This window comes from Halichoeres trimaculatus, unplaced genomic scaffold (assembly GCF_033239565.1).
Source record: "Halichoeres trimaculatus isolate MK-OKI-2021-1 unplaced genomic scaffold, fHalTri1.1 fHalTri1_scaffold_14, whole genome shotgun sequence".
NCBI classification, from domain to species: domain Eukaryota; kingdom Metazoa; phylum Chordata; class Actinopteri; order Labriformes; family Labridae; genus Halichoeres; species Halichoeres trimaculatus.
In genome coordinates, this window is record NW_027437192.1 from 11639096 (window position 1) to 11710666 (window position 71571).

General features: G+C 41.3%; 3 protein-coding genes across 5 annotated transcripts in view; all 3 read right to left on the bottom strand.

The window, feature by feature from the left end:
* LOC141802695 (heterogeneous nuclear ribonucleoprotein R) overlaps positions 1 to 2203 on the bottom strand; it is a 3995-nt gene extending 1792 nt beyond the window's left edge. The window contains exons 1-7 of one of the 2 annotated variants that reach the window (XM_074686310.1): positions 2004 to 2203; positions 1211 to 1377; positions 994 to 1112; positions 800 to 907; positions 578 to 695; positions 230 to 405; positions 1 to 82 (exon numbers count right to left, since the gene is read on the bottom strand). The exon at positions 1 to 82 is cut by the window's left edge and continues 54 nt beyond it. In XM_074686310.1, the coding sequence (XP_074542411.1) occupies positions 1 to 82; positions 230 to 405; positions 578 to 695; positions 800 to 907; positions 994 to 1112; positions 1211 to 1367 (760 nt within the window). In that variant the 5' untranslated portion in view covers positions 1368 to 1377; positions 2004 to 2203. Of the gene's footprint in view, positions 83 to 229; positions 407 to 577; positions 696 to 799; positions 908 to 993; positions 1113 to 1210; positions 1378 to 2003 lie in introns of both variants that reach the window. The other variant, XM_074686311.1, reaches the window with a different exon arrangement.
* Positions 2204 to 4159: 1956 nt separating this feature from the next.
* On the bottom strand, positions 4160 to 5768 carry LOC141803205 (ATPase inhibitor, mitochondrial-like). Its single transcript, XM_074687159.1, has 3 exons — positions 5583 to 5768; positions 4537 to 4649; positions 4160 to 4449 (listed from the first exon to the last, which is right to left on the bottom strand). The coding sequence occupies exons 1-3, from the start codon at positions 5652 to 5654 to the stop codon at positions 4308 to 4310; spliced, it is 327 nt and encodes a 108-aa protein (XP_074543260.1). The 5' UTR covers positions 5655 to 5768; the 3' UTR covers positions 4160 to 4307.
* An 11292-nt stretch (positions 5769 to 17060) lies between these two features.
* LOC141802742 (adhesion G protein-coupled receptor B1-like) lies at positions 17061 to 39111 on the bottom strand. Of its 2 annotated transcripts, none has more exons than XM_074686442.1 (32): positions 38643 to 39111; positions 35105 to 35994; positions 34076 to 34225; positions 33887 to 33985; positions 33583 to 33744; positions 33055 to 33219; positions 31799 to 31963; positions 31530 to 31694; positions 31306 to 31407; positions 31116 to 31222; positions 30827 to 31021; positions 30623 to 30691; positions 29495 to 29603; positions 28886 to 29029; positions 28723 to 28792; positions 28433 to 28535; positions 27960 to 28003; positions 25855 to 25981; positions 22527 to 22630; positions 22331 to 22433; positions 22049 to 22199; positions 21867 to 21936; positions 21688 to 21754; positions 21497 to 21582; positions 21166 to 21337; positions 20964 to 21059; positions 20809 to 20848; positions 20026 to 20648; positions 19874 to 19909; positions 19680 to 19784; positions 19419 to 19469; positions 17061 to 19182 (listed from the first exon to the last, which is right to left on the bottom strand). In XM_074686442.1, the coding sequence occupies exons 2-32, from the start codon at positions 35805 to 35807 to the stop codon at positions 18985 to 18987; spliced, it is 4581 nt and encodes a 1526-aa protein (XP_074542543.1). In that variant the 5' UTR covers positions 35808 to 35994; positions 38643 to 39111; the 3' UTR covers positions 17061 to 18984. The 2 variants fall into 2 exon arrangements, with proteins under 2 accessions (XP_074542543.1, XP_074542542.1); XM_074686441.1 differs by having other exon boundaries at positions 33583 to 33747.
* Positions 39112 to 71571: the final 32460 nt, after the last annotated feature.

A 71571-nucleotide genomic window follows, 5' to 3' on the forward strand; every position in this document is an offset into this window, starting at 1 on the left:
TTGATCCAACAAACAGGCGATTGTTTGCAACAGATATACACACTCCCAAGTACTTGCCGGGGCGAATTTCATGGTTGTCACACTAAAAATTAACGGAAACGCCAAAATCTCAATGAAATTTACGTTAAGCAAACAGCAATATCAAATCAATATTATTTATTTATATTTTGTCGAGTGTCTTCTATTAATCTACAGTTAACGTGGTTTAAATGGCCTCAGAGATACTCACAAGTTTCACAGCCTTTTGGGCGTCATCTTTATTGCAGTACGTGATGAAGGCGTAACCCCTATTCTGACCAGAGAGTGGGTCCATCATTAACCTCAGATCCCAGATGGGACCAGCGGACTCAAAAAGTGGCACCAGCTCATCTTCATATAGATCCCTTGGGATTTTACCCACAAACACCTGATGTGGAGAGGAACAACAGATATAAGTATTTACAAAAGAACAAATATGGCATGAGTTTTAGAATGACTTATTAAAAATCTACAGCCAACACTTGGAGTTTCCAGTAATTGTAGAACAAATGGGCTTTGAAAATGAGACAAAAACAAGCCATAACAAAAGCAACACTTTCTACCTCAGTTCCAATTCCTGGTTGTGTTCCCTTAAACACATCCTCAGGTGGAGGGCCTCCGTATTTTCTCTGCCCTGTGGTGACATCCAGGGTGTATCCTGTCCGCTCCAGTAGTGCCTACAACAAAGAAAAGTTAACCATTAAGCTGGCTGCATTGATGAAGAGGCATGCATATTCAAGTTGTCATTTTTACCACAGCATAATAACAAGTAGCTGTTGACCTTAATTTTTGCCTCATCTGGACCCTTAGTGGACTCCTGCACTTTACTCCCTTGTTTTTCTCTCTGTCTGTACGTCTTCATGACTCCACAAAGGAAAGCGCTTTTATTCTACATAAAAACACAAGAGAAGGTTAATATTTGGAAAATGAGACTGCTCCAAAAGACAAAGGTGTGTAATCCAGCCACAGGGTTACCTGTACATGGGACAGGTCACTTTCTTTGAATTGCTGCAGCACAGTAAGGGCTCCCTCTTCGTTGAACTCCCGTAGTGCATCAATGGCCCTTTCATCAAGATCTACATATGCTACCAAACCTGTAAAAAGCAGGCTTAGTGTCAGGCTTAGAAAAGGTAAACACTTTTTTTTTACTGAAGCCAAGCTTGTAAAGAATACTTCAAACACTATGACCCACCTGTCTGGAAGATATTATCTAGACTTTCAGCCACTTTTTGTGGGAGCCCGGCATCAATGAGTGTCTGGTAGTTCTCTGTGTGTGTTGTTGTCACATCCATGGGCTCTTCTTCCTCCCTTACTGGAGCAGAACTGCCGTTCACCTCAGCTGCAGCCATTCTCCTGAACCTTAATAAAAGGAAAAAAATGATACATTTAATTAACTCCATTTGAGACTGTGCATTTCCCTGATCATGAACAAATATAGAAATACTTGGATGTCTTAAGAGGGTGCAAAAATATTTGACACCCAACATTATACGATATCTTTATTATCCAAAGGTTTTATGCTGTCTGCTAAAGTAATGGCCTATGTAAAGAAAAACGGACAGAAATTTAATGATATACACCACACAACAAAAGTCAATATACTAACAATCTTAGAAACAAAAACTGGTGGGAAAACGTTCAGATATTGAAATAACCCGGTCAATTGTGCAAACCACCGACAGTTGCCGTCCCGCCCCCCTCACATGCAGTTTGCTAGCTAACGAGGTTGACACCATTTATTTTCATATTCACATGTGCACAGTTCTAACAGGAAAAACACAAATCTCAGCAATCTGACAAACTCGAACGTTTTTACAGCAAACAGAATCATCTACATTGTTTTCTGCACCTGGGATAACAGTCATATTGATTGGCAGCTTGCTAGCCTGCGAGCTTATACGAAGGCCTCGTCGTGCAAAAGACACCTTTCACAAATCAAACACACGCTCCGTGCATGGTGCAAACAGATAGCTAGCAAAACTCACCGCTACAATTCGGAACTCTTACGGCGACGGGTGTTAAAATGTGAAGGGGTTAAAATTACGGACGAGCAAAATCCTCTATTTTGAAGAATAGGTTTTAGTCAAACACACGAGACAAATTTCCAGACAGCTACGGTCTCGTCGTCGGCTCGCCCGAACAACGCCACCGCTCTGCAACCATCGCGAGATTTGCGTAATGAAACGCGCAGAGGGGCGGGTATGTTAGTTTTTGACGTCGGCAGCTTCTTCTTCTAGAAAGGCACATTTAACCACGCGGAGCACTACTGCCTCCAACGGTTGCTTTTAGGGAATACGTAAACTCTTCCCAGCAGTGCTGTCATGCCCTTGGAATTTTTAATTAAGGAATAATAAAGACCTATACAATCACGTAAACGGATCCTGTCCTGAAATGTGATAATTCTTCCCTCACCAAGCTTCATTGTATCTTTTTCTGTCTTTCTATATTTTCACCTTTAATTTGTCTGATTTGCTTTATTTTTTTTGTCCCTTCGCTACTGATTAATGTGGCAATCTCTTGCATATCCCAAACCGAAATGTCAAAACTTAACCTATCAAAATTATTTTTATTTATTTATTTTTGTACATTTATAATAAACTTTAAAAAAACGAAGGGTCCTCGAAATGTTGTATTCACCAAATATCTGAATAAAAATAATTCTTTTACCACATTTTATCTTTTCCTCCATTGTTTTTAAATACTACTTTTACTCATTTCAAACGTGAAAAAATAGCACTTTAATACTGATTCATCGCTAAACGTTTATAGTCAGTCATTGTCAACAAAGTTCGTATTCTACAACATAAAAAAAACTTGCTAGCGAATGAAAATCTATGGATTGGGTATGCGAATTGTTCTTCCCCGAATCTTCAAAAACACACTAATTCAAGAGGTACTGACAAAGAGGTGCAGCTTCAGATATTGAGGTACCTCAATATACACATCTACTCTGTTTAACAAAGGATTTTAGATCGGAAGAGGACTTAGTATCTTACCTTGAGGAGCTCCACTTTCTGCACACTTTTCTGAAAACGACCAAAACAAACCTGAATAAACTACTACATTTTAAACGTATTATCCAACGATGTACTAGGCCGCCAACTGCCATATTAGTGTTTAGACAACAACAGATGCCTCAGGTTTAGGATATGAAAATTCGCATCCAATGGCGGTTTTAGCAAAACGAGATGTCGCTTAATTTATCTAAGAGGCTAAAATACACACTAGAGGCGCTATAACGAAGAAGTCGTGCATGCGTCCTGGTCCAAGCATTGTTGGTGTTAGCAGGACACTAATTCTGGTGATAAAAACTTCAGATATACTTTTGTAAAACTTTTTTCAAATATAGGTGATATTGGCAGTTCCTCTAACAGTTCCTGGAATTTATTAAGCAATAATACACATTAAAACAAAGCTGATCCGTTTATCGAGTTAATTGAACAACTCCATAAAGTGTGTACAATAATAAAGATCTCAGTTTTTATGCTGATGTAACACCAAAACTATGAGACAATATTTCAGCTAATTAACACAAAAGCTGTATGGTACAGCTGATCTTAAATCAAAAAGTTAACTGTTTAAGTGATTGTACTGTACTGCTTTGACATCAAAACAACTTTGCAAAGGCATACTTATCCTCCCCACTAACATTACACCTGGCTCAAATTTCACCTGGGCGTGGCTGTTGAATAGTGAGGCATTAATGCCTCATTATTCAACAGCCACACCCAGGTGAACCCAGGCAAGTTCATTTTTGACAGCTTCAAAACAGCAAATGCCCCAAATCTGGCTTGTTGGACATATTAGAGTATTGATATTTTAATATGTCCAGCAAGCCAGATCTCCTCTGATCAGAGAAGCTTAGCTTTAAGAGTCTGGCCAGTTGTGTTGTTTTTTTCTTAGTGAAATTCACTCTCATCATCACAAGAAATTATAATAATTACAGCTTAATGAAACCAACATTAAGAAAGAGAGTAGTTATTGAGTATCCGAGCAAAAGATCAGCTTTAGATAAGTTTGTGCTAATGCCAGGTTAAAAGTATAGACTATATATGAGGATACACAGTCAGAAGAGCAAACTTTAGGCGTTTCATGCATAAACAACATGCATGGTAGTAATAACAACACCAAATGAACATACTTATTCCAAAATGCAATTTATTGTTATATTATTATTCATGGTGTCAGTATGAAGTGCCATACAGGACCTGCTTTGACCAGCAGCAAACCAATTAATATCTTTGTGATTATCAGACTCAGGAGGAAAAACTATAACAGGATTTCCAGCATTAGTCATCATATTTTAGTTTTCTGATTTTGCCATGGTGGCGATCAATCTCCTTCTGAAGGCGCTCAATCTCCTTTTTGTGGTGCTCGATCTCCTCTGCATGATGCTTCCTCAGCGCTTCCATCTGCTCTTTCTCCTTCTGCCTGCAGGCCAGAAAGGAAAGGGGAAACATACTTAAAAACAAGCTAAAAAGGGACACAACAACATGTCTGGTACAGTATGTTTCTCACCTGAAGTACCGCTCCTCTTCTGCAACTTCTCGCTTTCCAAATGCACCACCTGCCGCTCTGATCGAGCCGCCACCACCTCCACCTTTGCCTGCTCCTTTGCCCAACTCTCCAAGCTGGAAATTACAGGAGTAAGGTTACCAATCCAAATTCACAGAAAAAAGAAAAAGTGGTCTTTTTCTGTGTTGTATAAAGCACTTTTTTGACTATAAAGTATAACTACGAGGACAGTATAATGTGCTCCTTTTAAAACAATCCTTAGTCAATGGGAATAAATAGGTCTACGGACACATTTTTTGAAACCCAACTAGCATGAAAACCTAACTTGCATTGTGAATTAATTTAATGTAACAAAAAATATCCAATACATTGAATCAACAGGCATTTTCTTTTACTAATTTTAAACATTAAGGTTATAATATTATATGGTTAGTGTAGTGTCCCCATGTTCTTAATTCATAATTAAATTACAACTTGTAATGCAATATACAACAATCTGCAACAGTATTGCAAAGTCCCTTACATTTTTAAGATTTTAAAGTAAACATGAACATATCCCAGTTATTTGAGTTTTTATACTATCCCTGTGGAAACTTAAACCGATAATAAAAACGAACGGAATAACGGACATAATAGTAACTTTTCAGACTTTTTACTACGTTTGCAGTCCCGTTCTTCATTATTTCCGTTATTTCTTTAAAGAAAAAGAGCATCTGTTGTTAAAGTAAAAGTCAAAGTGACATGCGCGAGTCAATCACACAGGGGGCACCTGTCAGGGTACTGCTGTACAGTTTTATATGATAGAAGTGTTATGCATGCTAAGTGTCAACGGTTAAAATGACGCAAAAGTGCTGTTCTTACACCTTAATAAGGCTTATAGCAACTTTTTTTGAGACAATGCTTCCATAAACCGAATATTTACAGCATGACTCCACAAGTTAGCCACTAGCTTGGCTTGCTAACTTTATTAGTGCTCATACGACGCACAACTTTGATAAATAAATGCTAAGCTAACATCCAAAACGTCTCGTGCCAGCAGCACAGTTTACCTGTTCAGATGCCATTCTGATCTGGGAGAAGATGCATCTCCTTAACTGAGCCCTTGGGAGAAACCTTGACATTTTTACTAGGGTGCTTCCAAGTGCTACTTCTCGGGGCAAAAGGAACTCAACAGGTTGGACAAATCTATAATGCGGAAATTTGGAGTAAATGTCTCGCGTGGGCGTGGAGACGCCTCTGTTTTAAAGGCTCGCTGCTGCCACCATGTGGTGAGGGGTGACACACGTTCATTTACAGTCTGACTCACTCTCTTGATTCATCTTTTCTGCCTCCGCTGATCACATCTACGCAAACTACCAGCATGAAGGTATCATACATATATTCTATGTGTATCAAACAATTGTAACTTTTTTTTTTTTTTTTTTTTTTTACTTTTTCTAAATTACAAGTTGCCATACTAGACACACAGCAAAAACAATCAAATAACCTGAAAATTCTCTCTTTTTTTGATGTGATGTTTACTTCAATGTATCAACATAATTGATAGTTCTGTAGCAACCTCAGAAAAAAAAAAATTAAAAAAGGGGAAAAAAGAAAGAAAAAAGATGTAAAGGCAACTCAAGGTACTCAACAGAACATGGGAGGATTCAATTTCAATGAATGAATGGGAGTGACAGTAAAAGAATGACCAAGAGCACACTAACAGGTGACGGAAATTAAAAATGAACTGTATCTGAACTCCGTCATTCCATTTATTTAGATGAAATATGACCTTACAGGTTTATCATATATTGTGACTTTGGACCAAATTCTGTTATTTCTTCTTTTCACACATGCTTTGATTCCTCTTCCATGCACCTAGCTTTTGAAATAGATGAGATTGGTATTTTTATTTAATGTAAAAAAGCAGCTCAAGGTATGCCACGTTGAAATGTAAATATAGCTACAAGTTACTGTTACAGTACGGCAAAGTTTGCCCTCTGACAGGGCAAATAGCCATTATGAGTAAAGGGTTTTGTATTGACACCTTGGACAGACAATCAGATTTTAAGACAGGCAAGAACTATACCAGGCCTCCCTTCTGTATGTGCTTTATTCCATCACACATTAGCACATTTGTTTGCACATAAGGATTTACCAATACCATTTGAAAATAGTTTTGTCTTTCATGACATATTTTTCATTTCCTATACTAACCTTTGAATGCTATATCATTTGGTACCCATTAGAAAAAAAGAGTTTATCCTAAATTTCATTAGTTGGACCAAACAAAACATCCATCAGTCAACTATTATTTAATCTGATGGTTTTAAAAGCTGGCCTTTGAAAAACATCACTGTTAAACTGACCTGGTTTGATTCAAGACGCTCGCAAACCACTTCAATCAACTAATTGGTAGTGTGCGCAGCTAGAGTACACTTTGCGTTTCCCCATTTCCTCTTAATTAATTACATATTTGATATACACAGGAAGTAAAAAAGTAGAAAGGACCAAGACACTCAAACCTTGCTTACTGTTAGTGCAACAGTTCAACTTTTCTCATATGTCAGACATGAATATTATATACACAATGACATAAACCGAGCCATTCTAGCTTTTCTCTGTGGTTCTCTTCTGCGTAAAGGTGCATTTCATTTTCAAATGCTTGTTCCAAAGACAGATCTAAAGCATACATCAAAGAAGTAGTACAGCAAACAAAATATGGGGACGTGTGTGTTTCATGTGGATTCATTAGTTTGTTTACGCATCTGAAGCACTCACATAAAAGACTTGTTAAATTTTGCAAGAACATACAGAGAGATTTTAGGTCTTTAGAGTAAGGATCTCTCACAAGAACATGCACAGGCCTCTTCAGTTAATTTAAAGCTTGTATTTGGTAACTGCAATTTAGCATACACCTGTGTTGTGGTCAATTTACTGATCTTTTGAGTGCTGGATGAGACACACTCAGCAGCACAAAGGGAAGCTTTGCAGTACAATGAGAGGTTGTGGGTGCTGTCGTACAAATGAGTCATAATGGAGTCCCAGTAATGAAGAGTCCTCCCTGTCAGACAATGCTCATCTCTGCACAGCGGTGTATGATCTCACCGTCCCTGACATCCTCCTTTCATTGTCTGGGTCCAGCAGAGTGGTCGGTCTATGAGTAAGAGAAGGCGTGGTGCTGCTGTGATGACGTGCTGCATCCTGTGGAAGTGTTTTTAATGATGTGAAGGTTTCTGTGAAAGGAAAATTATGCCAACTTGCTAGGTCACTGTGTGCTGATTGGGTTGTATCTATACTGCTGAGGGAGTGGAAGGGGAAGTTGGAGTTTCAGTGCATGTTGTACAACAGAGCACAAACAGGGTCAAAGAGAAAACACTTGCACAGTTTTTTATGGAAGTAAAAGAGGTCACTCGCCTTTCCAGGTCGGATGTACTCTGCTGCTCATTTGGTAGTATCATTTTGGTAGTAACGCCTTTGCAACAAATGGTGGCAGTATGCTCTCACACTGCATCTGCTGTGTGTTGCAATGAGTATGAAATAAACTACCATCTGTATAGCATTCTTATAAACAATTCCTTCTACTCTCGTAATGGAGCAAAGCGAGGCTCATTTTGTTTCGAATGTGGATGGAAATTGAGTTTCAAATGGAAAAATGGATATTGCACAGTGATAATCACTGTTGAAGCGATAGCTCAGGTATTCACAGAGGGAGAAGATTCTGCTGTATGATCATGCAATCCAACACAGACACTATTAGGATGTGAAATACCTGATGAGTTTATGAAGATACAGATATACGTACCAGATCTCGTCCTGCAAATTCAAGATTCTGGAGTCTTGTGCCTAAAATTAAAGCAATGCAACTGTTTCTTCTGGTTTGAATCAACATGCATACTTCATGTTGCTCATGCCAGTCTGTGTAAATGTTGCAGAGTATTTTCAGCTGAAAGCTTTGTGACTACATAGCTCCGGAAGTCACAATTTTCATCAGAGAAACCCCAAAAAATGAGTCAAACTTAACTTTGAGAGCTGATTTTTCCTGACTTTCTGTGGTCATGAATGGACTTCCGGCCCACAGGATACAGAGCAGCCAGTTTATCTGGATCCTTTCTGCTGCTCACCTCGCCGGCTCAAGTGTTGCCATAGGAAATAGTATCCTGGCAACAGCGCTAACCTGAGCAAAGACAAAGTAAGGTCATGTAGACGACAAGATGTGGTACAATGTTGCTGCGCCCGGGATTCATTTTCATAACTGGTGCTTGCAAAAACTTTCAATACATTTTCGTGAGAGGAATATTCTGCATGATATTCATACCTCGTGTTTTCACGGCACGTTTTAGCAGCCTTTTTGGTGCAGGCTTTCGAAATCTGCATGTTTAGGGGGTCATGCATAATGCTGTAATGTGCCCTGTTCAACCTGTGCACTATCAATAATTGCATGAAATAGCACCTCAGGGAAAGGCGTGTGGATATACCTCAGGGGATGTAAATGAACCTTCTGTGCCAACCCATATTGCAAAGGTATTTGCATTCTGCTTAGTGCGAGTCATACACTGCTTTCAACAGAGTCTGTACCTCATACTGCAGAGGTACAGAAAACGTGATAAACATGCAGCAAAATAAAGTGCACCTGGTTTATATCACAAGTTATTTGATATGTTAAAACACTGGATGGTGCTGCAGAAGTATTCAGCCTGCCTTGTTTCCCCTTAAGTGCATTAAGCTTATCTAATTCTCCAGATCTGTCTGTGCTGGGACTCCTCGCCGCTAATCGCCCTCATCATGAGCCGCCTGGATGTTGCCAGTGTTGCTATGGTGACCAACAGGGATGATAAAGTGGTTCAGGTTCTTCATGTTCTGTACATACAAGGTCTTTTGGGCTAAGACACTGAGGTAGAAATTGTTGGTGATAATAAAGGAGGAAATGACTCATTTAGCATACTGAGAACAATGTGAGGAGCGTGTCCAAAAAACAATTAGCTCTTTGGAAACAGTGAAGGTGAACACTTATTTTCTCATTGTGGCAGCCCAGACTGCTGGGCACTCAACATCAGATAGTTGTTAATGTCAAGGATAAGACTGTCAAATGGATAAGAAAACATTTCTATACAACTACAGCAATGACTGGAGTTAAGAAACTGAAAGTGTTTAAACAAAGCATTAAAAGTGAGACAGTTTGTGTCAGGTAGACCATTTCTTAGTTGTAACAATGCCACTTGGGAATAAATCTTATGGTGCTGTATAGCCTGTTTATTAACCTTTTAAATGGAGCTATATTTGTAAGGAACAGGCATTTCTGAGCAGCAGAGCTTAGTGTGTGGGGCAGCAAATTTGCCAAATCTTGCCGATGCCAAACAGTTTCTGCGTCTGTTTCTATTAAACTGTAAGGCTTTACTTTGAGACCTGATTTAGTAAAATGCGAAAATGCTCAAAATGGTTTGACTCACTGTTAACATATTTTTGTATCTTATAGTATATCTGTGTTCACTTGTCATCTCAAAACATTATTTTGAGCTGGTTTAGTTGAGAGTATTGCATTTATTTTGCTAACCAAGGAGAGTGTGTAACATTAGAAAGTCAAATCTAAAAACAGTGAAGCTACAACACTTGTGTAGCAGGGCCATTCACTCTTAGACTGTTTAATAGATGCAATCTCTGTGACATCAACCACCTGTTTCTGAAGTGGAGTATTGAAGCATTTTGTTGGTGGGTGCCTTACTGGGAATAATGACCCAACCTAACTTTTGGTTGATCTGACAGGTGAAGGTGAGACTAGCTGTTAGCCTTCTTGCTAACAGCCACAGGGTGCTTGCCTGCCACAGTCTTGGTATTTTCAAAGCTAGTCTCGAAAAAAACAAAAACACACTTGTACAGTGTGTTCAGTTAAATAAACAAGTTCAATCAAAAATGTTTGTAACAGCTTGTAAACATCTACATTACTTGTTGTAAAAATCAGCTTTACTGAGTGTGTGTTGGTATGTGTCTATGTGTGTGTTTTCTGGCACTTCTGAAGCGAGCCTCTTTTGGACACTCGAGGAACTTTTCAGCAATTCCACAATTCACTGACCACAGTTTTTATAAAGGACCCTTTATACAACCACTTGTATACCATACCTTTACCATGCATATGAACAAGCTAAGCAATAAGCTAGCTGCTCCCAGACTTGACTTTGGCAGAGTTAATCAGAGCTAAATACTAATTACAGTATGCTAACATACTTGCAACTCTATTATTTACTTTGGTAACCATCCTCGTAATGCAAGCTAGCACAATGAGTTATTATTATGTCCAATAAGGAACTACTACAGCTTTGCTCAGTTTGGTACCTGTCTTGTTTACAGGTCCCTGCACAAGACACCATAAATGTTCTTATGGTTGTTCAAGACAAAACAGCTATGATATTAACCATAACATTAACCAAAGTCATTTGGGTTCACTGTTCTGGCAATATGAGTGTCTAGATGATATTTCAGCCTTCATATTATTTCTAGTATTTTTGGTTACTCAGAGAAAAACTATGAAAAATTTTACTACAGAATAAAGTCTTGTTATGTCCTCCAATAACAGTTTAGGGTTGAAAACTTGAATTTCAAAGTATTTTAAAGAGTGCCATATAAAGGGCTTAGCAGTCAAAGCTTTGTAAAGAGTATGTTCAACTTTAATTCTCTATTTAGAAAACACTGTGCCTTTTCTATACCCACTCTATTGACTCATGCAGTTATGAACACTATGTGCCTCTTTCCAAGTTTCCTGATGGCTTTATTGTACAAAACTTACAATACACTTCAACATGAAACCCATCTACATTCCATCAAAGTTAGTCATTAGACGTCTGTCCAGTCAACCCCTGCGGTTCGCATGCGGTCCAAAAGTGAGAGTGTGGAAACATCCCACTGGGAACCTCTCTCAAGAAACTGCTGGCAATTAGCTCTGACGCACAAACACAGCTGTAACCCACCACATCGGGCTTTTTTTTTTTCATCCACAGCCAATGGGGGCCCTGTTTCTCACAGCGAATGGATCTCTCCTCAACCTTAATCAGGGGTGAAAGCAGTGTGTGAGGAAAGATTTTGGAAACCTAAGCCCTCCTCACCACTCCTGCTCCCTGCATTGATCCCCTGAGTGGTCTGTGATTGCTTAAGAAACAAAGAAAAACGAAAAAAGGATATATATATATATATATATATATATATATATATATATATATATATATATATATATATATATATATATATATATATATATATATATATATATATATCGGGAAGAAGCTTGCCTCCCAGAAACAGACAAGCTGGTGGGTTCAACGTCTCAGAGTTTTGCTTTTGGATCTGCTACGCTCTGGAAAACAAGAGTATGGTTTAAGCTGAAGAACATGCTGTTCTAAAGCTGAAAGCCCTGAAATAAGCTAATCTCCACTGCTGAAGTTTTGCTCCCCAGTTATGACTTTAAACAAGGCACAGAATCTTAAACTGGGACCAGTGTCAAAACTTATACACAAAAAGAGGATGAACCTCTGTTTTGGCTGAGTTTTCAAATGTTGAAACTCCTGTGATTAATATTTAGCTGGTTATAAAATGATCACTCTGCACAATTTTGTACGATCAAACCAGATCATCAAAATGAAGAGGGATCATTTCCATCCAGTGATTCTTAATGTCTGTTACTGCTACCACTGGGTAAGACACAGATGAGACGACAACATGCTGCTAGTTTTCCACAGCAATAGTTACTCGAGAGTGGTACACCAGTTTGACTTAATAGCTAAATTGTGCTCCCTATACTGCTGCTCCTGTCATGTCTTCAAATTAGAGGCATAAAAAGCTTTATATATATATATATATATTCAACACAAACTTTCAGTGACTGGTTGTGTTTTGAGAATGCAGGAGGGGTCTTTTTCATAAGAGAGCACTGCTTCTTTATTATGTGCAGCTGACCTTTTGGCCAGGTCACCACTGTGAAAGAAATCCTGACTCAATGGGTTTTTGGGGGGGTTAAATAAAAAAAAAAAAAAAAAAAAGATAAATGAAAATAAAGGCTCCTGTGATGAAGCAGTTATTGGCATTGAAGCCTCTAAAGAAGCCAAAACGAACAGTCTTGGAGAAAGTACTTTGTGCCACTGTTGATTTACAAGCAGCTCTTAGAATTTAATATAAATTTATGAATGCTAATTTGATTTATGTTACCATTAATACTCAAACTGATGTGGTTGGGACCTGAAACAGCTTCTGTTTGTAGTTTTCTGTACAGAACGTTGCTTTTATGGTGTCCACACCTGCATGTTAATGACAACATTACATAACGGCGCACAGGCATGGGGCTGATGTTCCTCTGGTAAGTGAGCTGGCTGTACTTCACTGTCTTGTTGCACAATATGCTGCAGCTGAAAGACACTGACTGGTTCCAGATTTAATCCATAAATCAATCCTCTAATTGTCTAACGGCCTCTCTTTTCTTTGCTCCTTTCTAGTTTTCAGATAAAATGTCACCTTACACTTTTGTACAAATTTTAGGTGACAGCGTGTCATTAGCTTCAGCAAAGACTTCCCGACTACTTTACTTCCACTGCTCTCCTCTCCTCAGCCTTTTCTTTGTTCTGCGTTGTAGGATATAATATGATCAGCAGCGAGCGGCTGGTCTGCAGAAGAATTACTGTCAGTATCAGAGCATATGATGGACGGTTTCCTCGCTCAGAGAAGCTTGAGACAATATTGCAGTGAAAATATTTTGTGGTTATACAATACAGCTAGTAAAAATGGATTTATTCTATTGTTATTCTTCTTAAAATATGTTTCTAATTGGTTGACAAATGTTAATTTTTATGTCTGTTAAGACTGTCAGATGCAGAATAACAGTATTTTGAACTGTAGAGATGTCTGGCCAAAAAATCTACAGCCTGCTTCAGAGTTTTATTGCAGCGTTATTGACCCTGCTGGATTGGAAATACACAAAGCTCTCTGAATGTTAAGTTTCTCTTCTTATCTCTGTTTTTTTTGTGTTCATCATGATAATACATAATTACAGTACACTTTGAAGAGATGGATAAATAACAAACCTGTGTTGCAACTCCATGGAGTAATCAATAGAGACCATAATTTTTTTTTTTATCATGCCCCTTTCTTATTTTGCATTTTGGTGCTGGCCACTTGATTAAAAACAGTTTCCTGATCGACTCTTTGGAGTGTAGAAACCAAAATAGACCCCAAAGTCAAATGTCTTTTGCATCAGCAGAAAATAATATGTAAATCAAAAAAAAAGAAAAAAAAGAAGGAAAAAAATAAAGAAAAAAGAAAAAATGAAGAAAAAAGAAACAATTTGGTTTCCTAAATATGATGGCCCTGAAATTCAAAGACAATAGAACTAAAAAATGATCGCCCGAAAAAGAACCCCCCCCCCCCCCCCCAAAAAAAAAAAACAAACAAACAAAAAAAAAACCAAATCTTTTATGTTTTTGCATTGTCGTGCACTTTATGGCCACCGTATCTTAGCTTATATCTTCATGTTTTTTTTTGCTAGGCACTGCCCTGTTGGCTATGGCTGCCTTTTGCAGCAGCTTCCTCTTCTTTGTCCGTTTTTTCTAAGTTTTTCGTCTCTTTTTCATAATCTTTGTATTTGGAGTGGATTATTAATTTGTATGGCTCATTTGTTGGTCATGGACACCAAACTTTTTGTGGCTTCAATGATAATTTTACTATTTTTTCTCCTGTGTTTGTCTGGAGATCCTACATGTAACCATGGCTGCATTGTTTACATGTGAACTCAGCTGTCAGCAGCCTGTGGCATGTCAATGCTAACTGGTGTAAGGCCTGATGTCTTCCCACAAGGTGAGGAGAAGGAGTTTTGGACGACATGCTGGTTCTCAGGTGTGAGCTAAGAAGTGACGACATGGACCTGTCCTTCCATCCATCGTTATTGGGAACATAAGATCTATCTCTAATAAGATAGACATGCTAGCTGTGCTAACCCAGCAACAGAGAGAGGCAGAGGCAGAGGCCACTTCAGCACACAGAGGCAGAGTAGCATCATGCTATTCACAGACATGGCTAACAGAGCTAACTTCAGACACCAACTCCACATTGGAAGAGCTTCACCTGCTGTGAGCAGACAGGATCTAGGAGACAGAGATGGAGCATGGCTGAAGAAGCTTTCTTACTTTTGTTTTCTTGATTGCTGCTGTGACTTCAATTTTGTTGTACTTGTTACAGTGACAATACAGTTCTATTCTATTCTATTCTATTCTATTCTATTCTATTCTATTCTATTCTATTCTATTCTATTCTTAAAAACTGACAGCAGGGCTAATTTAAAATAACTCATATAATAAAAATACAAGGGTTAAAAGTTATACATAGATAAAGGTTGGAATAGGGGGATGATACTTTTTGACCTCTAGTTGTCTCCTCAGCTGTTTCAAGTCAATGAATTTGCCTCTGTAACCCAGCCTACCGCCATTATTAAATGCACTCTGCAAATAAGTAACAGTCACAGCAATGGGGAATAAGCTGTTTGGCATTGGCAGAAAGAAAATTGGCAAAGTTTTCATTGGTACCACCAGGATGCTCATCCCACAAATCACGTTTCTTACAAATGTTTCATTCTTTATAAGGGAAATACACTTTCTAACGGTACAAGATTTATGTCAAGAAGCTGCGTTACAACAAAGAAATAATCTACCAAACACTGACCGCCTTAGTTTTTTTGTATTATGTTCATTTAAATGATTGTGGAGTACTTTCCTTAGTTGATATTATGCTCGTTGATACTTTGGAGCAATAACTGCATTATCTTTTGTTGTTGCTTCTCTGTTCTGGTTGTTAGAAGGAAGTTCATTCTTCACACTTCTCTTTCTTGTACATTTTGCTGAATCTGTTTAAAATCTACAGGAGTTTGAAAACTAAACCCAGTGCTGCTTTAAACTTCAGAATGATAATTTATGTACTGCTGGAAATGATTAAAAAAACACCAACGCCTATTCTTTCACTTCTCTCTGCAGGTCTCCAGGGTTAGCATCTGCTGTTTCTATAGCAACAGCCTCCAATTAAGACACAGCAAGGACCTCAGTGTTACCGCCAGCAAGGTGCTAATTGAGACTGGGTTTCTCGTCAGAAGGGGTGAGGGTGCTGAGATGAAAAAAGAATTGTGTGTGTGTGTGTGTGTGTGTGTGTGTGTGTGTGTGTGTGTGTGATCATTTGCTTCAGGATGTTCTTAGCATTGGGACACACACAGCATATGTTAATTATTGTGTTTATGATTGGATTTGCTTTGTGAGAGGCAGAGGCAGGAACTGCATGCCTATAGATTAGAGTTAATGTTTGCACCAACTTTATAGCTGCAGAAAAATAGTATTTAGGTGGGTGTGGATTATGTTTGTAGAATTACTTGTAATTTGCATCTTAAAGTAAGGCAAGGCAAGTTTATATGTAGTAAAGCTAGCCACATTTATTTTTCTAATGTGAGTCTGATTTAAATGTGTGTGTGTGTGAATATAAAAGCCCCTGATCCCTTTAATGTGCAATTTAAATGTTTTTGTTATTTGTGCATTAACAGTCTTTCACAATGTCTCATAGTTTGCATTCTTAGTTTCATTCTGTGTCCCTCTCTGTAGCTGTCCATCCATCTCACAGACAATCTGTCTCCTTGCTCACTGGATGCATCCAACTGCAGGTCATGACATGAAAAGAAACACAAATAATGAGGGGCCACACTGACTCATGTGGTATATTTTTGGAGCCGCATATCAGAAGCTGCCAAATTAGCTCCAGCATTTGAGCTTTTGATTGTCAACTAGACAGACAACGCAAAGATGACGTCTGATGCAGCGATGGATGAGCACAAAATGGTGCACGTCTTGTGACGGGGTAACAAACGTTAAACTGCAAGGAAAAAAAACTGGCATCTCCACTTCAGCACACAAGCCGGTCTGCTCCTCCAGCTGACCCCACGAAATGAGCAGCGCTTCACAAATGGAGGATGTAAATCTTCTTTGCTTATGGCTTGCAGCAGAATTACAGCAGGCTGGTCCAATTAAAACAAAAAAGAGGTGATTTTATGGAGGGGAGAGAAAGCGTGGAAGCTTATACTGCAGACTGAGCAGCAAAACTAAATCTAAACTGTTGAAACATTTGTCCTATTTTTAAAAGAGGCCATAATCATATTTTGGCCCTTGTCAAGAGTGTTTGTTTTCTCATTACTCAACTTCATAGATCTCCTTTTTTTCCTGTAATGATTCGCCTCCCTGAAAAGCATGAAAATAGAACAGAGGAGAATTGCACTTTTATCATCTTTAGAGATTGCTTTTTTTTGAACCTGCAAATCACGTCTATATTTAGAGAGAAAAATGTTGGCCCGAGGCTTTAATGTGGCGCGGCTCTAACTCCATTACTCCATGTTCTGTTTCTGCACATTTCAGTTTGTCTGATTGGGATTTTACTTCTTTTATTTTGGAGGTTGTTTTCTTTCTGTCAGACGTCAAACAGGGTCTAACTCTTCAAGAAGAGCTGTGAATAAGATGCTGCTACAGATGATGACCACATTCTTAATGTAATATAGATGTGTTTTATTAGAAATAAGTCACATTCATTTTGTGCTGTGAAAACTGTACATTTAAAGGAGGTAAAACAGAACAATAGAAACAAAGCTGTGACAAGAGAATACAAATGGGTCTTTGATACGAGTAACTCGAGGTATGAATCGGGCTGGATGCAGGAGTCTGCAGGGACCGGGGGAATTGGCTGGTAGCACATACTGAGTTACTGACAAGGTTATCAAAAACACACCATAACAGAAGACATGAGGTTCAATCACTCCTCGCTACACAGCGAAGAGCAATCACAAATATCCTGAAGCACAGTTTAGAGATACCATTCATCCTATATAACGTCTGCTTTATAGAAGTACAATAATCTACCTGTCACATAGAGCTCCAAATATGGAGTCTTGTGCTAACAAATCTCTAGTGAATAAATTCCTTGAATTACTAATACAGATTTGTCATACAATATTCCCATAAAGCATCTATATGCTCTGTAAATATGAGGAAGATGGTACAAAAGTTTGGAAACATTTGTAAGAAAAAATACTGCCAAAATCATATCAGTCTTGCTTGAGCATCAAGCGCCCATCATATTGCACTATTTCACACTGATGGCTGAAAACACAAATGTGTTGAAGTCTCGAGGACCTGGCGCCGCTCTGGAAGTCACATCGGCGCCAGGAAGCCTCTGCTCGGTCCAAGAGTCCTGCAAGGCTGAGCAAAAACATAAGGGCGATAATGAAGAGTCTCGCTGAACCCCTTGAATTCCTCATGTACAACATGGAAGAGCCTGCATCTTGTGCCAGCTGAGAGGAGGCGCACACCCGCCACATTTCCAGCATTTTTTTTTCTTCTCAATACCCAGAGTGCACTGCTCTTCCTGTGTGAGAGTCTGTGTTTGTCCTGGTGCTGGTGTTTCAGTATAAAAGAGAAACCAGGTCACGTCTGTACCAACGATCACCTCCATCATCACTCTGTGTTTGTCCCCATGCAGTCCATCGCAACACATTACAGATGCAGTTATTACTTTTTTTTGGAGCCTGATGTTGTCATTTACTGTAAAATAAACAATATATCTTGTGCCTGACAGCAGCGGGGACGGACAAATTAAAATAAAGACACTAAATTCATAATGACAATAACAGTAATAGCAATAGGAGTAATAATAAGTGGTTGATAACAGCAGTGTGAAGCACTATCAGCATGATTCAGCCTGCACTCAAAGAGAGGAGCTATATTCCCCTCCGAGTCTCATCAGAGTGTCTTTAAAGGCTTTTTGAAGCGGTTCCAAGTGAAAGCAGAAAAATTAAAATAACCCACGGTTCAAAAAAGCAAAAGCGTGTGTGCTCATTTAAAAGTGCAGAGTATTGGACTCCAAGCCTGAAACTGGCCCCTTTTTTTGCTCCTTGCCTTGTCTTAGTTTGGAAGTGAACTTGGCTGTTTGAGAAGCAGCCAAGAGTTCCGGTTGTTCCTCCCAAAAAGCAGGGAGGACACACCGTCGTTATATTATTTTATTTTTCTCCAAAGTTGAGTTGAAGGAAAAAAAGAAGCACAGACATGACGACCACATCTTCTGAACCCAAGCTGAAAGGTTCAGGAAACTTCCAGCGAAGCGCGAATGGAACCATTAACCAGTCCTGGTCCATGGAAACCACCGTTTACTTCACTAACCCTAAGACCATCTGAGCACCCAGACATGAGGTGCTGCAAGTCCACACAGAGAAGCTACATTAAACATTCCTTTAACACCACCTCACTCCTCCATCTCTACTTCCCTTCCTGCTCTGGCTGAGGGTTGAAGACACTGATTCTGGGACCAACTTCCTCACTGCCTGGGTTTCCCCTCTCTTCTATCCATACCGGATCCAATTCCCAAACCAAAAACGGTGACCAAGGTGAAATCAGGCGGCTTCTCAAGCCCCCCTCAGACCCCTCAGACCTCCGTCTGCAGGTCAATAATGTCCTGCCCCACCAAAGGGATGGTGGTGCTGCTCTTCTCCCACTCCACAGAGTGCAGCTCCAGAGGTGAAGCAGCCAAGGGCTCCAGGTCTTTCCGCACCCACGCAGGGGGTGACTGTGGGATCCCCCGGACTCCCTCCCAGGGCCTCTCCATCGGAGCCTGCTGCTTGTCCTGCGGGATGAAAAAGAGGAGCCACTTTAGCTCTGGTGCCACCCATCAGCCCTGAGCAATTCTGATTTAATCAAAATGAAATGGGTTTCATTACATCAGGGTGATTTTCTAATAATGAAAGTCATTTTGTCATTCGGGGACATTAGTCCTCCTTTGAGGCAAGTGTAATATCTGATGGTGTGTGTCGTCTACAGGGGGTAAAATTTGAGACTGTGAGGTTGTATATAAACACTCACACTGTGGTTCGTTTTGTCACTTCCTCCTGATGACACACTCCATCTCACAGACTGTAAGAAGGAAGAAGGAAGAGAATACATCCTTATTCACATGACCTCCAGGTAAACACAACCAAAGTTCAATACACAGATCGCTGGTTGTTTCATCAGGTCATTCTTACACCCAGGACGCTGCCTCTGTCATGTTAACCTTTAACCTTTACTCTTCTGAAACTCCGATCTACTGAAATGGGTGATGAGCAAACAATCACAAAAAGCTACCTTGCTGTCAGAAGCAGGGGACTCTCTGTCTTTCTCAGCATGATGTAGCTTCCTGTTCAGGTCCTGGAACATGTTCTGGTGGCGTTTCTTTGTGTGCATTATTTTCTGGAAAAGACAGGAAAAAATACTCTCACAGAAATTCTCTTATGCACATTTCTTTATATTATTGCAGAGGAGAATCCTTCGATATTTACCTCAAAGTCCAACTCAGCGTAACGCGACTTCTGCCTCTGTGAGAAAACATAAAATGAGGGCATAAAGAGTCAGTTTTGTGAAATAAAAGTGAATGGAATATTGTGAAGAATCCTTTCTGCAAGAGCAAATCTACGTTTCTATCCAGTCTTACCTCCAGGGAGCTCATGGACAGCGTGGAGATGGTTTCACTCTTTGACATCATGGAGTTCATGGACTCGAAGGTGTTCTCCAGGCTGCTGTGTGTGATGTGGGACTCGCTGGACATGTTGTGGATGTTCTGGATCGGGGAGTCTCTCTCAGAGTACGACATGCTGACCTGATCCGCGGGGATCGGCTTCATCCCGAATGCAGCCTGGGGTTCAGCAAAGGGCCCGGTCAGGTGCATCAGCCTGGCCTGTGGCAGCTGCTCCACGCTGATGTTGTACTTGGTGGGGTCGTCTTTTGGCTTGGTCCTGAGGGTGGAGGTGGTGTTTGGCATGAGGACGTAGCCGCTGCCGTCTGAGAGGCCGCCTTCAGCCTGAGCACGAGCGAGATCGGCGTCCAGCTGCTGGAAGAGCTCGCCCTCGCAGACGTACACGGGTTTCCCACAGGTTGGGTCGACTCCTCCTGCCAGGCGGCTCTTCTCTCTCTTCAGGGTGAGGGTGTGGCTGGAGTACTCGGGGACGGCCTGCATGTGGCTCTTGTTGGGGTTGGATGGGAGGGTGTGGAAGTTGGAGCCCATGGGGAGAGGCAGCTGAGGAAGAGGCATCTTCTCTTCAGAGGAGCTCTTCATCCCTTTAGTGGACAAAGTATGAGAAGGGTTAAAAAACCAACATAGAATCAGGTCATGCTCAATTAGCTGGTTTTGTTGAGATGTTTTCTTTTTAAAGATTAGATATTGAAGTGCAGAATGAAAATGGAAAAATGGTTAGGGGTAAAAGTAACAGGGTCTTACCTTGTCTGCTTGAATCTCCATCCTTTTCATTATCAGACGGCTTATGAAAGAATAAAAAACATTCGATTAGAGTCTAATGTATGCACGTATTCATTCAGCGGTATAACACAGGAGGCACTCAAGACATTAAAGCGGCAATAAGCCAAGAAATTTACCATATGCTGGGAGTGGCCATTGTGGTGGGAGCTGCCAGAGTCTCCATTGCCGTCATCTTTGCGATCAACGACTCTGCACTTTACCGCTTCTTGAACCTAATGGATGAAGAGAAGGAGATCAGCTCATGTAACCCCATTAAGAGAAAAACACAGCTTCCCTTTTTGGTTTCACTTTATCTCATTTATAAACCCTTTTCTTCACCTCTCTACGCAGGATGCAGTGGACCATGACGATGATGAAGCCTTCCAGCGAGTCGAAGACAGCGAAGAGGATCTGGAAGAGGGCGGAGCGGCGGTCGGTGATGGCAAGCACGGCGGACATCCAGGTGAGCGCCAAGAGAGGGAGGACAACGCAGGAACTCCAGAGCGACGCGCTGGGAAAGGAAGAAACCCCCAAAAGATTAGATACAAAGGCTTCTGATCCTCTACTGTCTTCAGCCCCGTTGTTTGATATCTGAACACATCATCAGTACACCTGATGCAGGCGATAAGCACCATACTCAGGCTGTACAGAGAAGATCAATAAGACCTACCCGGCTCTCTCCTTCAGCTTCACGTCGGTGATGCCGTCCTTGGACACCAGCTTGTTGAAGACCAGAATACCAATGACCATGTTCACCTGTAAGCAAGAGAAAAGAATTAAAAAATGGATAAGGCAATCTAATAATAGCTAATGCATTTACAAACAGATAAGGTACTGTGATGGATTGGGATGTCAAAGTACCAGAACAACAGCTGCAGCCGGGCCAACAAAGGAGTAGAGGAGTCCGCCCTCGAGAGACAGCCAGCAGCTACAAAAGAGAGGAAAAGGAATATTAATGCTCGGGCTCAGAGAGGAGCTTTTCTGGATGATTGCATCGAAAAAAGAAGGTCTAAAAAATGGCAGCAGGAGACGAGACTTACTAGGTGACAGTGCCGTATCCTTTTGCTTTTGTGAAACCGACAGCCACAGCCACAACCAGAGCAGGGAGTCCTAGAAGACGTGCAAGAAAGAGGGAAAAGTTAGAGCATGAAGAGATGCAAAGGGATGAAAGAAAAGTGGTGCAACAAGAGAGGAAAGAAAAGTCAAGCAGAGGTGGTCTTACCCCAGCCCAAGCACAGAAAACGCTTGCGAATGATGCGGTTGCGCAGACGACCAGTGACAGCCATGTAGGACTGCCAAGCTTCAGTCAGCACCCAGCAGAAAGAGGAGAGGAAAAAGAAGTGCAGGAGAGCAGCGACCAGAGTGCACACCACCTGTCAGAGCCCAGAAGGAAGTGAGGAAGTGAGGAAGCAAGGAAGAAGGAAAGGAAAGATAAGTCTGTTAGTGCTGCTGCAGTGAATTCAAGAGGCTGCACAAAGAGCAGCTGGGAGAAAGAGAGACTTACCTTGTTGCGAGCCTGAGTTTGTCCCACAAGAATGAGGGCATTGGAGCAGATGATGGAGAGGCAGAAGTTGATGAGGATGACGGAGCGCTCGGAGCGGATGTACCTGGAAATTTGAAAAGAGAAGGAGAAGATTTAGAGATGAAACAGGCAGAGAGAAAGGAAAACATGCTATGATATCAAAAGTTGGGGTGCTTACTTCCAAACTGAGACGTAGATGATGATAAGGAGCAGCAGGGTTAGCGAGGAGACCCCACAGCCGACGATGAGGGTCACGGACGGGAGGAGTGCCTTGTCCATCATCTGCAGGAGACAAGACCAAAGGTTGCTTTAAAACAGGCACAAACACACATATATACATATTCCAACAGAAATATGTATGCACACACACACACACGTAGATGCACGCACGAGCTAAAGCCTCCAGGCGGTGTGTGTGCTATCTAGAACAGCAGACAGCTCCCTGCAGGCAAACGGTTGAATGGCACAATCAGGCCACGGCTGAGGCAAGGTGACCCCACGGTGAGCGTGTCAGAAAGATGGAGCGGCAAACCAAACAAACGGTCAGGGTCAGTGCATTTCTCCATCCAGCTTCAGAGTCAGCAAATGAGGCGAGGAGGATACTGCACATATATCTCCCTCGCTGGAGCGAGGAGGGAGTGTTGTCCGATTCCCGGGAGGAGCTCTCAGGCTGTGTTCTGTCATTACTCTGAGCTTTAAATCACTGACAGACATCCTGAGCTCTATATTTCCTTTTCGTCCCCGCTGCGTCTTCTCGCCATGTTGCTGTTTTTGCAGCTCCTCGTCTGTCCCTGCAGCACCGAGCAGGTGGACCATTATCACCTGTGCATTAATCTGCCGCCACCTGCCCTTCTGATCTCTTGACAGCAGCTTAGCGCCTGACACTGCCAGCGGCGCCAACCGTCCCCATGTTTCAAACCTGCCCTGGCAACGAACCTCAGGTGGAGGAAACAGAGAGAGGATCGTCTTCCCTGCTGCTCATTCACCTGCAGGCCGATGGGTCACTGCTGCACACACAAATCTCACCTTCTTCAGATGTCACAAAGCGGCCTGGCTAACAGTGTGGTCTGTCTGTCTCACATCATCCCTTTACGCAAGATTTTTGAGTTCTCTTAAATCAAGTCATTACCGCCGTAGAAAGAAACGAGTTAAAGCTATATTTTTAACAATGTGAGAAAGGGTTAAGCGGCTCAAAAATTGCGTGAAATATAATAAATCTTTAGGATTGAATTTGTGCAGATAGAGGGGGAAGAATGGGCACCACATTGGCCTTCCTTTGATTTATGAGGGTTGTAAATTCTCATATTGAATCCTATGTGAAGCATGTGATTGCTATTGTGGCCAGAGTCTGCGATTTTAAACAGCAGCCTTGAAGGATTGTTCCCGTGAGCTCAGCAGAAGCTCTTCTGGAATCAAAGCACAGCTGGTGGAGTCTGAGGCCTACGGCAGCCAAAACACTAATTCAGTGTGGCAAATTTGTTTCAAAATCTCTCCAACTACATCAGAAGCGCCCCCAAAACAGATGGCAGATAACAGAGCGGTGAGCTGTCTTTTCACTTTAGCATAAACTGAATCAGGGGAGAGCGAAATATAACAAGTGATACAGTATGTTCTGTTCCCTTTCCTCCCCAATCTCCAGATCTGGGTTGATGCTTGCACCCTGGGGCCTCTGAGTGAGATCCAGACAGCCACTTTGACCTATATATGATGCATGTCTTCTGTCTGTCCTTGATCAGATCACTTGTTCTCATTTTGGATAAATCACAAAAAGTTGAAGAGAAACCTTCAACTATTACACCTTTTCTGCTGTTTGCAAAAAAAAATGCCTCTGCTAAGAGGTGAAGGGCATCTGCAGCTCCTGCTCGAGTGTCATGTTTCCAACACACATGATGCTCCTGGAAACAGACCACATCGAACCAGCGCTGCAGTAGCTTTGTTTTTTTTTACCCACATCTGCTTCTCTCTTCCTCTCACATGGCGAGCAGAGAGACGTTATTGAAAATGTCCACAGCACACATCAAAGGATGGATGCAGAGATGGGCAAGGAGGAGGAGGAGGGGGAGTAGGAGAAGAGGGGGGAGGCTTAGGATGGAGATGGGGGGGCATCAATGCATGACCAGACGTCTGTCTCTCATTGGTCCGCCTCCCCCTCTATCTTTCTCTTTCTCTCTGGCATTTTCAGACTGGCTGTTGTGGCCAAAGAGGAGAAGAAAAAAAGGAGAAGGAGGAATATGAAGAGGAGGGGGTGGATGTAATCGAGAATTCAGAGATATTGGCAGACGGGATGATTGCTGCAGCTGCTTTTTTTTCTTCTTCTCCTCTTTACAGTGGCGGGAGGATGAAAACAGCCTGTAACAAATCTATTAAGGGGCTGTTTAGACTGCCAGCTGCAGAATTAAACAAACGTGGGATGTAAACAACAGGTTGACGGGGCAGCATAAAAACACTGCAGATATAAGCTGTTTTACCAGTGCACAATAAACCTCGTTAAAATGTTTCAAAAAATGCACATTTAAGATTCAAAATTCCTCCCACTGATCCTCATCTGTTGATTTCTTTGTGTGCAGCAGCATCAGATGAACAGCAGAGATGGACAGGCCATTTCCTCTGTCCTGAGGGGGGCTGTACAGAGAACAGAGGAAGGAGGAGGAAGAAGGAGGAGGAGGAGGAGGAGGAGGGGGCTCTCTCTTTCTCTGTGCATCTATGTGTAGTGTATGTGTGTGTATGTGGGTTTTTCCCCCTCAGCATCTCAGTTATCAAAAATCACACAGGCCGAGCTCGCGCTGCAGAAGCCGTTGCCACGGCAACTGGAGAGCGAGCAGCTTTGGAGGCAACAGAGTCTACAGGGAGGAAAATTACACATTGTCTCTTTTTTTCCTTCTTGCGCATGAAATAGAGCGATGCGTAATGACAGATTTCGGTTATCAAAGCATCCGGAGCTTTCACAAGTTCCCCTGCACTCACTCTGCTCACTTAAGATTCATATGCATTATTTAAACAAAATTCATGCACGATCTGAAATCATCTGTAAAACCAGGTTACACGACGATTAGAAAGTCAAGATGAGTGATCGGATGAGCAATTTTTCGTAACTGCTTTTTGTAATAGAGTAAATCGCTAAAAAAACTGAAAAAGCTCTTTTTGTTAATGCTGTGATAATATTTATTTGGTCAATTACGCAGCGGGTTGCAAGCAAAAACGCGTCCAATTAACACGCGCGTGCACATCTGAGAGACTTAACGCAATGCACATTGTTTCAATTCGAAAATTAGACGAAATTCCTGCACAGCAACACCTTTCAGCAACATCAAAAACATTCAGTCCGCCTGCAATCCTCCGATCACCTGCACGGAGACAAAGAGGCGCAGGCAGGCAGGCGATCGGCTCGACAACAACATGTACATCCACACTGCACCGCATCCACACACACACACACACACACACAGCACGAAACATGAACGGAGAATGGAGAAAAGTCAAACAATGCGAAGAGAAAGGAGACTTACCGAGTCAAAGTTGACGCGCGATAAAATGGCGAAGGTGGAGAGGCTGTCACACACGCATTTGGTTCTGAATGAATGAACGGGCACCGCTCTGCAGCTCCGCGCAGACCACGAGCCGAGCAGAGAGGAACTGCACGAGGAAGGAGGAGAGGAGAAGGCAGCGACAGGTTAGGAGAGGAGAGATCAGACAAATGCCTCATGTGCATGCCTCCTCATGAGATTTTTCTCACACAGCCAGACCTCATCCTGAAAATACTTCAGTGCATATGTTTTAATGCTTTTAACAGCATTAATGTTGCATTTTAAACATCACAGAAACCAACTTCTTCTTCTTCTTTTTTTCATTTTATGTAACATTCAAATGTTGGCTCTATGTGCCAGTGTGTATGGGATATAACATTAAACTACTTCAAATCACCTGAAAAGCCCAGTTTCACCTCAAAAAAGCCCTAATGATGCGTCACATGAGTGTGATTAACAGCCATCTGTGCCATGATTAACAGTCATTGGTCTTCATAAATCTTAGTGTAAGCTTAATCTTTACAATTTCTGCTAATGGCCTATCTTTTGCAAGTAAAACACACCAGCACTGGGAACATTTTTCCAGTTGGCTGGGGACAAAAGGACAAAGTGTTCCCTTTTTTGGAGAAGAGGGAATGTAAGGACAATCCGAACCAGGATCCAGACAAAATCTATACCTGAAATTGATTTCGGCTTGTATTAAAGCAGCACAAAACAACGTTAAAGTGTTGAAATATGGAAGGACACTGTTTCGTGTTGTGTTTTAGTGACTTCTACAGTTCCAAACCTGTTCAGACAAAAACTGAACCAACAACAAAAACAACAAACAAGATGGAGCATCACTGATGAGTGCTTTATGAAGGATGTTTTCTCAATCAGATGCATGCTGGATGACAAATCAACTTCTTGAAATTTGGAAACATCAAGCTTGGATTTTGTTCTGACTCAAACAAATGTAGGATGTTTGTGTGTGAGCAGCATCAGCAGCAGATGCCAGAGAGCTCAGAGGGGGTTCGTGCAATAAGCAGCACCCTCAGGCTCTGACTGATGGGTGTATTCAGAGGCTTCATCATAGCCAGCAGGTTCAGGCTGGTGCTCGTCGTGTCATGGAGGGGACGCCCGCTGGGCAAAATCAGCTGAGATGGTATGCATGAGCCAACACGGCCGTACACTTTAGTGTGCGACGATTGAATTGTGATATCATGTAGATTGCTGTATTGTCGTCTGATGCATCTGTACATTTTATCTGTGTGCATCTGAAAGTTCATTGGTGGAGACTAAATGGAGCACTTCCTGTCATCAGACATACGCAGCCATGCAAACACGCCTTGACCCCAAACTGCATCGTCTCCCTCCTCTGCAGATAATCACATCAGCTGTCAGAAAACAAATCTCATTTGACTAGATTACATTTTCTCCTTCTATTCATTCCTCTTTTTTCTGCTTACACAATGACTCTAGTTGTTTGTGGCTAATGTGAACGTGCATTTTCATTTATCTGCCCTCCACAAGTGTACAAATCTATCTAAATGCAAATGGTCTACCTGTGTGTTTGTCAGGAGAAGCTGAGTGGGCCTGAGGCTGATTGATCCAGCAGGAGCGTCTTTAAAAGTCCTACACGCTGCAGTCATTAACCTCGGCGCTGACATGTGAACACGACTTAAGAGGTGAAGAAGCGGGAGATGTCATTGTCTCTGGATTGACACTTTGAGGTGCAACCTAAAGGGTGGCTGTGGTGGATTTACTCACTGATGTATGTAATGAGGTTTGAAGCCTGGCCTGTGTGTTTTCCCCGAGTGAAGTGTCACTCAGCCAGAACAACTGATGCTCACTGAGATTGTCATTTCTTTACTCTGAGTACAGTTAAGTGTGTCAGACAGCAGAGCGGGGCCTGCTGCTTCTGGCTGGGGGACATTATTAGTCTCTCTTTTGTTGAGTGTGGGTTTAAGGGGGGACTTTGAATGTTCATACACAGTGACAGATGCATAACTTAAAGCACATCAAGCAAAGAGATAAACAACAACAACAAGGCCACCCAGGACGGAAGAAATGGATGTGAGTGATGGCTGGAGAAAAAGACAACTTACGATTCGCTCTCGTCCCAGGAGAGGCACGTCTCATTCATGGTGCCCTACAAAAATATAGAGGCAGATGGACCAGTTAGTTTGAGGACTCTTTGCAGAAAAAAGGGGAAATGTGTAGGCTGGGATGATGTGCTGTAAACGTGTGAGATGCAACAGCTTGCTGACAACCACCTGCCCACATTTTCACGCTCCTTTCCCCTGGAATATATGTGCAACAACATTAAAAAAAACTCCTCTAAAAGCAGCTTCTTCTCATCTGCAGAGACTTAATTACTGCGCATGACTCCTCATCAGCGTTGACTGACCGCTGTGATCTTTTGCAACTCACACACGTTTTAGTAAAAGTCACAGTGTCGCTGGAAATGTCAACAAAATGTCAGCCTCGGTGCACCGGCCAGCGCTGAGCAAACACCCAGAGGCGGGAGCTGATATGTTTTCGTAAGGCTCCATTAGATCCGTAACCATTAGGGACTTACATTGTGGAGGTGGGGGAACTCGATCTCGACGGGGGACGACAGGAGGGTTGGGTTGGGCGAGACGATGACTGACACAACCTTGGAGTTAAGGAGGGTGGTGTTACTGTGGAAGGAGAACAAAGTCAGATTTTAAAAAAGGTACTGTATGGATTCAGATATTGGAAAATGAAGCAAACATAGGGAAAGGTGGAGTTCAGAAGCAGGGAGCCTTCTAATGAGGGGCGCCATCTTGTGGCAGCAACAGAAACTCCTGGTAAGCCATTTACATGCATTTTTTTTTTTTTTTTTACCTCTGAAAGGACAAAAACGAAGCAAGATTTCTGTAGAGGACGATTCCGGTCACAAAGGCGTCATTGCCATCTAGGAAGAAGAAAAACAATCCTGCTTAGATTCAAATCCACAAAAGAAAGAGGTCGTTGGTTTATCTTTATAATCATGTCTCTTTGATCTCACCAGTCTGCTCGATGGACAGAGCATCCCGGGACACAGAGATCTTCTCCTCAGAGCTCCTGACCCAGTCCAGCATGCCCCTCCAGCCTTTCACAGGGAAGGTGAAGTTGGAGCTTGTGGTCGTGGGGCGCTTGTGGATGCTCAAGACTGTGAAGGACGAAGCATGAAAGAGTTACTGCAAAGTCACTTTTTCTTTTCCTACTCTTTTCAGGCCTGTTGAGGAAGCAAACGATGCCAAGGACATTTTGGTTTCATGTGTCCAGCATGTGTGTGACCATTCTGCGAGAATGTCACCTCACCGTGTCATAACAGCCACAGAAGTCACAAAGAGTGATTCACGGTGAAGATTACAGTCACTCCCACACTATTTGGCTGATTGATAAGTTTGCGTGAAAGCCTCGTATGTGTCGTTCCAAATATACTTGCTTGAAGATGGCACATGTCACAGGACTTGACATTCTGTCAGAGTGATATATTTGGAGCGCTGCTGCTTATGTGGACTCGGATTCACAACAAGATAAAGATTGATGCACTCTGGCTGGAGAGGGGACAAATCATCCCTGACTACTCCACATGAGCAGGGAGCAGCTGGCGGAGGAAATTAGGACTCACCTAAATTCTCGGTGACTTCATAAATGTCCTGGAAGCCGCTCATTTGCATACCGATCATGTTCACAAAGTCCTCGACGAGGCGCAGGAACGTCTTGATGTTGTCACCCATCTGGATGAAAACAAAAAAGAGAAAAAGGTCAGAAGAGGGATGACAGGAAGAAAGGAGCACAGGCACTAAGAGTACTTTCATTAGATGTGCGTCACACTTTCATATAACTACTCTAATGTATAGATTTCCTGTCTTTATGTCAGTACAGCTCATACTTATTCTTTCCAAGCACTCAGCAAGTGAGTGCAAACAAGAGAAGAAGAACACACTTCTTGCTGCTATGCAACCACAGAACTTCCTTAAGTCCATAAATGGGCAGGCTGTTGATTCATACTCTGTTTTTTTTTTTTTTTTTGTCCACCATCTCTCGCTGTGTGGAAGGGAGGGCTTGCGTGTCTCTGACGCAGATCTGCAGGGATGTGGGCGCAAAGGTGTGTGCTTGTATGCAATGTGCTGTCTCTGTTCCCCTCACAACTGCTGTCGGCATGTAGGATGGCGGGGAGACTCACAGATTGCTAAGTGGGTGGTGGTAATTCTCCCTGATTCCATCACACGCTCTTTTCCTCTCTGTCTCTCTTTCCCTGTCACCTTGAAGTGTTCACTTTCTCTTGTCGCAGTGGCCTCGGTAATTCACAGTCTAGCCTTCAGTTTGTGCACAAACATGTTGTTTACTCTCTGCAGAGGAAGTCCCAATGATTGTCTTCTTTGTTTTTCACGAGGAACCAATTTTTAACTAATGTGCAGGACTACTCATTTTCTGTAATAAAGCGGAAAAAAGTGCTAAAGCAAGCCTTCAAATAAACAAGTGTTTGAGTAAGGACTCCCGTATTTACTTAAGTCATAATATGATGCTTTTGTTTTTATCACTCCCAGAAAGTTTTTAGATTTTTGCACCATACTCTAATTTATTCAAATCAAATATTTGGGTGAGTAAAAGGACATTTCAGGGTGCTAACACTGACAACTGAGTCCTGCTCACATTCATCCACTCACACTAACATTAACACAACAGACCTATTTTCTCCTCTGCCCACGTGCTCACAAACACACACAGACACACACACTCTCTTATCACGTACCAGTTGTGCCTCTTCCCATTTGTCACGATGTTCCTCCTTCACAAGGTTGCTGATGGTCTGGACGTAGTTCTGCACATCATTAAAAGGAGACAGAGGTGTAAGATGGCACAAAAGTTTACTTGGATAAGATTATTTTTGGTCAGAGAGAAATCATTTTGTAGTATGCACTTTTAAAAAAGATAAACCCTTTACAAGTTTTCTTACTTCCACATCTGCACTGCTCAGTCTCAGCCTGGTTACTTTGTACAGTTCAGTGGTGTTCTTCAGGATCTCCATAGCAGCAATGAGGTCACCGCTGTACCTGGCTCCTTCATCAGAGGAGAATCTAAGGCGTGAAATCACCTCAGCGATCCCATCCACACTCTGCCCCATCTGTGCTTTGGAGATGTAGTCCCTTGACTGCAGAGATGAGTGGAGAGGTTTAATCTGTATCTTGACATTCAGCACTTTGGCACGACAGACGGGGCATTAAAACTGAATTCAGGGCTCTTACCAGCGTCTGAATGTTCTCGTAGTTCTTTGAGACGCACTTGACGTGTGATGGGTTCTCCCAGGAGGCGAGACCTACAGCGTCCAGGCTGCATCGTCGCAGAGTTTGGCCTGTTATCAAAAGAAAGTAAAACTTAAGTTTGCATGATTAGAGGGTGTTAAAAGTTAAAGAAGAAAAAGAGAGGAAGTTGTACCTGAGGCATCAGCAGGGCAGGCGATGGCGGCTACATCTCCAGCGGCTGTTTTCTTCCACACAATGTCTCCAGTGCTCTGCTCAGGGCAGATCTCGTGAGGATCTGTAACCATACAAGGATGAAAAGCCCTCTTTAAAGTATTCGTTATAATATGATACGCTTTGATGTTTCTGCAAAATTTATCATTCTAGTATAGCTTGGCCTCTCTTTTTCTTATAACTTACCAGGGCATCTCTTCTCATTGCACCTCTTTTGCTCTGCCTTCTCACCGGGGCAGGGTTCTCCGCCAAAGAAAGGCCCCTCACACACCCTCTGCCTCTGCTGGATGCCTCCACCACAAGTCTTGCTGCAGCTGCCCCAGGATGTCCACGGGTGCCAACGTCCATCAACTAAAGACAGGATGTTTCACATCATGAACTCTGCATTTAGAAATATCAAATCTCTCTTTTATTAATCTTGGACTCAGTTTCTTTCTTATTTTTTTTTTATTTACCAGGGCATTCTTGCAGGAAGCAGTTGTTTGTCTCTTTCCAGCTGCCGTGGCACTCAGAGCCCCCGTAGGACGGCCCGTTGCACTCCCTCGTCCTCTGCATGGTGCCGTTGGAGCAGGAGGCAGAGCACGCACTCCAGGCAGACCACTCATTCCAGGATCCGTCCACTAGAGGGCGTCAGAGATACATAAGAGAGTTACAGGGGCAGCTGCAAAGACTGGACAGACCCTGAAGCTGCCAGCATCAGGCTGCACTGAACATTTCATGTGACCTACTTCAACTGAGTTTGAGAGTACCAGAAAGTGGAGCTCTGCTGTCTGCGTCCTAACCTCTAAAAAATGGCTGTCCTGAAAACTAAAATCAAGTTTATGTCATAATTGACATCTTGAGGATCGTTGAGTGAACTTGACTGGTAATGCAGATCCTTATGTGCCCTTTTTGGGCATTATCATGAAGTGCATATCGACAGAAATGTAAGGGAATAATGATCCTGGGGGAAACAATTTAAACACTCCAAATTAAACTTTAGGGACATAAAAGGTTTGAAAAGACAAAAAGTAATTTTGCAATTAAAAGCTGCTCGGTATGATGGGAAATCGACTTCCAAAAGTAAAAAAAAACCAAAAAAGTCTATCAGGCTATAGGACTATTAGGGCTGACTCAATTTTCTCTGCCTCTCACTTTTGAATTAAATGTGCAATCATCTCTGGCTAATGACTTCGCCTAACAGCACAGCTCCTCTTCTCTTGGACATTAAAGATTGATTCAGCTGAAGCATGGAGACATCTGCTGATGGCAATAAGTAATTGCAGAGGAGAGTGAATCACATTGGATATAAAAAAAGATTTCATTTCACTCACACTTGTAATGACTCTTTCCACCAATCTAAGTGTGCAAAAAACCACACGGACAAGTTGCATGTGAGACTTCAAAGTGAGTTTTGGCACATGAGTGGGTGGCAGAAAAGGAAAGAAGTGATGCACTGAGTGACCATGAGTACAGTGTGAGTCACCAGCAGTTGTTGTACTGACTAATGCCCACAGAGCCTTTTTTTTCTCCTCCTGATGCGTCACTTTTAATGTCAACCTGCCACTGCAATTGATGTTTAGGGACAACGGGGATGCCGATAAGTGGTTTAATTACCTCTCATATATGAATCAGTCATTTCAGGGGTCAAGTGGTTCAGCATGAGTCAGCTGTCAAGGATTTCAAAAGAATCTCCTCCTTAAAGTTTCTTATCTCACAGTCTTGGTCTCACCTGGGCAGACAGCGATGTTGCAGAACTTGGTCTGTTTTGTTGGGCCGCGACAAGGCTCTCCTCCATTCTGGGGCAGCTTGCATGTGCGGGTACGGTCACGATAACCCCGACCACAGGTGGATGAGCACAGGCTCCAGGGGGTCCACTCATCCCAAGCTCCATCCACTGCACACAGCACATAGAGAGGCAGTTAATGATATGCTTCATCTGAAATGTGCAGGTTCAAGATCCATCACAGGTACACGCTGTCTCCAGTAGGTGGGGCAGTTCTACTTCTTACAAAGCACTCCATGAAAGAGCTGTTAGGGTAATTCATTTGCGATTGAATGCAGCCTTTATTCCCAAGTGAATCTGAGTGTGTGAAACTCAAACACATCTCACTCACTTGTCTGCCTCTGCAGTCCCTTTGCGGCTGACGCACTCATTAAGGCAAAATTGCTTGTTGTGCTTCAAGAAGTACAAAGTCTCCCAAATGTTTCCCTCTTGAGGATTCTCACTCACATGCAAGAGGAGAAAGAAGATACTTACCGGGGCACACAGCTGTGTTGTTGCACGGTCGGTTCTCACGCAGGGGTCCGGTGCACTGAGTGGTGTAGGAGGAAGTTGCACAGATGCGGGTACGGCTCTGCCAGCCCTCTCCACAGGTGACTGAGCAGGAACTCCAGGTGGACCACTCATCTGTTTTGGCATCTACTAAAAAAACAATCATGATTTATTTACTGTATCACACTTTTGTGCACTATACTCAAATTTTACGCCTTTACTTTTTGGGAGTCAGCTCATTATCCTCGCAAAATCTGCAGACAAGTCTCAAATTTAAGTGCATGCATACCTGTTTGTGTAGCAACAACTCCATAGTTAGCATCATCGGTGTTGTCTCTCCTCAGACCAACAATAGCACGCAGACCCTGGCTCCTGTTGCGCTCTTTGCCTGCCATAATTAAAGAATTGCATGATTACAGGACTGAAATTGGAACACCTGCAGCTGCAGAGCAAATGACTCAATCACAGGTGGGCTTACCAATGCATGCTTGAGAGTTGCAGGCTCGCCCTTCTTCGACTGTTCCCTCGCACACACTGTCCTCGGGCTGGCATGCCCTGCTGCGCACCTGGACTCCGCCACCGCACTCCTGGCTGCACACGGACCAGCGGCCCCATCCAGCCCAGCCTTCTGCAGAAAGAGGATACTTATGAAACATGTTGGGAGAATATGAAGGTGCAACACAAGCTCTTGTAAAGTTTATTGTATATAAAGTAGTGCACATAAGCATGACTCAGCTCTCCTTCCTGGAGTTCACATATAAGAGGAGGAAGTGACTAATGTTTGTGGTATGTGCAGAGAATGAGCAAGGACACGTCTTTGTCTGCTCCAACCTCCATGGATGCTCCATCTTAACAGATAATCATTTGCTTCAACAACACTGTGTAAGTAGCAGTTTGAACGTGTGTGAAGCTAACAAGAGCGTTGCTATGACGACCAAAAGTGCAGCACTTCGATTTCCGCCACCAGCTGACTGTGAGGTCTCTGTGCTCCTTTCAGTCAACCCTTACCCAACACACAAACACAGCCTCTATCTGCCTGTCTGTCTGTCTGCTCCCTAAACCCAGTCTCCTCACCTCGATTCGTCCTAACATGCCAGCCTGACACAGAACAGAGAGCTACTGATGTGTGCGCTCCGAGCAGTCTTGCCAATAAAGTGCGAAGATGCTCTAACAAATTCCTCTAACACCTTCGATTTACTGCTCATTACTTTGCGGTGGAGGAGTGCACATCCTCTCCCTGCTCTGCAGACATGGATCATTACCCTCTGTGCTCCTGATGGCAGGGCTGCAGACCACCTGCAGAGCTGTGGGTGCTCTAACCTTGAAGAACACTGCCCCCTGAATCAACAGGTCTTGTCTTATGGATTACAATTACAAAACAACACAATTGATCAAACAGGTGAACACTGTGTTTGTTTCTTTCTCCAAGGTAAAGAGAGATTGAATAATCATCCTTTTCTCCTACATTTTAAAAAGTTTTCTCTTTAACAAAAGTTTTTAAACTTACTGATGATCTCAGCATCACGTCCGTTGTCTTTGGGAACAGGAAGGCATTTCTCGACATAGACCCCGCCCCTGTAACAGCTTCCTGGCTTCCTCTTGGGGGCCTCCCAGCACTGGCAAGGTGTGTTCATGATGCCACAGGGATAATCATGGGTGCTGCTGGACAGGCACTTCTCCAGCCACTGGCACAGCATCTGGCAGGCAGGCATGCTTGGGTTCCTCTTCCCCACAACCAAAAACTCAGCCTTGAACTCGTTGACATCACTCTGATCCTCCACAACCTCCAGACCGTTCCTCGGGGCCACTCTGCGGAGCTGCAGGAACTGCTTGCTGGATTCCAGGTAGGTAACGGTGGTTGATGCATCACACAGCCTCACGACCTCATCGAAGCTCTCCATGCCCAGGTATGTGCGGGAGGTCTCGATGAAGGAGTCGAACTGGAAGGTTCTGATCTGGCGAGGCACGCAGGATTCAACAGGCTTGGTGATTTTCATGTAGACGGTGTAGCGGCGAGGATCGGGATTCTGCAGGGTCCAGGAGCAAGGCGTCGATTGCAGGGTGGTTGAAGAGGAGAAAACACCAAAGAAGCGGTTCTGCTCCAGGGTGGCACAGGTGGCGGAGGCGGGGCCGGAGGGAGTGCAGGAGGTCAAACCGAAGAAGAGCAGCACAATGGCCACACAGGGGCCGGTGAGAGCTGACCACGCCATTGGGTCGGCTTTGATAGGTGATGGTTTTGTTCTTGTTTCTTTGACAGTTGTTTCGTCTGAAGTTACTTTTATGACTTCTTTGTTGCAAGTTACTGCACTTTTTTTAAGATCTTCTGACTTCCACTGATCCCGAAGAAGTGTTGGAACTGTGGGATTTAGTGCATCAGACAATCTGTCCACAAGGGAGCTGCAGAGACACAGAGAGGGGAAAGGAGACAGAGTGTCAGTACTTAAACTAAATTACAAGAACAAATGACCTATCAGCCTGCAGAATGAGAGCTGTCTCCACATGAAATCCAGTTTACTCACTATTCATGTGCTGCATATTAATTAACCCCCCTGTTGACCTAACATTCATGCATCAGGATTTGCCTCTGATCAGTATCATGGTGTTTGAGGGCACATTCAATGATCCAAAATGCCCATCTCTCAGGGACATAATTGCTCCTGCTCTGCAATTACAGTCCTTCACAGCAGGCATGTATCTCAGAGCTCTTGCTTTTTCCTCCCACACACTGCACTGAGCTGCGATTCATGTGCGTCAGTCTGACGTCCGTGCAAGCATTGCCACTGGCAACCACAGACGCCTATTAGTTCTGTTATTTGTGCAATGCGCTCATTCTATTGAGTGGAAAACAAGAGAAATGTGTTTTTTCTGTGTTCAGGGTGAGGTGTGATGACATATCCTGCTGTGGCATCTGAAAGATCGCTTTGGAGATACTTCCGACATTGTATATCACCTGATACACAAATGGAGTTGTGCATCTGGAGGGACAAATGATGGTCACTAATTACTGATGCAAATGCATGCATAGAAAGCACACAAATAAATGCTATTTTGCAGAGGTGCATGCACCCAAAGTAGTTTTAGCTTTACTCTGGTTGCTCATTCTGCAAACATGCCTCATGACTTGCACACCTGCAGAGACTCTGACCATTTCAGACTGTCTTCAGAGAGTATGTTGAATCAAAATCAAAACCTCTGCGTAAAACAGGACCTGGCTGAAACACTGTTGCTCAGCAACATCTTTCACATGAATTCTGGGTTGTTTTTCTTTCTTCTCAGGTTTTCTGTCAGTACAACAAGCCACTGGACATAGTTTGATTTAAGAAGCCACTGTTAATTAGCAAACATAAGAGAAGGGTGTCTTTATAGAGGAAGTCTTTAAAACTTTATAATGAAAGCCTGAGTGTTTAACTGATAAAAAAATTAATCATAAAGAAATTAGCAGCAGCAGTGATGATGCCTGTAGTGACATTCACTGTGAGAAGCACCTGCATTTTCAGGCGGAGTACTCGTAATTACCTTCCTCACATCTCCTTTTCACATCTCTGCCTCCCTCCACCCCTCCCGTCTCCTCTCTCTGAGCATCACAGCAAAGACCTCTGCTTTGTGTTGGTGGGTGTCTCTCTCCCGCCTCCCTAACAACCGGAAGCTCCATGAATGGGCACTTGATGAGGCACATGGTGGGAAAAAAAGAGAGGTCCAGCTGTCTGAGCAGAACTCTGCTCTTTTCCCACCCCTCCCTCCAAAGCCTCTCTGTCCTTTTCTCCTGTTTTTGCTGTTTGCTGTCGTCAACGGCATTTGTGCAAAGCAGGCAGCCGGATGAGTAGGACATTTGTCATTACAGAGATAAGCTTTATTACTTTGCAGATCAGTGCGAAAACTGCAAACCGTCAAGAACATGCTGGAGTGCACAGTTTTGTAGTGCCTTGAATCAAATCATAGAGCTTTACATGAATCATATGAGTTCAGCAAAACTAAACAGCAATGCAGCAAAGATATGAGCAGATCTCAGCAGAGCAATTGAAGAAGATGCTCAGACGATGAATGAATCTGTACCTATCACATGCATACATCTCAGAGGCTGACAAAGTTGTTTTATACATTCCTGCTAGACTAACTTCAGCATAATCAAAATAATCAAGATGTTCTCAAAGAATGCTATTAAGGATCAAACATTTATCCAAAGTCAGTGACGCACACTGGATAAGTACTCATCACTGTCAGTGTTTGACTTGACAGTCGTTGTAAGCCCATGCTTTTCATTTTCTTGTTTCCAGAACAGAAATGTGTGCATGTGCACTTTGTACTTATGGTGCACAAACAACATGACAGCAAACCAGCAAGCAGTATTACACAGCAAATCACAGCAGGCTGCAGACTGCTGACCGCAACTCCCTGCCGGTTGAGACTGAAGTAAGTTTTAAGGCTGTTGGGGAAGATATTACAGAGCTATTGATGCAGGACATTTAAAAGAGGAGACACAAATGTTCAAATACAACTTCTGTGCAAGTTAACTAAAGCAGAGAGTGTTTTACTCATCCATGCAGATGCTGAAAGCTTAAGTGCAAAAAAAATCTCATGAAACAACAAATGCATGATTTGAAACTTTGCTTTGCATCTTGTTGGTTGTAAAATTGTAAAATTGTGCAAGATAGATCGAGCAATCTGAGCAATGCAAGCACAAACAAAGTTCCATTGAGCAACCTGTTGCTACTATACACATAGTAGACTACGCGGTACTATGCGCAAGAAGCTCTGAGGACTGAAGGGAAAAGGACATTATTCACAACACAATCAGTTACTGGAATAAGCACAGAAAGCAGGACATAGATGTTAAAGCATGTCTGCAGAGCAGAAGCCGGCTGAGAGGTCTGAGAGAGTTTCAGCACCACGGACAGCGACTCAAACTCAGCTGCAGGACAACATTCATGTTCATCCTTCAAACAGACTTTGACTTTCACTGTCCCGTCGATCAGCGGCATCAAAGCAACATGGATCAGCGTAACAGTTGAAAGCAAAAGAAAGCAAAAGAAAGCGTCTTCTCTTACCTTTAAAAACTCTCTCTGAAGTCTGGTCAGCGGCTCTCTATCCAGTCTGTTCTCGGGTAGCAGCTGCTGACTTGAAGTCTTCTGATCTTCCCTCTGGTTCTTAACTTTTGCAGTGAAAAGTTGCGTCAGGTCCAAGCCCGACCTGAACCAGACGGGTCGACCCCAAGTTTCAGTGCAGTCCACTCTCACAAGCAAAGAAAATATAAAGCGACTCTTAACAAACTCCAAAGAGTTTACTACCAACTTAGTTTAGCTGCTATATCCAGAGAAAACTGGCGTATAGCGGAGTGACTAATCGGTTAAAGTCGGAGCTCCAGCAGACAGTCCGTAGAACCGAAAAAGCTGTGTTCTCGTTTGTCTCTTCGTTCAAAGCTCCAGGATAAATGTTGGTACTTCTACTCCCGGCTTCGGAGTCTTCCTGCTTGTGGTCTTTGCACTGCAAGTGGGTCCAGTCTCAGTGTAGCTCGTGGCCTCCTCTTGGAGGTATTTATCCAACCCCGCCCCCCCTGCGCAGAGTCGGAGTCAGTGCGTGGATGGCGTACCGGAGTGAATGAGACAGCAACCGAGACGGAGGGGAGGGAGAGAGTGTGCGGGGGAGACGTGCTTGTTGTGTGCGTGTGTGCGCGTGGAAAGTGTGAGAGTGAGTGTGTCAGCGCGCAGAGGAAGGAGGGAGACTGGAAGAGAGGGGAGGGGTCTGTGCAGGGAGACAGAGACAAACGATTATTAACACCAAACTACGCAGATATGAACGCAGAGCCAAAGGTACCGGAAAGAGGATCAGTGGAGTCAGCGTGCATGCACGCGGTGCTGACAGACAGAGATGAATAACTGAATACTAAGTGTACTAATATTTCAAACACAGGTTAAACAAAAGCAACAAGAAATTAAATCAATTATGTTTCTATAGTGTGACATTTAGTTGGTTGATAATTAGTAAAATGCTAATTCTGGTGATTGAAAGGTTTATGTTGAAATGAGGCTCTCGCGACGGTTCAATGAGTGCATGTAAAGGGATTATTTCCTTTGTTGCGTTAATTAAAAGGCAATCACGCATATTAGAACAGCACGTGGGGTTTTCACTTAACTCAGCTGTGCAGAGGGAGCATGAGGCGCGCGCACTGTTCCGGTGCTGCTGTCATAGTAACAGCGTATCCTCACAGCCAATTAAAAGTTGAAGCGAGGGGCAGACAGTGCTGTAATGCAGGAGAGGGAACACACAGCTGGCGCGCGCTCACTCTCTCCCTGTCTATCTGTCTGTATCACAAAACACACACTCTCACATACACACTCACACACATGCACACAGGAATAGGCGTCACCCCTCCCTTTCCCTCTATCTCTCTCCAGCTCTCTCTCGGGGGATGTGGGTGGATCAGGGTAGTTCTCGAAAAAGTGTTAAAGGGATAACCTAACGTGGGTGTCTGCCTGTTGCTCTACTGCTGGCACCGTTCCTCCTCTAACCAAGCTGTGTGAGAGGAGGAGAGAGATGGAGAGGGAGAGAGATTTAATAAAAACTATTCAAACAATGTACACCAGGAAGCCAAAAAGGAGCTGATTTCAAGGGAGCTTCATCATCATTTTCTTCCCTCTATGTGTCCCCCTACTCAGCTAAAACAGAGCCTCATAGTGGTGGGAGTTAGCAGTCATCATGCTGTGATGTGATCTGTTGTGGTGCCTTGGGAATTTTTAGATCCCACGACTTCTTGTGGGAAATTAATGTAAGCAACTTAACAAAGTAATTTCCTCCTACTTTGATTAATTTGACTGAAACATCCAATACCACGTCTAACACGGATTTAAGTTGAGTATTGATTTAGAACAGAAGGTAACTCGACCTCATGTCTCAGGGGTTAAGATGACCTGCACGGCTGATGTTTCTCTGTGTATGCAATCTGGACATAACGCTCTATTTCAGGGGCAGGTCCTAAATTTAAACACAGAGAACAATGTCATACTGCAATTACAGAGCCACAGATGAGTCCTGGGCACTGTCACCTATGTCAAGTACAAGAAAAAAATGTTAATGGTTTCTTAGGAATAAAAGCATCTTTTCTGCAGGGCATGTGTCTGAGCTCCTCAGCTTTATTTCCTTGTTTGAGCAAAGGTAGCTGTCAAAAGTGCATTTCAGCTAAAGATTTATGGGAAAACTTAAAGTCAGCTGTTTTACCATTAAATTCAGTCTTTTTTTTTCTTTTTAAATCTCTTTCATTCTAAACAAAGAATGGTTTGTTTTTGAGACATAAATCTGAGTTTCAAGATGTAGCCTTATATTTTGTGTATCCTGTTTTTTTCTGTTTAAAAAATGACAGAAGTCTTTTTTTGTGAAATTTTTGAAGCACTGAATAGCACTGAATAATAATCATGAAAGATATTTGAATAAATGACAACCTTGCCTCTTAAAATTATTTTCTATTAATGAAACTGTCAGTTTTCTTTCAATACAGAAAAAGCTTCTTTTTACAGCACAGTATTATGCACATAAACTGTGTCTCAACAATTGCTCTTTTATGTAACTTTATGCCATTTTTGTAGTCTTGACTTTCAGTTGTGCAGAAATATCAAAGCCCAAACCCCCTCAGTGATCCGCTAGTAATAACATCTCAAACAGTGATGAGATCAGCTGCAGCAGGATTGTCTTGTTCGGACAATAGTAATCAAGCTACCTTATGACGCTGGCAAGATGAGCAACAAGGACAGTTAGTATTTCTTCACACTTGTGTACACTGCCAGCATTACGTGTCACTACGATACAACTTCCTGTGCATCACAACACCATCAGTCATGTCACACAGACGCAGAGCTCCTGGTCACACGGTAAAACCTCTTCCCACACATGTGAGTTCTGTCACAGTGTGCTTTATAATCACTATGACACTTGGAGCAGGTGCAAAAAATACGTACAGTACAAGACATACAATAACTGCAATCCTTACAACAACCCCTCATTACATATGAATCATACATACTGTAGATAGATGACCTTTTCTGGTTGTGAAGAGGATGTTTCGTGCTTCTCGAGCTTCTTTAAGTAAATTTTTTGCAGTTTGAAAAACTCAAACTTAAGTTCTTTTTGAACAATTCAAATTAAATGGTTAATAGCTTCGAAATCTGCATGGACAATTATCAATGATGGAGTTCCTCAGGGGTCAATATTAGGACCTACATTGTTTTCTTAACATACATTTAGAGTAAAGCATTTTGTTTAGTGGACACTGACATAGTTTCTTAAAAGAATTCAGAAAAAGTTGCTGAAAAGGGTTAACAACAAAAAATACTGAGCAAAAGTGACGATTTTATGTTAGGAAATTATTTTTACAGAAAAATTTCCAAATCACAGCTGTTTTTTTTTAAAAAAAAAAACCCAAAAAAAACCAGTAATAATGCAAAAGTTGGGTGTAACTGACCTCTGTCCTATCCAAATCTAGATCTCTTATGTAGTCTGTCCCCGACTAGACAAAATTATTCCTAGGTCTTCAACAAACTTGATGTCTAACTGCTGTGTAATAAAATAACCAATGAGATATCCTGGAGGTTAGGCTGGAAACAAGATGTCCAAGAATGTCACTACTCTTCTCACTTGGGTTTGTACAGGGGTCAGAAAATATAGACCAACAGATAACAGTCTTCCAAAAATGTAAAGTTTCTTTATAAAAACAACACAAAAAATACCCTTCATTGTAAGAATCTCTTGATTTTACTTTATCTTGAATAGTCTTTGACTTGGTGACCACTTTCTAAAAAAATAGCTTACGCTACAATCCAATTTTTTTGTTATCCTTATGAGCATTTTTAAAACTTGAACTTTATGAAAGTACTTTTGAAATGAAGGTTATTAAAGGTTATTAAAGGTGCAGTGCATATAATAGAGTAACATGTAGCAGTACAGACTTTGTAGAAATTGAATATAGTATTAATGAGTAAACTACAGGGTAAATGCCAGAATCATTTGTTTTGCTAACTTACAATAAACCTGTTATACCTCGTATGGAGTGCATGTTCCAAGAGAGCTTTTCTGCTTAAATGTAAAACAGAAATAAATCAATTGAATTCTCTAAAAATTAAAGTCAAGATGTCTTAACTAATATCTAGGCATTATTCCAGCTCGAAACAGATGATGATCAAGTTTTTGTTTCTGCATTCCCAGAGCTGATTGAAGAGGCAGGCGTGGGCAGCTGCAGGCACAGTTATATAAACAAATGCCCATATATGTGAGCGTGAGACAACAAAGTTTTGAGGAATCACCACTGAACCTCTGCACCTTTATCACCTACGCGCTCTCGTATCCAGGACAGCCCTCTCTATCTGCACAGGTATTTTGGAGGCAGCACTGAAGCACACTTAAAAGGTTTCACATCCAAAGAGAGGCAAATCCCTGGTCTTATGTGAATCACAGGATGTGGATTCCTCTCTCTCAGGTGGGAGTGAGTTTCGGGGGTTATTTTATTTTTGTGCAAAAGCTGCAACAGGCTTTCTTTTGCTGCTATTTTAACCACCATGACAGTTTGTTTCACCATTATTTCAGATACTTTTATCGGGTGCCTGTGGTGCATAATGTGTTAGAACACTTCGTCCCAGACTCTAACGTCAAAATTAGGGATGAAAATCTTTCTCTCATACTAGATGTTCATCATTGCATGTGTCCCTTGCAGCTATGAGGGGTTTTTGGCTCTAGATGGTGCTGTTTTTGGATGAATTTGGCTTACCTGAACACTGTGGCTGCAGCAGGCCCTGCCTGTTTTCTGTCATGGTCAGACCTGCAGGGAGGAAGAGAGAAGATGTCATACTCTGTTTAAATGTTGGTGCGAAATTCATGTTACATATGCAAATAAATAATATAGTTTTCACTTCTGAGATGTGCTGATTAACTTGCACGTGTGTCATTGCACTTGTACCTGTGCCTGATGCACTCTCACAGGATTTAAGACGCATTTAAAGAGACACAACATAACGTAACTGTGTCTGTCCCTGTCATATCTTTTTTGTTTTGCACCCAGTTATAATACACATCCGTCGTTTCTCTCAAAGAAGAACATCCGGTGTACCCTACAGGCGCTTGTGTAACTCAGAGTCAGCTGTATCAGTGGGCTGAACCACAGAATTCAAACAGCCTCTTGAAATGTGTGTGTCATGCTGCACACCTGCTGCCTGAAAGAGAGAGAAAGAGATGTCACCAAAAGAGCGGTTCAGAGTTCATTCAATTTTTCACTCTATCTTGCCAACGTCTTCTCCCTGCTGCTGGCTGCAGCAGTATAAGAGCAGAAATAGGGCAGACACAGTTACAGGGAAGAAATGGGCAAGTTGACGCTCCTCCAATTACCATGACCTGTGCCTGCAAATCGGAGTTCACAATCAATGCAGTGCTTCAGACAGCTAAAGAGCTCTCAGTCTTTGTGGTGGTGGAGGACGCTGATGAACAGCAGCAGCTGCAGCTCATCCCCTCACTCCAGCCTCTGAATTACCTGGAAAAGGCAAAGATCACTGGGTTTATTGTTTGTTCATCATTAGATTCAAAATCATCAAGTGTCAACCCATCGAGCAATTTCCTCACACATCAAAATGATCAAAGGAGCCTTGGTTTTGGCATTTAGGATGCTTGTGTTTTAAAACTGGATGGAGCTCTATCTAGATTAATAGGTTACAGTATCAGAAAGCAAGATGTAGCTGTGCTCTATGTACTATACCTAACCTAGCTGTCATGTAATGACATCATAACCTACAAAACAACCATCATGTTGTGTAAATAGGTTCAAAACTAGCTCATTTTTACCATTAAATTATGAATAAAATGGTGGTATAGGTTATGAAACAGCTAAAAGTAGGGCCTTTTTCTTGTGGGCTTATACCCTCTTGGCAGGAATCACAATTTTTACCTCTGCCAAGGAGGTTATGTTTTTAGGTTGGATCACCGTCTGGATCCAGATTTTTTTTTAAAGGATTCTTTATCATTTTGAGATAGAGCCATTTTTACCATATGTGTATATAACTCCACGATAAATGGTCGGATTGCTTTGCAAAACAATACAAGACAAGGTCACAATATTTTCTAAAACATGTAAAAGTACGATCCAGATCCTGGCAAAATCTGGATACTAAGATCCACAATATGAAATATGTACTGGGTCATCATAATTTTCAACACTGTCAGGAAACAAATTATCATACAAACCTGCAACTAACACCAAATTGTAGCAGACAGTCTGCTGAAAGGGAGTATAACATTAAAGTAGGACTAAAGTGTTGTCTGACAATCTCAATATGCTTGGCAAAGGTCTGTGCTCTTTAAGTGCTTTTCTAGTTACCAGTGTGTTGACCTACTTTGGTCAACAGATCTAAGGTGATTCACAAATTTCAACATTGTGCTTTGTCAGCTTTTCTGACATGGTTGCCACAGCAGTCTGCTTAGCTGCACCTGAATGCCTCTTGTGTAGTACATAAAACTTAACATGTTCGTATTTTATTCATTTTCCAACTCAAAGCTCATATAACTCATTACACTGAACCACTGCAGAGATGTTTAAGGTAAAGTGTGCCACTCAAAAGCTCAGCGGTTTTGTAATTTTCCCTCACAGTGGCAGGAAGCTGGTGGAGGAATAATGAGTAATATGGTATTAGACCTTATTACTTTACATTATCCTGTACATAACAAATTCAAGGGGCCTGAAATTGTGTATTTTAATGCAGATTCCTGCCCCCTTCACATTTCTAACAGTCAATCATGAAAATTCATGAGCTTTGTGACTGTTAGAAATTCATTGTCATTCAAATGGGAGCACTATGTGTGTAACTGTTATTTTGTGTTTGTGTACATAAGATTCAATGAATGAAATTTAGACAATTCAGATGCAAACTAAAACCCAACAGAATCTGCTCCTGACATGTATTCCTACAGCTAGTTTACTTTCCATGGATTTTTGATGCAGCTCAAACACGTTTTTTCTTTTTTATTACGTCTCTTAAATAGTTGTTACTTTACTTGGGCTCCTGGTACAGGACAACTTCCTTGTATTTTGCTGTAAAATCATAAACACAACAAGCCACTGCCCATTTTCTACCTTCTTCCGTATTTCCTTCCTGCTTGCCTTTATTGAATTCTCCTTCCTGCCACCCACAGTCACTCAGCTTCATGGGAGGCAGGAGTCAAAGTAATAGGTGGATGAGCATTATTGGGAGTACAGGATGGTCTGTCTCTCCTCTAAAGGGTAGGAAACCCCTCGAATACAAAAGAAAGAGAACAACATAAGGAGAGGTCACCGAATTATTACTTATCTAATCTGGACACAATAGAGACACTGCACCGAATGGAAAAGGCGTATTTACAAATATAAGCTACAGCAGCCTTGCATAAGCACAAAATAGGATCCTCCTGATGACTGGAGGACAGACAGGTGACATGATGCTTTGTTAGTCCCTCCCAATTATCCGGTGACACCTTCCACCTTTTATCACAGCCATGCCACTTTTTCTGTGTGGTTCCCTCTTCAGTTCTTGCTTTTCCCAGAGCCTCTCCGTCCCTGGTATAGCAGTTGATAAATGGGGGAAAGCTCAGACTCTGAGTGGAGATGATTAAAAACTAATCCCTATGTGTGAGGAGGCTCATCTTGGAGCTGCACATCTAAATCTCTCACAAAACATCACACATCCTTTGCTTGCTTCTTTATACCCTTAAATTAAGTGAAAGCCTGAGAGTCAGGTTTGTAGGAATAATAAGCTCACACATTAAAAAAAAAACGCTCCCTTAGACCCAACATGACTAACACTCAACACACCCACTTTCATTACAAGCAGATCTAATTTTGTAACTCACATGTTGACTTTTCTACCATCTTATTTCTTTGAATCATAGTTTTTATATATGATAAAAAAATCTTTTAAAATACTCCTGAATCCAATTAACACATATACTTATTAACTGAAGAGTGAAAAATGTTGAGAGGAAACCAGCCAGGGTTGCTTCGCAGGTAATTTTATAAAGTAGGTCGTATAATACTCCTTACCAGACGTGTCTCTCACAATTCCTGCACCATCTAAAGATTTCTTAACAAAGCCTCATCAGCTTAATTAGAGTTCCATGAAATACTTCACATAGCCACAATGAACCCAATAATCCTGATTACATACGTTTCAAACACACTGACCCACAGAAAATAGCTGCTAAAAGCTGCACTTACCAGAAAACATAAAAGTGTAGGGTGCATTTTTTTCCCACAACATATAAAAAGACACTAATTATGAGACTGTTATGAATGAGAGTTTCAAAATGGAAAAGCTGTGGATTTTATAAAACATAGACATGGTTTCTGTAGGGTCACTCCTCAACTGCTGGAGAAACATTTCACCAAGAAGTAGCAGGCGCAGTACTGGAAATGCTAACTCCACCTAACTTCTGCTCAGCTTGTGAACAGGAAAAAGGGAGCTTTCAGGTCAGTTCAAATCAGTTATGCTCCTAATTTTCCAAAACATTATAAAAAAACTAAACAAAAATAATTTCGCTACAAACTCAAAGCTGTTTTTTGCAACATGCTATAAACAATCCCAAGTGGACAACCGAGGAACTGCAGTTTGCGGTGAATTAGCTTCATATTTAAATCTCAAAGGTTGCAATGTGGGACAAACAGATAAGTTCTGTTCTGAAATCAAGCTTTGTTTTGACTTTGTGTTTTACTCTGAGTCAATTTGTTCTTATTTTTTAATTATATGAAAAGTTTGTGCATGTATATATCACAACCTGTCTTGATTGCTGCGATGCACTTTGTAATGGAGCCAGCCAAGCTGTTATATCTCATCTGCAGTTGGTTCAGAATGCAGCAGAATGTTTTTACATCTTGTGTCTTAGGCTGTCACGAAACTGCCCTACCTACACTATCTATAGGTTGTTTCCTTGCTTCTGTTTTTTAACTTCATTTCCTTATGTTTAAATTTCTAAATTTTTCATACTCACATTTTTTGTACTTTAATTCCTAGACAATAGAAAATTTTGAGTCTTGAATCTACAGTAAACTGAGGCATCTTAAAGCAAAGAACACCCTCCATATTTATCTCCCCCTTACTTGCTTCCTGTGTGTTTAAGGAATGACTTTAAAACTTTATCTTTTAGGTCAATATCATTCAAAGAACCGCTTCCATCCCATTTCTACCATTCTGAAACCACATCTTTTACCAACAACTCTCAGATCACCAAACCAGTTACCTTTGGCTGACTTAAGGTCAGAGCAGAAGCTCAGGGGTGACCAAGCTTTTCAGCTCTGACTCAAAAAGCTATGTCACCACATGTTCCACTGTTTCCAACACTGCCGGTTTCTGAATTAAACCTTAAATGCCCTTTCACCCCTTGGTTCTGCAGTTCTCTATTGGTTGGTAAATTTAAGTGACCCAGAACATAATTTGGGGGGTCAGGGTCGATACACATCAGGCCCTGTTTCTCGACGATTAAAACCTCTAATAATCTGAAGGCTGAAGCCGCCCTGGACTCACTCATACAGCCAATCCTCAGCAGGACAGACAGTGCAATGGGGTGTCACTCTAGCAATCGATGTCCCATGGGGTTTATTAACTGTTCATAAACTCTGCAGTTGCCTCCTTTCGCATCAATCCTTGCTTCTACAGAACATCATGGGTGGCATCATAATTATTTTAGTGATCGATACAGACAAAGAGAAGAAAAAGCCTTCAACTACTTCCATTTAAGTTGGGGCAGGAAATTGATTTGTCCAAAGCAACATCAGCACAGCTCTCCCAACTGAACCCTCTGACTCTTTCATAAGAGCAGAAATAAGGCCACTTGGCCTGGTGAAGAAAGTGGACTGAGGTGTAGCTTTTGCAGGGAGACAGTTGATTTTAGAGAGAAAAAAAAGTAACAAGACAGGCAGATTTGTGTTTGTGTTGGAAGATTTGTTGCAAGAAACACAAATCCTACTCTAATCCAGCAGAGGCCTTACACTTTCGACAAAGACAACAACAGCTACAGCAAGCTAACATCATGCACTGTTCTCAGTTATCGCCATGACTGTAAAAGAGCCAACATTCATTAGGAATCCACAGGGCAGGTGGTGAGATTTAAATAAATAACTGAAGATGGGATGATGCGGGCATGAAGCAGGGTGACTCAGAGGAGGCTTTCTCTGCACTTAGCGCCAGAAGAAGGTCTCTGAACAACAGGTTCCTGTGGAGGCAAACGCACTCACATGGCAGCCGGAAAGACAAACATGGTGGTACCTGTGGGTAGACGGTAATTCCCAAACAACTTGTGCGAGCAGAAAGAATCTGGACAAAGATGAGCTTGGTTGGCCTTGAGGTGTTGAGTCATCCTCTATGTTTCTTAAAAGAAATGACATAAGTTTTGGAAATCAAAGACACACTGACAAAAGAACTGTTGTGAGTACTCGACAAATAACGGAAGGAAAAACAGATACCGGCATTTTCCCTCTATCTCAAACATAAACAAAGGACACAGCTGCCAGACAGCTAACAAGAGTCACAAAAAAAGGGAAAAAAATTACATAAACTACTCCTTAAGTCCTAAAAAAATAAAATACTGGAACTTTTCTTTGTTTGTACCTTTCTCCTAAAAAGTTCTGTTTTGTGCACATATTAAAAATATACAAAATATTTTAAATGTAAGGTTGAGTCAAATGGGTACCAAAAGGCAAACTTTCTATACCTTAAGACAGAAGCAGGGTAGCTGTTTGTGTCTGATTCTGATCTTTGAGCTAAGCTAAGTTAAGCTAAGCTAAGCTAAGCTTGTGGTGTCACAATATCTTCACTCACTAAGGATAATTTATGTTTATTCTGATTTTGGCGCCCCCCTGTGGACAAAGTCTCATGTCTTTGCTGTATTGTCCTGTAGATGTACAAGTCTTTTTTTCCAGTTAAAAAACATATTAACCTGTTTCGGTTTAACAGTCACACACATTAGGGAATAGATGTCTCTACCCTTGCTAGTTAGCATCATCTCTATGAGTTAGTTAAAGGTACAGTTCGTAATGGTTTGTGGTTTTTAGCAGATTTAGTGGAAATAGAATACAACTTGAAAGAGTATTGCTAAATTAATGTGTGTCATGTAAAAATAAAAACTATTTTGTTTTTTGAACTCAAAGTCAGCTTTCGGTGTCTTTATAAGGAGTGGGTACCCCTCCAAAGAGGCTGCCATGTTTTTGATTGCCTGTTTAAAATGTGCCTGTTTAATTTATTGTATTAACAAGAAATTTTACTGACAGATGTTTCTGATTGTAAAACTTGATAAAAGGAGCAAGGGAACTTTTCAGTCTAATATCAGACTGCTAGGTGTCTCTAAATATAATGCCTTGCTAACTGGATGTAAATGAGCACCAAAAGCTGGTGGTGCTAGCTCTGCTAACCGTAGTCACACTTAGCAAACCTATTTACCCAGAGACCAGGCAACCGTGTGTTTAGCTTGTTAAATAAGTTATACTCAACTTGAAAATTTGACATGCACCAATCAGAGGTTAATTTTTTGTTGAAACAAAGAACACATCACTTCTGAACATTCCTGTCACACATCACTCACTATTATTACTCTCTGCAGCAGTTTTTCTGTACTGCAGTGTAAATCCTTTTGATTTTACACATCCTTTTAGTAATATAGCATCATTTGAGATCAAACTCTATTTTTACAGCATGTTCCCAAGCAGGCAATTAAAAAACAAGAGTTCACGTTAGATGGCAGAGTTTGTGGTGACAGGCTTAAAATATAGATAAACATGCCAAGAACCAAAGTGTGAAATAAAAGTCAATCGCAACCCACACAGTGTCACCTGTCTGGTTTATTATATCTGTTCATCCCATAAATTGACTAAATTTCTCCATCACAGGCTGTCTGTGTCATCAAAGTGGTAAAAATAGCAGTATCACAGCTCTTGGTGTTTTGAAAGCTGTAAATATATCTTTAAGTAAATGAGTTTCCAGAAATGAACAGGAGTGGATTTGGATAATAGACGTTGCAAAGCTTTAGTCTAATGTTGTTTTCCTCCAGTTTGTAATCAAATCCTTCCATTGGGAGAAAAGCCTTAAGAGGACACATGTCCCAGTTTAGTATCATTTTAGTAACAGTAGCACACCATGTCTCCAGGCACAGACACAGAAAACAGACAAGCTGTCCTGGCTCACTGGGGATTACGTTCAGTCCTTTCAAAATAAAAGACAGATACAGGGAAATATGCAAGGCTCTGAGAAACAAGTGGGAAATGTTCATTTTTAAAACAAATTTGATTTTTCTTTTTTCATTTTGGTAAGTTAGACCAGATCTAAATATGTTCAGATAATACATTTGGGGGAAATGCTAGTGGATAGTTAGCCTAGCTTAGCAAAACAACATAAATTTGAGTTGTCAATTTTATTCTGCAAATTTTTCCCCTTAACCCCTCCCTTTGCCTTTCTCTAAAATCTTGATCCTGAGTTTGCACAATCACAGCGAATATCTTGGTTCCTTCATTACCCTAAAGAGTTATCTTTTATTGCTAATTATTGACTGGATCCTTTTTTGAAATTGCTTTAACTTGTCTGCACAATATTTCCATTATGACCCTACATGTTTTCTGCACTGTACCATACAAAGTGTTGACTATCTTGCACAAGCCATTGTCTCATTTCCTCAATATTCAAATCCTACTTGGTTATGCCATCTCGATGAAGCATCCAAAGTCCTGAAGCCCTGTCATCACCACAAGGCAAGATGCTGGGGTTGGATGGGCCAGCTGGTGGATCTGAATCCCACAGTCTCTAGGAAGTTACCCCTCACAGCCAAGGAATAAACACAGGGGGGGTTACCACATGGTGAAACAATACGTTTTGAAAATTTTGGATTGCAAGTTTTCATTGTCATGCATTTGCAAAAGTTTTGTATTCCAGCATTAGGCTCAACTCGAAATATGCAGATAAGTCTTAATGGCATCCTAATGCATGTGCATGACACATAGATGCCAAACAAAAGGACAAAGCAGACTCTTGTTCTGTTAGAAGGATGCTTTAATGGATGAGGGAAGAACAATGCAGTGATCTGAAGAGAGGAAAATGCTCTATATCACAGGGTGCAAAGATTAATATAATGCATTGTCATTGCTGCTGTTATACTCTCAGTGGGATTGGTAGATGTCAAAATGTGAGCACAATTTCTTGCTTTGCAGGTTTGCGCCAGGGTTTTTTTTTCTTTTTTTTCATTGCAGTGCTTTTAGTGCTTTATTCTCTTGCTGTCTCGCTCCGTTTGCTCTCCCTCTCTGTCTTGCACACATGCGAGGAATGGGAGTGTAGGAGTCTGAGTGATGACTCATGTGTTGCACACCTCATCGTTGCTTGACCATATTTGGGCTGCCCGGAAATCCTTTTTTTTTCTCCTTTTCTTTTTTTTTTCCTCTGTGCTTGTGTAGCGAAGAGGAGCAGGCGATGCAGCGACAAAATGATGAGCTCTTTTTCGACTTTCTCTTTTCTTCAGAACAAGGACCTCTAATCGAGGCTCTGAGGTGTTTTCATCATCACAAGGACAAATATTGAGCCTGTTTTACATGGGTACCTTGGGGTTTTCTTTAGTCAGGAAACATTTGCAGATTCTTTGAAGCATGAATCACAGTGATTTTTGCATTCACACAACCATGCTCCCTTTCAGTCTCTGACATAAAACACACGGAAATAAAAAGCATCAAATAGGAAACACTTTGCACATGCTGTAGACAGGAACAAACAGGTTGTTGATGCTTTTAATATTTCCTTTTTCATATAAAGGATAAATTCAAAATGTTCCAATCTGATATCTAAACAAGATTTAAACAAAGAACAAATGATTGCACCAACATGTGCTTCAACACATGCAATGTGTCAAATAAATGTCAAATAAAAACCAGAAAACAGAAAGCCAAATATTTTAAACCATGTGTACTTGAAGGTGTCCTCTCACAGCAGTGTTTCCTCCTCAGATTTCATGTAAGCGTCACACCTTCGGCTGTTTTTATATTTGGGGTACATCGGTGTTTCCACTGTGGAGGGCACTGTGTCAGAATGACGTTTTAATGAGATTCTCACCATCTGAATGGCATGTCTGCAGGTTTGCCCTACTTCCTGCAGCTCATCTGCTCTCACTGCGTTCAGATATCCTGAACCAGCAGAGAGGAGCTGCTGCTGTAACAAACAACCTGCGGGGACACAGACTGGGGCTGCTTCTGACTGGTGCACATCAGAAAGTTGGTACAGACTTATGTAGGAATGTGGAGCAATAAGGTCACAAGAAAGTTTGTACTCTGGTTAGGAGACCCAGTGAAGACTTTATAATTAGTTTTGAAAAAGTCTCACTTTTATGTTTTTGTCTGTTCATAGTCAACAATTCAAAATGAGATAATCAGCAACAAAAATGGTCATTTCTAAATGCTATTCCACAGTATTCAAGATTGGGTCTAATACAGGGGTGGGCAAACTTTTTGATTCTTGGGCCACAATGTGTTCTAACATTTGACACAGGGGCGGGACCAGGAGCAGATGGATGGAGTGCTTTGGTAACTATCAGGGTATCATTTGTTCATTCCATATCCGTTTTAGAATCCAAAATCAGAAAATGAATAACAACTTGTTATTCAAGTTTTCTTTTCAAATCAAAAACCAGAAAACACATAACGGTCTACTTTTCACTGTTTTGATTTTGTTTTGAAATTAAAATTAGAATATGAGTATGAATGGAATTATAATGGGATTTTTAATCCGTGTATGGTTCGTTCTTTCGTTATTCTGTTTCAAAACAAAATCTGAAAAACTAAAAAAATGACTTGTTTTTTTGTTTTTCTGTTTTAAAACCAAAACGGAAAAACGGAATTACAGAAAAACGCGTTTTTTCTGTCCTGGTCTTAAAAATGAAAAAAAAAAAAAAAAAAAAAAATAATAATAATAATAAAAGATTGTGTCAAAATTGTTTGTGTGATATTTTGATATTAAATGTGAACTCTCTATATAGAAAACATCAGAATTGCAGGGAAAATAAAACATTAAAAAGGTTTATTCATTTAATTATTTGAAGTTCGGCGGGCCGGATTGAAATAGTCAACGGGCCGCATGTGGTCCCCGGGCCGTAGTTTGCCCATGCCTGGTCTAATATCGATCCATTTACAGCCCATAGATAAAAAGTCTCTTTGACGATGTGTCTTTTTTCTTGAAGAAAAAGAGTTTCTTAGATTTGTTTTGTAGTAATAGTGGACACTGGAGCTGGGCTGGCAAAATAGGAAAGAGGACAGAAGAACAGACAAAAGCTAAATGGGAGGTTGACAAAGCGTGGGCTGAAGGGAAAAGCACAGGTTGAGCTTTTGCAATAATGTTTATTAAACCTGACATGTAATGCAAGTGGTGGATGAGCACTGGTAAGACATAACCAGGATTCACTAGGGAGAATCTGCTCATCTGTGTATAAAACTAGGAAAAAGAAGGAGTTCGGAAAGTTTGTTTTGCTTGCCTTTGTAAGGGTCATGTCCCTACAACAGTGGGTGATGGTACTCAAACACTACAGAATTCAACCAAAGGTGTCACTGTAATTAACAGGAAACAGATAGTCCTCACAGCGGCTTTAATTTTTTAAATAATCTTTCATGATCTTAATCTTTCAACTCAGTCCTCACAGATATGTTACATTATGCTGGGTTCAACAACCTGCCAGTTGAGTTAAGCAAACTCAAACCAGATACAACTAATGCTCACACTTGCTTGCTTTCACAACTTTGCAACTTGTGGCAAGAAAAAAAGTACTTGGGCAAGGATTTTGAAAACAATTCATTCCTCATCAATGTGCACCCGCCATTCATTGCCCCGGTTTAGTCGTGCACCGTACACACCTGTTTAATTTCAAACTAGTGAAAATGTATCCACAAATAATTGTACTTTTGAAAGATGAAAGACTGAGGAGCCAACACTAATTCATATGTTTTGGTTATGCCCTAACCTTGAGAGGTTCTGGAAAGCCATTTTTGAGGCCCACTCCACTATTTTAACTGTTAGAATTAATCCAGATCATCTAAGTCTCTCTTTGGAGTACTTCCTGAGGGGACACAGTTACCAAATGGGGGGAAAAGAATTGTAGCTTTTATCACCCTCTTGGCGCATCGCTTGATACTGATGGGATGGAAGGATACTGCCCCACCTTCGATCTCTCACTGGATAAGGGATGTACTCATTAATCTGAAACTTGAAAAAAATCAGATGCACACTGCATGGTTCCAAAAAGAAATGTATTGAAATCTGGAGACCTTTCCTGACATTCTTCAGCAAACCCTCCACATTTTAACAGGAATAAATAGTTTATTGTCTTTGCTTTGGCCCTTGACACGCTCTATTTCATGGCTTGGTCATGCTGCTTCTGGATTTTACTAATTTGTTATTATTTTCATGTCTTTTAAAAACTTCTTTTGTATTTATTTGTTCCATCGTTTCTACACATCTGTATATTATTTTTAAATCTTTTTTATGTATTTATGTATGTTTATCTTATTTATTTATTCAACACTAAGTGCTTCAACAGATAGTTTCGTATCGGGGGGTTAATTCAATGTATACAATGTTTTTTGTGTACACGTTATTGTACATGATATCAAAATTCAAGACAATAAAAATAATTTTGAAAAAATGTACCTGTTGTTACTATCTATCCACCTTATCATGTATGTCATCTAGTCTATGTGTGTGCGTGCATGTGTGAGTGTGTGTGTGTGGTGTTGTACATCAATAAATGCTTTAAAAATTGTAACATTTTCAAAAAGCCACCACAAAGTATGACATTTTCGCAGGTGTGATCCATCCACCAACAATAATGAAAGCCAGACCTGATACCATAATTTAAACACTACATTATTTGACAGCCAGTTTCATATTTTTCATGTGCCCTGTATGAATCAGCGGTCACATTTAGAATAACATGAAATGTGTGTAACACAGCTTAACACCAGCAACTAGACACGTCATTTAAAGATGGGCCGTTGTCCTTCAAAAGAGCAAATATCGTCCTGTATGTGTTTTCATAACATCCTTACTATAGGACTATTCTTCAGTGGTGTTATATCAACAGGATGAGGTTGGTATTCAGTTACATAAAGCCAGATTTAAAGTAGTTTGTTCCATGTCTATATTTGCTTCTGTTGGGTTTCCTTGTTGTGTGGTTTTCTCTGCAGTGAAATACGGCAAGGCTTTCACAGCTTCATATTGTCATATGATTGTAAAAACGTCCCCTGAGGAGACTCTAGTGATTTTTTGTAATTGACCTATATACATTACAGTGACTAGATTTACACAACCCATAATGCATTTACCTTTGTGTGTCAGTGCTTATTGAATAAAGGCTGCATCTTCCCTCATCTGCATTCACAGGAAATAAACCTTGCTGTAAGAGACCATCTTGGTCAGAGTCGAGGACACGTATTAAGCCCGATTTTAGATCTAAGTCTCTTTTTTGTATTCTAACAGGCTTTTTCTGCCAGGGTTCAGGGAGAACAAAATTAACTCCTCGTGTTTCATTACCTTCATTGATTTCTCAAATACAAACAGTTTTTCAAAGACTAATTAGAGGTTTAAATGAAGTCTCCAAGCTGGCAGATTTATGCTGTCTATCACTGGCAGCACATGGATTATTAAAGAAGACCAAAAAGCACACAAGACTCATCCACAATGATCATCAGTGTGTCAGTATATGTAGGCTACATGACACCAACTTTTTTCTTTTGTGTCCTTATGTAAGGAAGCTCTCTACTAAGACATTAACAAAGACTTTAACCTGTTGTCAGACTAATCAGTCCCTCATCGGGCTCATAATTAGTCATCTGATCGTATTGCGTACATGTGATAAAAATATGATTCCCCTTGGCTTGGGGACTTGCAGAACCCACTCACAGACACTGGTGTGAAGTGGGAGGACAGAGAAGACTGCCGAAGCCAAACTATTTATTCCCCATCATGTTTCTGCTCGGTCTTTCTCATTCCCTGCTCACCGGCTGCTGCAATTTGATGTCATTATCTTCTCCCGCTCAGCTGGCTTTATGTTACCGTGACTTGTACTGTCTGTATAATTGTTTTGACAGAGCCACAATGCCTGGTGAAAGCAAGCGTCTATGTAAGTCTTCTATTTTTACAAAGACGAAAATAAACGTGTCCAAGCGTGTGCATCCAGCTCTTAGCGTGTAATGAAAGCTCTGTTAAAAAAAGAAGAGGAAAAAAGAAAGCACTAAGTTTCCTGTAAATTTTCCAAGGCTTTGTTTGCATGTCATCACACAAAGTTTCTTTCAGAGCTTTTATCATTTATGTGGGAAAAAACAGCCTTAAGAAGTGTAAATTGAGTGGTCTGACTAAGATGTAAAAGTAAGGTTGGACTCATTCAAATTGTTTACCTCTGCATGGATGAACCAAGGTTATTTTAGTCACCCTGAACTTAGAAAGCCAGCAGTTCTCTATGATGTTCCACTGTCTTCTGTCTATTTACAGCAGAAAAACAACTCTCCTGTTGGCACAAAGTAGTGGCAATTCAATTATTCTGTATATTTATTCTCCGAGGAGGACATACTCCTTGAAGCGGGCGCCACTGATAACGTGTTAGTGTTGGCGGAGACGCGGAGCCAAGTAAACAACTAAACTGTCAGAACATCAAAACAGTATTTGTTATGCAAAACTCAAAAGTAAACAGACAACAGGAGGCCTGGTGGAGGAAAAACAAGGCTGAGGCGCTTCTGGATTACATCAGCAGGCACTTGATCCGAAAATGTAGCAGGGCAGAGTTTATAATTCTAATGAAGGACTTTGTGACAAACATGAGCCTCTGGTTGTTCCTCTTTCTCAGCATGCCGTCTTTGGATCAATGAGGACTGAGTCCCATGCGTAGTCTGCAATTGAATAATATGTTTCAAAATAGAAAAAAAGAGACAACACCTACTTCATATTCTCCTCTGAATACCCTGCTGAGGAAAATGAAATGTGGAGAGAGAGAAATGTGCTTTTGAAAATTAAAATTTAGGACTGATGCTTTAAAATAAATTAGAAGCGTCATCATCCTTTGAAATGCCCTGTGGCTCAGTGGCTGTACTAGACTATCAGTTGAAATCAGGATAATTGCATTTATTAGGCCAATGTTCCTCAGTTTCAATACAGCTTTTCATCATCCAATCATGTCATGTTGCTTTAAGAAGCAGTTTGAAAGCAGTGGTGTCAGAGGCTGCACACCCTTCATAAGGAGAGAAAAAAGCACATGCATCATTTCTTTCTTTATCCTAAGTATGGGCATCATTGTGATTCAATAGGTTTAGATTTTGGAAGTTGAGCTTTGATTGTTAACTGAAGCCTCTGGTCTGTTTTATCTATTGGGATGACAAGAGAAAATACCATATTGAACGGGCTCCAACTGACTGGATCATACACTCTTTTTATATGTTTGAAATGCATGGTATGTCGTTTAAGACTCGATTAGTCTTTTTATTAAATCCTCACCCTGTTTGGAAACCACGAGGAGTTCATTAAACCAACGTTAGCATCAACATTAGCTGCTACAGACAGTGGTAGGGCAGAGGGGGTTTACTATTTGGCCTGCAGGTGAAAAGATTGAGGATACGTTTTTATTTATTTGCCTTTTTGGCTTATTAAGTTCTTAATCTGATGACATAACGATGTATTTTCTGTTATTTTACCAATACTATTGATTCTTTAAGTGACAATACATTCACATTACTTTTTAGACTTTGTAAATGTAGCATCCGGTCAACATAAACTTTGTTCAAATATGTTGTTTCTTTGTATATATCTTTAGAAAATATAAAATAACAACGCATGTTTGGTTTTGTGAAATTTACTCTTATGCATTCTCATCCTTTTTTTTTCCTGATTCAGTTCAATTCAAATCGTAAATATAATCATCAGATTAATCGATTACTAATCTATAGTACACAGGGTCACAGCATCATCATTACATCTGGAGCTCCTACACAACCCAGCATCACCACAATGAAGTGCCGTCATCACTTTACCTTTGTATTCACACAATGCCTGAAATGAAAATACATGCATTGCGGTGTTTCAAAAGCACAATGCGGGAGCACCACACACACAAGCACACACACAGTAACAATCACACACTACACTTTGCTGCCATCTCCCCCTGTTCAACCTCAGTTACCTCTGATGGAGGATCAAAGGTGGGATAGCTTTGCTCCACTATTACTCCTCTGTGTGTTACACATTTCTGAGGAGGTGCAACAAGGTGAAATGGCATAATGCCAGAGCCAAGCGATTGCCCTTTCCCTGCTTTTTTATACTCTGTAAAGCATTAGGCTTTCAGGAAACTGAAAGTGTGACAGCAAAACCAACATCTTCCATAAGAAGACATCTTTAATTATGTCTGTTATTTACAATTTTATCCCATTTTCCCCTCTATTTTAAAGTAATGTCCACGTTTTTCTTCTGAATGATTGCAATGATTCAATTATTTTTATTTTCAAATATTTAGCTGCTTTATTGCCTTAATTCTAAGAGCACCAGGCAGGAAACTAGGAAAGACAGAGTGGAGTGACGCAGGAAAGGATCTGTGGAGTGTAATCAAACCTGATCCACCTACATGAGGACCAAGGCCGAGGCAATGACCAGACTCTAATCCCGTCATCCCTGAGTCCAAGTGAGCATATCTAAATGAAAACCATAAATGTCTGAGACAATAAACTACAAAAAATGTTTTCTATTCATATTGTGGCTAATTTAACAGCAAGCCTTGATCCTTTAAAATCAGCATATTTAGGACTTTTTTTTCTTTCAGTTTCAACACAGAATTTTTTTATTTGAAAACATTTCAAAGCAAAATGTTTAAATGGTTGAAGTGAAAGTGTTTTTGACCTTCTTTTTTAAATTCAGCTGCCTAATCTTTACAACACACTTTAGAGTCAATGCAATATTCACAAGAGGGAGAAGGACGACAATGTTCAATGGACTGTTTGTTGCTCTTTCTGTAATCTCCAGACCGCTCAATGTGCTATTTACATTACATGTCACATTCGCCCATTCACACACTGGCTACGTTAAAATGCAGTCAATATTTGGGTTAAGGTCAATATTCCGGTTTCTGTACTGTTGAATAACCTGTTTACATGCGTGAGCAAACAGAGTTGTTCCTGTTTACATGGTATCCTAATCGATTATGAGTAAAGTGTCCTCCTACCCTGCTGAAAGGTTTTTAGCAAATACAGAGAGAGCTAAACCCCTCTGTGTGTAAACAGGTACTGGGGTCTATCTTCTTGAGACATGAAAACAATTTCTGGCATTTTGCAAAAGAGCTGATGTTGAACATCATGACAGAACAAAAAGTACGTTTCAACCTCTTCCAGATGATACAAAGAGCACTTTCTATTTTCCTCTGTCTGACACAGAGTAGGAGCAACCTGTCTCCAAAAGCAGAGGAGGAATACCATCTTAAGTGTGCACAAACACATTTTTATGCTCCGCCATGCCAGATGTTTTTGTAAGTTCTGTGGTCCAGGTTTAGTTGCACCTTGAGATTTGTTTAGTTTGCACATTAATTAATGTCTCTATTTCACATCTGTTTATTACAGTGCCTATGAAAAGTAGTGTTTTTATTTAATTATTTATTTTATTATGGTCATCTAACACCTGTAATAATAATCTCACACAGAACATTAAACATAATAATAATAATAATAATAATAATAATAATAATAATAATAATAACAAATATATATATATATATATATATATATATATATATATATATATATATATATATATATATATATATATATATATATATATATATATATATATATATATATATAAACATGCCATCAGCAAACACCAGTTGCCCCCGACCCTGACCGCTTCCGCCAGCTCCTATGAGGGGATAGATACCCAGGCATTTCAGACAAGCCAAGAATTAGGGCTGGGGAGATATGCTATTCTCGCGATTTGATTCTATTACAATTTTTGGGGTGTCGATTCAATTAAAATGTGACTCATAGATATTTATGATTTTTGCAATGTTTAGTTTGCATTTTTTAACACCAGACCATGTGAAAAAGTTAAATGATGATGATAATGTCTTCAGACTATATTAGGAGCCATATTTTCCCATAAAATGCACATCACGTGGGTCAGAGAGAAACATTTGACCCTCTGCTGGAGAAAAGTGATAACTTTTTCTAATCCAATTCATAAACAAATACTGAAATGAAGAATTTGAATTTTGAAAAAAAAAATCAACTTCAACAAATCAAGAAAAGAATCCCCATTTGATATTGTCAAACAAAAAATCCAGATATATTGATTTTTTGATTTTTTTCTCCCACCCCTTCCAAGAGATATGGGCCATGTCAACACATAGCTGGATATTTGGGAGACCGCAGCTTTACATCCCTTAAAACACTTTTATCTGAAAACTCTGGCCAAAGTGAAGATTTTGTGAAACTCTGGTTTCATGATTTTGTGTGGTCACCAGGAAATGGAGTTTTCAGTTCTCAAACATCACAGCTGAATGACGGGGGCTCATTCTGATTGGCTGGCACGAGTTTTACGTTTGGGAAACACTGCCAAATATGGGTTTGGCATGCCTTGAGCCGCACATATTGGCAGATTTGTTCGCTGCGTGTGGAATGAAGCAGTGGTGATTGCTCTAGGACTGCAAGGTGCTGTGTGTACATTTCAATGACAACATATGGGCTAGAATCCCTTCATCTTTTGTTCAGAATCAGCTCCCTATCACAGGTAACTGGCTCCACCTCCTTCTTATTCATCCCAGCAGCGTCTCAGCGCTTTAACGCAATCGGACGCTGAGCGTCTTCTGACTTCAGCGGGGAAGCCTGGAGTGGGTTGTTCCTCTTTGGAAACTGGACAGTCATTGGATAAACGCTGGGCTTTGTCCCGCCCATTGAACGCTCAGCGTCTCTGGGGGTCTTTGAGGCAGTGGGCTGGCCTGAATGCTCGGCTTCTGCATGATGATTGGATGATCTGTCTGAGGCCGAATCCCTTTCTGATTGACAGTGAAATGAGCCAGTCAGCGATCTTGAAGTATAACCCTCCACTGCAGCATCTTCTGAGTTGTTCTGGACTGATCCGGAGGCTTAACAATCCTCAGTGAGTTTACTTTTCTTAAAAAACGACAAGCGTTGAGGGAACACTGGTAAAATCCCTGGAAAAAACACCTGGTTGGTACGACAAGGTCACAGATGATTTTCTTGAAAAGGAACGGAGGGTAGAATTTATGTTTAAATAAACAAATTTATGATGTAGGCCAGAAAAAAATGAGCTTCCCCTCCTTGACTGACCAGCAGCCACCACTGGAATGAAGTATTTTTAAAAACAAACAAAGGGGGGATATTCGTTTTTGAAATACCCAGCTACATGTGGACATGGTCATAATTCCTCCACCCTGTCCTGGATCTACCCTGGATCTCCTCCCAGCTGGAAGTGGCCGAAACACCTCCCCAGGGGGGCACCCTCACCAGATGCCTGAACTACCTCATCTGGCTCCTTTGATGCAAAGGAGCAGTGGCTCTACTCCAAGCCTCTCCCTGATGTCAGAGCTCTGAACCCTATCACCAAGGCTGAGCCCAGACACCCTGCAACCTTTCCTTTCAGTCACTACCTATAGCTTGTGGCTGTATGTGACAGTTGAATTGTAGATTGTCTGGTATAATGAGAGCCTCATCTTCTGGCTCAACTCCCTCTTCACCACGACAGAACGGTAAAGCTCCTTCATCAACACCGCCCAGACCGGTCTGTCTCTTGCTCCATTTTCCCTTCACTCGTGAACAAGACCCTGAGATACTTTAACATCTCCATTTGGGGCAAAGACTCCCCTGACCTGGAGTGGCCTCTGACGTAAATGTACACAAAGTGATCATACTTTGTTCCACTTCATGTCTTAAAACTTCAGCTACGTTCTTTCCTCTGTGAAATTCTCTGTGAGCACTTTGTTATGAGACAGAGTCAGAGAGACGTTCATTTAATTCAACAATAATGTCTGTGGTTGAACAAAAGTCAGCAGTGGAGGTGTACTGGATGCCATTACATTGTCTGTCTGCCCACATTTACACACGAGTGGGAGCAAAATTTTATAAAATTCTTTTAAGCGAGTGCGCTTTGTAACCTGATCGCTCTCTGTCTGTTCCTGACTGATTCATTTAATTGCTCCCTTGCTCAGAAGTTTTCCCAGAGAATGGGTGTCGCTACGACCATCAAACCCAGAACTACTAGGACAGAGTCTTCAAATAAGCAGAGACGGAAATACGCTTCAGGAGGTGGGTGTTGCTCTTCGTGGCAGTCAAGGTTAAAAGGTATCAACTTGTGGAAACTTGCGTCAGAGCTAAGATTATATCAAACGCTGAACACTCTGACGGCACATTACTCACATGCATTGGAAAAACACTTTAAATGAAAAAAAATAATAAAATAAACAAAAAGTAAAAAAGAACGTTCAGACGTAGATGAATTCAATGGAGCCAAGAAATTATTGGTTGAAATGATCTCACAGAAAGGAAATCTGATCGATTTATGGGTTTTTGTTTGAAATGGTTGTTCATGTGAGAATCTACAGAACCAGCTCTGTGAAAAAGGAGAAATATAGCTCAAAGGAGAAAAAAAAGGGAGCTCCCTTCAAAGATCCACATTGTTGACCATCAAAGGCTTGAGGTGTATGTGAGTGACATGAAGAAATAGAAATGGCTGAACAAACCTCTCCTGTCTACCACTAGAAAGTTTTACAGAGGGATAAATGAGTATTCTTGTAATGTAGGGCAGACAGAGCAGCACTGATGCTGGACTATCTTGGTCCAAAATCAGAAACATGCAGAGAAAAAATGATTTCAAATAAATTATTCAACAATAAACAGGAAAATGACATTAAAAAGAAGAGTTAAATAACACGTACTGACCTATAAAAACTACAAAATGTTTAAAGCTCAGCCGTCTGGTTGCTCATCCACTCTTGCAGTGTCTACATAACCCCAATCATTCATCACCTGTATTCATTAAGAAACCAGTCCCACACATTTTACCCCTGACTGTTGACACTGTGCCTTATAAATTATAGTCTCAAATTGTCTGTTACGCCTTAAATACATCTGTTATCCATCTCTGCTCCGTTGCTGTAAAACCTGTTGACTCCTGATCTGGCTCTACTCATTATGTGTGTTTGTTGCTATAGAAGGAATATTTGTTTATCACCAACAGGGGATCCAACTTGGGAACAGAAGCACTTTGGAATATAATGGTTTGTCAACCGATGTGGAGGAGTTAACCACCAAAAAACACATTTTTTAACTTAATGTCATCACTTTGACAGACAGCAAAATGCTCCCAGGTTTATGAAATAGCAGTGAGTGAACAGAAGAGATCAGCAAGTGGACAGATATTAGGTGGACAGACGTTTTTAGCAGAGAAACCAGCGTGTACCCAGAGAGGAAACAACTCTCACTCGATGCTCATGACTGCATTATCCGTGGACACTTATCAGACTGTGACAGACCAGGATGTAAACATTGTTTCCTAATATTCCCTAATTTTTCTTTGGTCATAAAATCTGTTTCTGTTAATTACAATTTATAGGTTCACTCATTATTAATTGTCCATATTGAGTCCATGTTTGGTCAGAACCTCAGCCCCAAACCAACTTTCTCATTAAATAAGCAAAGTCAAACCTGTATTTTGAGTATCAGCAGTTATTATTGCTTGTTTGCAGTCAAACCTGGTTAACTGATGTTGGATAAAGAATACACATTTAATTACACACATGCAGACGTCGCTGGTGTATCAGTGTAAAGTGTGACCCTGTTAACTGGTGACTCTCGGCTGTTAATCATGTCGGCTGAAAGTCACCAGTTAGCATGGTCGCTATCACCGCCGAAACACCGTTTGCGCTGTAACGGTCGAAACTTGACAAAAGTTACCTCTAATGTGTAGTATTGTTTTTGACAGCTGTCCACAGAAAAAGCGTACATTTGGATTCTTCTAACAGGTTAAATTTAGTGATTAAAAAACGCTAACTTGTCTGAATGAACGGAGCTAAATGCTGCTTCTGCGGTCAAGATGCGCGCACATCTTTATGATGATGTAGACTGATAATCCCTCTATAGTCAAGCTAAATACCAACTGATTTTGAGTTTGTTTTATTTTGAGGGTCTCTTGGTGTTATTAGGTGGTTTCCGTTCACGACTTCCTGTCCAGCCGTTAGCATTCAAAGTTAAAAAGCCTAACAACCTAGAGGGTGGTTTTGAAATTTGACCCTGTCCTGCAATCCAGGCACTGAAAGAAGAGCTGGTAAGTTGCAGATCACTGATTGAACTTTAAGTCGCAGTGATAATTCCAATAATGTTGAAAGTGATGTGCTGTATGCAAAGTCTCAAGGAGAGCTCAGTGGGAAAAAAAAAATGTTTATGCAGTTTTTTTTCAGCTCCTGTTTTTAAAAACGATGAATGGTTACTCCTCCTGTGTTTCAGAGAAATCAGTGTAGTGGTTCCAATCAGAAAGCTGCTCTCTGCTCTCAGTGGGAACAAGGAACATTTCCCTCAGCTCAGTCGGGGGTCAAGTATTTTTGGACCACTTCAGGAACCATTTTCAAAACCACTCCTTCATCAGATGGTGGATAAAAATAATTCTATTTATAAATTCTCTGATTCGTTGTACAGACTGTATATGATTTGCTTTAGACTGGTGGGCCCAAACAACTAGGCACACACCCAACAGTTTACACAAACACAAACAAAGAAAGTCTATAGAGTCTGAAAACCTGCATGGATTAAGAAGCTTAGGACAAGAAAAATGAAGAAAAGACTGCTGTGAAAACCGCTATGCTTTAGCCTTTACACCTACATGTATGGAGGATGATGATGGAAAGAAACAGCATGGTGGCTTGATTCCAGTGCTTATCCTACTGTGTAAAGCAATGAAGAAATCAGCCGTCAAACAGAAGAGATATTCTGAGTGTAAAATTGAGTTTCATTTCAGCTCTGCTCCCACAGGTATAACCAGGTTGCTTCTCACTTGATTAATTTGTCTCTCCAGGTCCCCCACTCGCGTCTAAGCTCTTTCAGTCAAGGAACTGAATAAGAAATTGAGAAAGAAACATGAGAAAGGAAAGGGCATATTTGCCAAATGAGAAATCCTTCCCACTACAGCGTCGGAGCAGAGCGACGTCAGGTTATGATGATGAGCTGCATAGCTGTTTCACCTGTCAGACCCACAGTTGGAATCATCCAGGAAACCCCTCACTTCAAAACAATTTCTGAAGCTTTTGGTCCATATGACTCATGCCTGACATCTTTGCTCAGATAAAATCCCACAAGGAAAACTTTTTTTCTCTAAGAGATGTACATTCTTACACCTGACTGGTTTAGATTCTTGCTTTTATCAGGGTTGTTTATTTAAACTATTTAATCTTCAAATACAAGAAGTAATTAACCTGTACAACAGAGCTGGGTGCATTTTATTTTACTGCTGGAGTCAAACACCAAAGTAAAAAAAAAAAGCTGTTATATGATGTTGCAACATGTTTGGATTAAAACACCTCCGGCCCAAGAAACCATTTCATACAGCCTGCCACTTGATTTCAATTTACAGTTAAAGCTGGTCTGCTGCGTTCAGGGCCTGGTCTGCTGTTGGGACCAGGGAAGAAATAACTGATTTGACGTGACTCTGAACAGAGAACAATGAACCACATGAAGAAACATTTGTCTTCAAAACATTAAAAAAAGATGTCTTTTTCAAAAGCCAAAAGAAAGCTTAATATCAAGCACAGAGTGTTTCAATAAAAGTGGAAAAATGAAAGTTTCTGATGAGTTTAAGGGGAATCACACCTGTTTCATAGGCAGAAAGACAGTTGCTGTTCTCAAGGAGTATAACCTCCTGCAGCATCATTCAGCTAAACATGTAGGGCAGTAAAGCACTGGGGGGGATGAGCGGACATAACAAGCTGCACAGCTAAAGAAAGAGCTTATTCCAGAGAGCAAGAAAGGAGGCAAATCAGAGAATAGAAGGATTATCAGTCTACGTCATCATAAAGATGTGCACGTACATTGATTGCAGAAGCAGCATTTAGCTCCGTTCATTCAGATGAGTTAGCGTTATTTTAAACACTAAATTCAACCTGTTAGCAGCATCAAAATGTATGTAAAAATGTACGGTTGTTCTGTCGTCAGTTTTTAGAAACAATACTATACAACATCTATCAAGTTTTTGACCGTCACAGAGCAACCGGTGTTTTGGAGTTAATAGCGACCATGCTAACTGGTGACTCTCAGCCTACAGTATCAGTGATTAACAGCCAAGAGTCACCAGTTAACAGGGTCACATTTAACACTGAAACACCAGCGATGTCTGTGGGTAAATGATTAATTCTGGACGTAGTTTTCTGGTTCTTTTAATATGAACTGAGTCTCAGACTCAGCAGTATGTGTGCTTTTTTTGGTCTGGGAGGGTTACTGACACATTTTTATGTATGTCACAGTCTGTTAAGTGTCCACGGATAATAGGCGCCGCCCTGTTGGCTATGGCTGCCTTTTGCATCATCATTACTTTGTATGGCTCATTTGCTGGTCATAGACACCAAACTTTTTGTGGCTTCAGTGATATTTTTACTACTTTTCTCCTGTGTTTGTCTGGAGATCCTACATGGTTCTCAGGTGTGAGCTAAGAAGTGACGACATGGACCTGTCCTCCCATCCATCGTTATTGGGAACGTAAGATCTATCTCCAATAAGATGGACGAGCTAGCTATGCTAACCCAGCAACAGAGGGAATACCAGAGGGCAGAGTAGCATCTTGCTATTCACAGACATGGCTAACAGAGCTAACATCAGACACCAACGCCACATTGGAAGAGCTTCACCTGCTGTGAGCAGACAGGATCCAGGAGACAGAGATGGAGCATGACTGAAGAAGCTCAGTCCTGGACCCTGTGGAGGTGGAGGCTGGCTGAACTGGACAATGATGGACAAGCTGTCATCATCTATTTTCTTATGGACCTTTTTGTACTTTCTATTCACTTTCTTACTTTTGTTTTTCTTGATTGCTGCTGTGACCTCAATTTCGTTGTACTTGTTACAATGACGATTGATTTCTATTCTGTTCTTCTATTCTATTCTATAATGCACTCATGAGCATGGAGTGACAGTTAGGTGTTCAAATTGCTCTCTGGGTACATGCCGGATTTCTCCGCTAAAAACGTCTGTCCACCTGTTATCTGCCCACTTACTGATCTCTTCTGTCCACTCACTGCTATTTCACAAACCTGGGAGCAGTTTACAATCTGTATAAGAGCTGATATTTAGTTTAAAAATGTGTTTTTTGGTGGTTAATTCCTCCTCAACAGTTGACAAACCATTATATTCTGCAGTGCTTCTGCACCCAAGTTAAATGCACATCCGGTGTTGTTGATAAACAAATAATCCCTCTATAGGTCCAGATGTGATGAGCATCTTCAAGCCCCCCTTCAGAGGAGAAGTGCTTTTAGGTGTCTGTCAGCCCAGCAAGCATTCAGCAAGAAGAGCCAAACAGATCTGTTTAATATTTCATGTAGAAGTACAGTTGTTTGAACAGTTGAACGTTTGTTTTTCTTTTTTTATGGCCCTTGGGTTACTCGAGTTTGGGATCCTTGCTGTGATGCTGTTAGTGTTAGCTCTTATAGGCCCCTCAGATCAGTGCTGTGTAAATATTTAACCAAAGAAACACAAAAAACTGCGTCCAGTGTATCCTCACTATGAGCTCCTCCAGAACCCTCCTCTTTCCCTCCAGACACATTCAACATATTGGAGGATCTTTTATCATGGCATATGGGAGATGGTTTCTGGGTCAGCCAAAAAGGGAGAAGACCCAAGGATGCATAAATAAATCCATTCAGAAAAAACAAAGATTTCAAACGTTTCTGTATAGCGTACTGACAGAAGAATGAGTTTTAATAAGGCCTCTTATTTATTTAATTTTTTGAATAAATAATCTATCACTGCTTAACGCACAAACAAAATCAGTTTAACAATTCTACTTGTTTTTATCTGCACAAGTTCAACATCGTGTCAGTGCACTCTTCACTGTTTCAGTTTTAGATCAGCATCATCAACAAGTATCATTCAACACAGGTCTACTGTATGATAGCATGATATCAAGGGAAATATTTCCACATGCAAGTTGTGTTTTTTTGGTATCTTAATATATTTGGCTGCTACTGACTCAGATTCATCTTTCCAACACCTTATTGTCTTACATGACCTTTTTGCATTATCTCCCTCTTGCCTGTTTTCTCTTCTCTTCACTGTTGCTTTATTTGTTCACTATGTAAATGGAATATCCTGCCATCAATGCCCAAAAATAACAATATGTCCGTCCTGAGGGTTGTTGTTCAGACAACCAGTGACGAAGAAGTCTGCCCCGTGACACCATGTGTGGTGATGAAACACCACAGCAGGGAGTTTATGATGATTTCGTTTACACCTCCTCCTACAAAGCTCAAGCCTGCCTGTCGCTGTCCATCCCAGCCAAAAAGCCACTCATAATACGCCGCATGGCGTTGATCACTTGGTCCACGTGGTGTGTGACTGATCACTCGGCCAAATGCCTAGGATGGGACGATGACGGCTGGAACGTCCCTGGTAAAAGAGGATAACAAACTTGGTGTTTCTCGCTGTAGAAATGCCATGAGGGTTGAATCATCAGTGGATCTGGCACACAATAGCAGGGCCTCCTACTCACTCTGTTACAATGAACGGTCCCAATACAGCCTTATTTGTGCAGACAGAACGTCACAAGGAGTCACCCTGTATCTTTCCTACACACCATGATACTTTTGTGTACACGCCAACATGTCAGCTGGTAAAAAAGGCTCATATACTAACGCCTCCCAGGTCTGCCAAGGGTTGTAAGCAGGATCTGAAACCTTTTCAGTCTAACACTAAGAATGCTCCAATTCGACTGATTTGTTAAATGTTTAAAAAGACTTGAACTCCAACTAATCAACTGGTACAGAATTTTAAAAAATCACACAAAAACAGTCAACACTGAGCACAATTTATAAAAACAGATCACAGGTTAACAATGCCAAATGGTTTGCTAAACGTGGCTAACTCCAGCATTTGGTCATGTAACGAAGGTCATGCTTTGACCTGGTCTCATAGCTTTGACCCCCCCAAGGAGGGAAAGGTAATAAAACCAAGTGTTGGAAAAACAGACCTCTGCTAAAGCGGTTTCCTCCTGAATTTTGCCTCATCCCTTCCCCTGATGTTCGCAAAACCATAAAACACTACGACATTGCTGTAAATCCAAAGACTTTTTGTTGACACCTGGCGAAAATGTGAAACTGTACAGACATCCTTTTCTCGGGAGAGGCTGGTGTCCCTCCCAGCCTCCATCTAGCATCTTGTGACCCTCGACCTTTCTCTCTGGGAACAAGAGAGAAGGAATGTCAGGAAACCCAAGAAATGTGATTTTGACTGTCACATGTGAGAATTTCCTGACAGTACAAAGTTATAGTTAGTGGTCTCTGGGATAGTTTGATCCATGTGCAGGTAAGTTGAAATGTGAGGGGGTATCAGCCTAAAGTGACCTCACTGACTTGGCGGGAAAAGATGGATAAAACTCCGCACTGGGGTGTGGACAATGGCTCATCTCTTTTCCTCTGCTCTCAGCTCTTTTTCTCTGCTCTTCCACCTTCACACTTGGTCAACAACTGTGCTCTCAGCACGTCTTCGCAAACTGCACCGCACCTTCCAGCTCTGAACTCATCATCGGCTCCAGACTCTGCAGGCTGAGAGGCAAGTCATCTCAGCCCGACTGTATCCAGTCATTCACCGGTGCCTACATCTCTCCCTGAGACAAACAGCTGATCTGTGGGATTCCCTCGCGCTCTGACATCAAGAGATGAGCGCTGATCATGGCTTCCTTTGCAGTGTTTCAACTTTGCCAAAGTTTCGACCCCACGCCGGCATCATTGCCGCTGTTCCAGCTGCCGCTGTTCCAGCTGCCGATGTGAGAATCAATGCTCAACTCATTGGACATCACCTTCGTGATGCTCAGCTGACCTGCAGCCAGCCTCTCCATCACCCCTGTTTTCTCTAAAATTGGGTGACTTATATTAAAACTCACATATTGTAATTATAGATGTCTTTTGAAAGTTATACTTTTGCTCCAGTGGAATGCTGGCATTCTGCTGTTAGTAAATAATCAGTCATTATTCGACACCGATTTACGCTACAGTCATATGTGTAGCTTGTAGATGCATTGCCCCCTCAGACATGGCCTACATACAACTTTATCTCCATTCTAGACCAAGGAGGGTGACAACGTTTCAATATTTGTCAACTAAATGTTCACATCTCTTGTGATTATGATGAAATATTACAAGTAAAGTGGTTGGTGTAGGTGCAGAGAGCTAGCAAACTCATCGCACGATGGCAGATATTCAAGAGATTCAAGATGGGCAGCCACTTAACACAGCAGATGAAAAGTAAAGAAGTTCAACCCCACTGAAACGTGTTTTAGCTTTCTGCTGAAAGATTTAAATTATCTTACTTTCAGATCCATGGAGCCAGCTGTTTGCTTACAGGACAAGAAAGATCCAGCTTGTTTTTACAGGTTGCTGTTATCTATATTAACGTTTCAAAAAAAAAGTTTGCGCCTTTACACAAATCCTTCATGTCAAATGCACGTTTGAATAATCCACCAAGTCCTGACAATGAACGGTACACTGGTTATTTTTCTCCTTTTGCTCCAGGGTTGCTGACTTTGACCTCATTCTGTTTAAGAAAAGGCACATGCACATGATACATGCCAATGCACCTACCTGCACACCCACACTTGAGCACACCTCCACTTGTATTATCTACAAAATTCACCCACATCCACTCATGCAACCTACCACACGAACAAAGCAAACTCAAACACTGCTGCAGAGATTCAAAGGCCATTTCTTGAGATACTTAGTCTTGATTCAGTTGTT

What these genes read in the sequence shown, in the direction of transcription:
- LOC141803205 (XM_074687159.1), bottom strand. Translation starts at nt 5,654, where the DNA reads ATGTCAAGGTTTCTCCCAAGGGCTCAGTTAAGGAGATGCATCTTCTCC. An exon ending in TCAGAATGGCATCTGAACAG is followed by an intron (nt 4,650 to 5,582) that starts GTAAACTGTGCT and finishes TGTAATTTCCAG; the next exon opens with CTTGGAGAGTTGGGCAAAGG. An exon ending in GAAGAGGAGCGGTACTTCAG is followed by an intron (nt 4,450 to 4,536) that starts GTGAGAAACATA and finishes TCTGGCCTGCAG; the next exon opens with GCAGAAGGAGAAAGAGCAGA.
- LOC141802742 (XM_074686441.1), bottom strand. Translation starts at nt 35,807, where the DNA reads ATGGCGTGGTCAGCTCTCACCGGCCCCTGTGTGGCCATTGTGCTGCTC. An exon ending in ACGCTGAGTTGGACTTTGAG is followed by an intron (nt 19,785 to 19,873) that starts GTAAATATCGAA and finishes TGTCTTTTCCAG; the next exon opens with AAAATAATGCACACAAAGAA. An exon ending in GTGACAAAACGAACCACAGT is followed by an intron (nt 19,183 to 19,418) that starts GTGAGTGTTTAT and finishes TTCATCCCGCAG; the next exon opens with GACAAGCAGCAGGCTCCGAT.